The 51,597-nt window shown below is 42.5% G+C and overlaps 1 protein-coding gene across 1 annotated transcript; it reads left to right on the forward strand.

The window, feature by feature from the left end:
* Nucleotides 1-2,640: 2,640 nt before the first annotated feature.
* Nucleotides 2,641-45,349, forward strand: helb (helicase (DNA) B). The gene is made up of 13 exons (XM_060903282.1): nucleotides 2,641-3,008; nucleotides 20,228-20,581; nucleotides 20,849-21,102; nucleotides 23,615-24,346; nucleotides 27,488-27,665; nucleotides 31,734-31,875; nucleotides 31,986-32,125; nucleotides 32,266-32,353; nucleotides 35,687-35,746; nucleotides 36,984-37,158; nucleotides 37,631-37,789; nucleotides 39,681-40,163; nucleotides 44,688-45,349. Exons 1-13 carry the CDS (start codon nucleotides 2,819-2,821, stop codon nucleotides 44,790-44,792), a joined length of 3,060 nt encoding a protein of 1,019 aa, XP_060759265.1. The 5' UTR covers nucleotides 2,641-2,818; the 3' UTR covers nucleotides 44,793-45,349.
* Nucleotides 45,350-51,597: the final 6,248 nt, after the last annotated feature.

Raw genomic sequence — 51,597 nt, forward strand, 5'->3', positions numbered from 1 at the left:
CCCAGCTGACTACGGGCAAAAGGCGGGGTACACCCTGGACAAGTCGCCAGGTCATCACAGGGCTGACACATAGACACAGACAACCATTCACACTCACGTTCACACCTACGATCAATTTAGAGCCACCAGTTAACCTAACCTGCATGTCTTTGGACTGTGGGGAAAACCGGAGCACCCGGAGGAAACCCACACGGACAACATGCAAACTCCACACAGAAAGGCCCTCACCGGCCACGGGGCTCGAACCCAAGACCTTCTTGCTGTGAGGTGACAGCGCTAACCACTACACTACCGTGCCGCCCGTGTGTGTGTGTATATATTAGGGTTGCCACATATTTTATATTAGGGTTGCCACCATTCAGAAATGAAAATAAGGGACGCCCACCACGACTCCCATGGGGTGGGGTGCCCGCAGCAGTGGTATGTTTTATTTTGTAGGTGTTTTTAGTAAAGGGGTGATCAAGAAAGCAATTACTCATACTTAAAGCTTGAAATGCTTTATTGCCAATGCTGTAAAAATGTATAATGTACAAGTGGGCAACAATGAACTTTTAAAATATAATCTAAATATATTGAGAACTTAATATCACTGTAAATGTAAGTGCATAACTGTTCTTGGTGTGGGGACTCTCTTATGGCCCTTTTCCACTACCCTTTTTCAGCTCACTTCAGCCCGACACGGCTCGCGTTTCGACTACCAAAAACCAGCACGACTCAGCTCGCTTCAGCCCTGCTTAGCCCCTAAAACTCGCACGGTTTTGGAGTGGGGCTGAAGCGAGCCAAACCGAGCCGAGTAACGCTGGGGGCGTGAGCCGACACTCCCCTGTGCACTGATTGGTGAGGAGGAGTGTCCTCACACGCCCACACACGCCCCGCGAGCACGCTGGGATCTGTAAACACCGCAAACCCGGAAGAAGAATAATTACGAATTACGAGAATTTCTGAAGCCTTATGCGCCTCGCCTCATCTATACGCTCTTGCCAGTATCTGTCCGCGTTGTCGGTGACAACAAGCCACAGCACCAAGACCAGCAACACTAACGACTCCATGTCCTCCATGTTTATTGTTTACTATCCGGGTCGTGAGACTACCGCTTAAAAGCTCACTGATGTCACTGTTTGCGCTGCTTAACGACATCACCTGACGTCCACCCACTTTCGCTAACTCCACCCAATGTGTCCACCCACTTCCAGCCAGCACGGTTCAGCGCGGTTGTAGTCGAAATGCAACCCCAACAGCCCCACTCAGCCCGACTCAGCCCAACTCAGCACGGCACGGCTCAGCCCGACTCAGCCCAACTCAGCACGGCACGGGTCAGCCCGACTAAGCACGGCACGGCTCAGCCCGACTCAGCCGCGTTTGTAGTGGAAAAGCAGCAAAAGTGAACCTTGGGGACATTTTTACTTAGAGAGGAAAAAAGAGAACAAAAACCAACAAAAACACAACAAACAGTTAAAGTAAACCACACTAATAAAATAAAATTTTTAATCTAGGAAATGTATGTATGTATGTATGTATTTATTTATTTGTTACTATTATAATGTGAATGTTGTGTGCTAATAATAATAATGGGGCGGCACGGTGGTGTACTGGTTAGCGCTGTTGCCTCACAGCAAGAAGGTCCGGGTTCGAGCCCCGTGGCCGGCGAGGGCCTTTCTGTGTGGAGTCTGCATGTTCTCCCCGTGTCCGCGTGGGTTTCCTCCGGGTGCTCCGGTTTCCCCCACAGTCCAAAGACATGCAGGTTAGGTTAACTGGTGACTCTAAATTGACCGTAGGTGTGAATGTGAGTGTGAATGGTTGTCTGTGTCTATGTGTCAGCCCTGTGATGACCTGGCGACTTGTCCAGGGTGTACCCCGCCTTTCGCCCGTAGTCAGCTGGGATAGGCTCCAGCTTGCCTGCGACCCTGTAGAAGGATAAAGACAAGTGTTGCTCTCCTGACGAATGGTGTCTAATGTCAGACAGCCCACCGTACGCCACACTCGCCGACAGACTTTACAGTTTGCTCTGTAGTTGACTCCGCTCACGCTGTCCAGCCAAGGATGTGCCTCTTCCCACTCACGTCTGTATTTTTGTAAGCGTTGACGCTTTTGAGGACGTGGTGGAGTCCCGGGTGCAGCAGACATTTTTAAAAGGCCCGGGTTTTTTGAGCAGCGCCGGTGTGTGTTGTCTGTCTCTAGGCAACCGTGACAGCGCCACACGCAGTGACGCAGGCAGCCAGGCACAGACGCACAGAGCGGGACGGGTTTGTGTCCTGGGTAGATCCCGCAACGGAGTATTTCCTGTTTTATTTTGTTCATTATTGTTAGATTTAGTGTTGATATGCGTGAGACAGACATGTGTATTGGACATTTATGAAAATACAGAGCAAACCGCGTCCCGTATGTTATACACACATATATGAATGAAAGAAAAAGGTACATTGTATAAGAGAAAAACTGAAATAATCTCCGAAAAAATAATTATAGTAGTAAAAAAAAAAGAGCCATTCAAAAAGAAAATGATCAGAGACTGAACTGGAAAAGGAAAAGAATTAGTAACAGTGCGGGGGAGCGCTATAAAGATATGTAAGGAATGAGGGTAAAGTTGAGAAAATAAGCTGAGGTAATGAAAGGGGGAAAACAAACAGTCAGGAGATAGTTTTCTTGGGGGAAATTTGATCGGATACCACGGTTTAACACACAAGCCAAATAGACACGATGGGAGTGGTAATATGGCGGCCAGGAAGTACTTTGGTCACGTGACCTGACGTGCGGGAACTTCGAACTGAGAAGGAAGCGGATTCATTTCCGGCGGAGTGTTTAAAGTAACAATAACAACATGCCGTTCGGGACATGTGTGAGTTTGGTGGGTTATATTTTACCATCAAAGACAGTCGAGGTGGATGAAGACTCCGAAAGCGCTGAAGGAGAGGAAGAGCCAGTGCCCGAGTTTCTGGATCTGAAGGAAATGGAGTGTGTTTCTGCTGGAGGGTTCATGTTTACTCCGTCTGTCCCTGCGGCGGCTGAAGGTACCGACTTTAACTCTCTCTATCAGTTCGTTTAGAAATGACAGAATCAACAAGTACATATGAATTAGTGTTGCATGAACAGAAAAACAAGGTTGACCTGATTGATAACGTCACCGGAAACAATACAACCACTTTCTCTCTTGAGCTTCTTTTAGGGTCACGCCCACATTAAATACGAGTTTCTTTTTTTTCCCAAAAAATTTAATTTTTATTTCTTTTTCAGTAATAAACTTATCATAAAATTCTTTATGTAAAAGTAAATTTTTAATATTGTTTATTTATTTATTGAATAATTTTATCATGAAAGTTTGCATATTTGATACAATCTAGAAGCAGGTGTTTGACATTTTCTTTTACAGCACAAGTTGTACATTGATTTGGAGGTTCTCATCTCATTATCTCTAGCCGCTTTATCCTGTTCTACAGCTGACTACGGGCGAAAGGCGGGGTACACCCTGGACAAGTCGCCAGGTCATCACAGGGCTGACACATATAGACACAGACAACCATTCACACCTACGGTCAATTTAGAGTCACCAGTTAACCTAACCTGCATGTCTTTGGACTGTGGGGGAAACCGGAGCACCCGGAGGAAACCCACGCGGACATGGGGAGAACATGCAAACTCTGCACAGAAAGGCCCTCGCCGGCCACGGGGCTCAAACCTGGACCTTCTTGCTGTGAGGCAACAGTGCTAACCACTACACCACCATGCCGCCCTGAATGACTCAATTTTGTATAAATAGGGGACTACGTAGGCGGCAAAATGTAGTTTTTTTTTTTCCTGCCATGGAAGTGCACTTGTATACCGAGGAGGAAGCAATTTGCATTACAGCCGTTAATGAGGATTCAAAATGGCGGCTTGGCTCGGTTTTCCCTTTCGGGCGCTCTTGTTTTCTGTTAGAATTTGGTAAATAAATAATTATATTATTTACCAGCTTAAGGTCGGTCCATATGGTGAAATACCGTGGCCTTGAATACTGACCTCCTCCCAGAGGGCCTTGGTCAGTACTTTCAAGACCTCGGTCACGGTATTTCACAATACGGACCTCCCAGCTGGTAAATAATGTATTTACTGATCTTTTGGACAGTTTATCATCCATTTCTTTTCCTTTAATACCCACATGAGCTGGAATCCAACAAAAAACAAACCACCTCACCACCCATAAGATTAAACTGCTACATAAGATATCGGAAATCTAATAATTCTATGTCATTATCTTCCTTTTGAATTTTTTGTAAGACAGACAAGGAATCAGAAAATATTGCACTTTGAAAGACCATCTCTCTCTCTCTCTCTAAATAGCACTTTATTGAAAAAGTACAAATATACAAAACAGTATGGCAACATCATGCAATCATCCTGTTAAATATAGGGAAGAACATAGAAATGATAAAAGGGACCAATCTGATAAAAATCCAGTATAAACAACTTCTATAATGTAAAATGGAAAATAAATTATGTAGGAAATGCTGTAGTTAAAGATGTCCATGGATAGAAAGAAAAAAAGAAAACAAGTAACCAAGCAATAATAATAAACCATACATACAAGGGGAAACAGTTTTATCTCAGTTATCTAATTCAGTGGGAAAATGTTTTAAAATATCATACAATCTTTCCGCTTTTGGTCCTTTTACACATTTTAAGGCTCTTAAGTATAATTTAAATTCATTCAAGGAATTTGGGGGACAATTTTAGGATCATATAACCACCAACTCCATATCAGATTGTTTAGTTTTGGTTTCAACCCCAGTGATTGTGAGCTCACTGTTTTTCCTTGAAGATCACTAAAAACAAAACTTCTAGCTGATATACTTAACTACAAGTGATTGAAATGTCACAGAATTTGAATGAAGACCACGAGTTTATTGCCCACAAAATTCGGCTCCATGGCCCAGGAATGTAAATAATCATGACAGAAATTACAAAGAAATATGATTCCTGAAAGTTTCACACAAAACTTCTCAAGAAACTTCATTTTCCTACATAAGGCAGTTTATTGGGTTAGTCAGTATCTCACAAGTTTAAAATAAAATAAAAAGGTTATGACCAAAAAAAAAAAGTCTTATTTTTATGCTTCAGTTTTTGGTTTCATTTCAGTGGAAAACAACTGAAGGACAAAATAATGCTAATTAATTCAAGTTTCAAATTACCAGTGTTTTATTATTACTCAACCTATAAACTTGATTTTCGGCATCATTTTAAAGTTTTTTTTTTCCCCCAACTTCTTTCTATCTGTACTCCGTAGGTGCTAAAAAAAAGGCAACTGGACTTGCTTGAAATTCTTGAAGACGTTTCACATTTCATCCGAAAGGCTTCTTCAGTTCTGTCTGACTAGTGGGGAGTTCCAGGTATTTATCCTTTAGTGGATCAAAAGCAACCTCAGGAGAGTCGTTAAGGTCACCTGGGTCGCTGAGTCATCCTGTAGGTGTAGGTCCCTGGGGGCTGGGTGTGAACGGCTTTTTCTCTCCGTGCTTCCACGGAAGGCGGTCGCATTTTCTGCTCTCCCTCTCCCTCCTTTTTTTCCCCTGCTTGTGCTTCTGTGTCTTGTCTTGTCTGCTGTACTTTTTGAAGAGACTCTTCCTGCATTACTTTCTAAACTAAAAAAAGCATGGAATTGATAAACTGGTCTCCTAACGAAATTGACACAGTTTTCTCAACGAGAAGTTTGGGTTCGGGGGAACCCGTCTGTCCTGCCGGAACGTTTGCGGCTGGTTACATGATGGACGCGTGGGAGCGGTGGCGGTTCGTGTGCCTGGTGATTCTTTCTGTGGAGGACATTGAAGACATCTACCTATTCAGAACCATGATTACAGGACTTTTGCTGATTGGATTAGGCATTGCCCTGGTATATCGAGGAAATCAGACAACGGTGACAGCTGTTCAAAGCCCCACAAAGCTGCCCGATATGATTGGAGTGGTGGGCAAAGCTGTGGGCACTCAGACTGTGGACATTCAGAACTTGAACCACAAGATGGTTGTTTTCTTGGAGCAGCTTTCAGCTTTGCAAGGAATACGTTTTTCGGAGATCAATTTGAATAGAATGGACAGATATGGACAAGCGGTGTGGACGTGCAAAGACTGCGTCTGGAAAGACCAAACAATTCATATCTTATCGACATTCGGTGCCCTGAGACAGCACCGGCCTTGGTTCAGGCCGTTGCTGAGACAACATTTCCCCCTGAAGGTCACTGCCGGGAGACACTCTCGCATTCCTTCTCTAATGCCGCTTTTCCACTACAAACGCGGCTGAGTCGGGCTGAGCCGTGCCGTGCTGAGTCGGGCTGAGTGGGGCTGTTGGAGTTGCATTTCGACTACAACCGCGCTGAACCATGCTGGCTGGAAGTGGGTGGACACATTGGGTGGAGTTAGCGAAAGTGGGTGGACGTCACGTGATGTCGTTAAGCAGCGCAAACAGTGACATCAGTGAGCTTCTAAGCGGTAGTCTCACGACCCGAATAGTAAACAATAAACATGGAGGACATGGAGTCGTTAGTGTTGCTGGTCTTGGTGCTGTGGCTTGTTGTCACCGACAACGCGGACAGATACTGGCAAGAGCGTATAGATGAGGCGAGGCGCATAAGGCTTCAGAAATTCTCGTAATTCGTAATTCTTCTCCTTCCGGGTTTGCGGTGTTTACAGATCCCAGCGCGCTTGCGGGGCGTGTGTGGGCATGTGAGGACACTCCTCCTCACCAATCAGTGCACAGGGGAGTGTCTGCTCACGCCCCCAACCTCACTCAGCTCGCTTTGGCTCGCTTCAGCCCCACTCCAAAACGGTGCGAGTTTTAGGGGCTAAGCAGGGCTGAAGCGAGCCGAGTCGTGCTGGTTTTTGGTAGTCGAAATGCAAGCCGTGTCGGGCTGAAGCGAGCTGAAGTGAGCTGAAAAAGGGTAGTGGAAAAGGGCCATATCTCTCCGCGATCGCCATTTTTACCCCCAGTGTGACAAGCAGGTGCGTGACCAGCGCCTTCATGGCTGCAGGAGCGGACGGCTGCTTGCTTGCGCTGGATTACCCCCCACCCCTGATTTCCCCCCCTCAAATCCCATGTTTAAAGTGTACTTGTGGTGTTGTGTGCTTTGTGCAAAGGTTTTTTAAATGTCCCCACACTGTACTCCTGACAGGAGCATAGTGGTGGGGTGTTTTTTTTTTTTTTTTCCTTATCTCTCCTCATGTTGTGTTTCCTTTTTATCTTTATCCCTGTCTTCCTGTCCTGTCTACCCTATGTCAATTGTATGTTGTATATGTACGGACAGGTTGACGGCTAATTTCGCTGGTACATGTGACTAGTGACAATAAAGGGCATCATCATCATCAACGGTGTTAGCAGCCTAGAGAGTCGTTAGGGTTCTGTGGGTCATTGAAGTCATCTAAGGCCCTGTCCACACGGCAACGGATTCAGGTGACTCCGATACAATTGCTTATCGTTTAGGCCTGGCGTCCACACGGCACCGGCGTTTTGGGTGCCCAAAACGCAATCTTTTTGAGAACGGGTTCCAGAGTGGAAAGATCTGGCAACGTTGCCGTTGTGAAGTCGTCTGGATGAGTAAAACGGATTTGTTTACGATGACGTCACAACCACATGACTGTGAGTGCTTCACGCCGGGTAGAAGTGTAACGAATATCACCAGGAAAAAGCCTTACAGAGCACTAGTGAGAGTGAAACACGAGCTTGGATATTATTATTATTATTATTATTATGTTCAGTGTTAGTTCACAGTAGTAATGCAAGAAGCAGAATAGTGACAGTAATAGTGAAACAAAAACATGCAATTGTACAAACACTGCAGCTCTACAGCAAAATATTCATTTATGAAATGGTCTGATTCTTAACACCAGTAGTGCCAATGATCTTCTCATTGCGATGCGAGTTGTCAACAAATCCTATAACTTGGTTCATGAAACGCGCTTACAAAATATTTTCACTGTGAATATTTATTGTGTAATGGTGCAAAGTGAGAGAGAGAGAGTCAATCCCGCCAGCAAAAATAGAGAAAAAAAGAGCGATCTCACCTCTTCAGATGTGGGTTTAAGTCCTACAATACATTCCTCAAAAAGGGCGTAGAGGAGCAAATTAATCATTATTTAATTAGCATTCAATTTATTCCGGACCATTAAAGATGCCGCCTTCCGCGTAGAATCATAGGTCATCCTCGCCGCCATTTTGGAGAGGTCAAAGCGGAGAATAAACATTAGCTGCATTTAACTGTACCAACAGGTTTGCCATCCAAACGAGATCACATGGGATTACCTTTCACAGGTGAGACTGGAAAAATACTTTTCATTGTATTTGGTCATTATAATGTAATTTTACAAACAGATTTTCCTGACTTTGTGGCTAATATGCATCCTTACTTCTTCTATTGTTCTGGTGTCTCCGAAGGGACCGTCTTACAGCGCCCCTAGAGGTGTGGCATGTGTATTGCATCGTTTTCAGCAAGCGTTGCGTTGCCATATGGACCTGATATTTTACTGATTGTTGCCCATTTGGACGCGATATATTTTTAAATAACATCTCGTTGCCGTTGTCGTGTGGATGTAGCCTAAGTCTTGGTGTGGACGTGTATTCAGTTTTCTGGGAAGTGTGCCAAGGACTGCATTGTAGGTGGCTGATAAGTGGTATCTCAGACCACCACCTCTGTTCAGTGATGGTCGTTCCAGGTTGATGAAGATGGCTTCTTTTACTCTTTCAAACCACTGGTCTTCTCTGGCTAAAATGCGTACATCGCATTTGCACACTGTAAAAAAAGAATAGTCGAGAATACTTGAAATTTCAAGGCAACAGTCTGCATTAAGAATTTTATGTTTTGCCAACGATGTATGCCCATGATAATCCAAACTATGATAACACTGTTATCTTTATTAAGAATTCTTAATTAAGTCAATTTTCAATTCCTCATTCTGCCAACATAGATTTCTCTTTTTGCTGAACAGTGGCATTCACAGTAGTACAAAAAGGCAATTGAGGTTCTCACAATTTTTTGGGGGGGCTTTTTTTACCTTTATTTGGATAGGACAGTGTAGAGACAGGAAATGAGCGGGAGAGAGAGACGGAGAGGGAAATGACCTCAGGTCGGAATCGAACCAGGGTCCCCGGACTTATGGTATGGCGCCTTATCCACCTGAGCCACGACAACATGATCTTCAATCGGAGAGAGAACCACATTGCCCAGCCCTTGCATTTGGGAGAGGAAACCCCGTGTCTTGGTCATTAAGAGCATGTGCTGAATAAACACCTGTGGCAATTATCTATTTTCAATTCAGATTATTCACTATTGCATATTTACACATCATTGAGGTGCACCCTATCAGTTTGATGTGGATTTTTCTGTTCGTTAATAATTATTCATATTTTCTTGTCCATTCAATTGTGAATATGGAATTACTTGAACAAAGCATAATTCTATTTTTTAGAATTATCCACATCAAGAAAAATCCATATCAAACTGATAGGGTGCACCTCAATGATGTGTAAATATACAATAGTGAATAATCTGAATTGAAAATACATAATTGTCACAGGTGTTTATTCAGCGCATGCTCTGAATGACCAAGACACATGGTTTCCTCTCCCAAATGCAAGGGCTGGGCAATGTGGTTCTCTCTCCGGTTGAAGTTCATGTTGTTGTGGCTCAGGTGGATAAGGCGCCATACCATAAATCCGGGGGCCTGGGTTTGATTCCGACCTGAGGTCATTTCCTGATCTCTCTCTCCTGCTCATTTCCTGTCTCTACACTGTCCTATCCAAATAAAGGTGAAAAAAGCCCCCCCAAAAATTGTGATAAACTCAGTTGCCTTTTTGTACTACTGTGAATGCCACTGTTCAGCAAAAAGAGAAATCTATGTTGGCAGAATGAGGAATTGAAAATTGACTTAATTAAGAATTCTTAATAGGGCGGCACGGTGGTGTAGTGGTTAGCGCTGTCGCCTCACAGCAAGAAGGTCCTGGGTTCGAGCCCCAGGGCCGGCGAGGGCCTTTCTGTGTGGAGTTTGCATGTTCTCCCCGTGTCCGCGTGGGTTTCCTCCGGGTGCTCCGGTTTCCCCCACAGTCCAAAGACATGCAGGCTAGGTTAACTGGTGACTCTAAATTGACCGTAGGTGTGAATGTGAGTGGTTGTCTGTGTCTATGTGTCAGCCCTGCGATGACCTGGCGACTTGTCCAGGGTGTACCCCGCCTTTCGCCCGTAGCCAGCTGGGATAGGCTCCAGCTTGCCTGCGACCCTGTAGAAGGATAAAGCGGCTAGAGATAATGAGATGAGATGAAGAATTCTTAATAAAGAATTGTTATCATAGTTTGGATTATCATGGGCACATCGTTGGCAAAACATAAAATTATTAATGCAGACTGTTGCCTTGAAATTAAGTATTCTCAACTATTCTTTTTTACAGTGCAGAGCCATGCGCCTGTGAAGCGGTTGTTTTGTCTCTCCAATATATGAGCCCGTGCATTTCTCACTGCACTGAATTGCATACACTACGTTGTCCTGTTTGTGTCTGGGCATTCTGTCCTTAGGGTGGACCAATGTCTGCCTCAGGGTGTTACTGGGTCTGAAATTTCCAGAAAAAGAAACATAACGGACAGGGAAGAAAACAGCAACAAATGCAAGAACATTGTCATTCCCTACATTTCTGGACTGTCTGAGAAACTTGGGAGGATCTTCTATGAACACAACATTCTGGTACATTTCAGACCCAGTAACACTCTGAGGCAGAAATTGGTCCACCCTGAGGACAGAATACCCAGACACAAACAGGACAGTGCAGTGAGGAATGCACAGACCTATATATTGGGGAAATGAAACAACTGCTTCACAGGCACATGGCTCTACACAGGAGAGCCAGTTCCTCAGGTCAGGACTCTGCAGTGTATCTTCATCTCAGTAACAAAGGACACTCATTTCAGGACTGCAGTGTATGCAGTTTAGCCAGAGAAGACCGGTGGTTTGAAAGAGAAGTAAAAGAAGCCATCTTTATCAACCTGAAACAACCATCACTGAACAGAGGAGGTGGTCTGAGACAGTGGTTTTCAAAGTGGGGGCTGCGGCCCCCTGGGGGGCCGCCAGGGGGCGCTAGGGGGGCCTCAGAAAGTTGGAGGGATGATAACAAAAAAATTGTGAAAAAATATATACTTTTTAAAAATAATTATTAAATATATTGTAATTAGTTTTTTAATCATTATTATAAAATATAATTATTAATAATAATACATCATATCGAAACGTTGTTTGCCATGCTCATCTCTCCGATTGCCTGTGACGTTGCGGTTTGCGCCATTTATTAAGCTGCTTTGCTCCTCAAGCTAGCGTATTGCTAGCGCAAAATGGACAGGTTTTTGAAGAAGAGACCGAAGGAACAAACCAACAGCCCTGCTGTGGAGGACACTGCTGCGAAAAAAACTAAGAAGTCCTGGCCAACTAAAATCCGAAAATATGAGGCAGCATACATGAAGTATGGCTTTACAGCCATACAGAAAAATGGCCATGATTGCCCGAAATGCGTCCTCTGTCTGGAGACCCTGTCAAACGAGTGCTTAAAACCTTCAAAACTTCATCACTTGGTACAAAAACATCCGACAGATGCCGAAAAAACAGTAGATTTCTTCAGATGCAAAGAAGAGCATTTGGTCGGGCAATCTGCTGCATTCACCCAGCAAGCTACTGTCCCCGAGCGGGCCCTGAAGGCATCATTTTTAGCCTCGTACCACATTGCTTGTGCTAAAAAACCTCACTCAATTGGAGAAGATTTGATTTTACCAGCCACCAAAGACATTGTCCGAGAATTGCTTGGTGAGGATGCTGCCAAAAAAATCGATGCTGTCCCACTCTCTGATAACACCGTGAGCCGACGGATTGGTGACATGGCTCAAGACGTATCTGCTCAGCTGTTGGAGCAGGTGAGAGCCAGCGAATACTTCGCACTTCAGCTGGATGAGAGCACAGATTTATCCAATGAGGCCCAACTGCTTGTGTACATCAGGTTTATTTCACAGGAAAGATTTGTGGAGGAAATACTATTTTGTAAAGCACTTGAAAGAAGAACTACTGGGAAAGACATTTTTCAAGTTTTGGACGATTACATCTAGTCTAACGGATTGGACTGGACCCGTTGTGTGGGGGTGTGTTCGGACGGAGCCGCGGCAATGACCGGGAAGATCAGTGGAGTGAACGCTCTCATTAAGCAGAAGGCCCCGCATGTAGTGGCCACACACTGCATGCTCCATCGCGAGGCACTGGGCACAAAAAGGATGGATATTGAGTTGAATTAGGTACTACAGGAGGTTATACAGTTTATTGTTCAGTGTGAAAATATTTGTGTTGAAAACATGTTAGTTAATAATATTCTTATGCTAAACAAATGTAGCAATTATTGACTATTGAATAAAAGTAAGAGAAAACATTCTAAAAGTTGATGTTTCTTTACATATTTTGTAGCATTGTCTGTGGGTTTGCAAAGGGGGTCCCCGGCCAGAAGCTAATGCTGTTTGGGGGGCCTTGGCATGGAAAAGTTTGGGAACCCCTGGTCTGAGACACCACTTATCAGCCACCTACACTTCCCAGAAAACTGAATACACACCCTCACCAAAACTCAGCTGACTTCAATGACTCACAGGATGACAAAGAGAACCAACGACCCACAGATCACCCTAACGACTCTCTAGGCTCCTAACACCGTTCACACCCGGCCCCCAGGGACCTACACCTACAGGATGACTCAGCGACTCAGGTGGTGTTTACATTAGACCCTATCCGTCTCGTTTTCGTCGCGGATGCACTGTCCGTGCACATTAAAACGCCGGGAAACGACTCCACAGGCGGAACAACTTGAATCCGCCAGGGCCCACGTATTCAACCCAGTTTGTATCTGATCCGGTGCTGTGTAAACATTGAGGAATGAGGAAACGCAGTGCTGAGCTCTAGCTGACGTCATTGGACAACGTCACTGTGACATCCACCTTCCTGATTCGCTGGCGTTGGGATCACACACACAGCGGCTCAGTCCCGAATCACTGCTCGTGCGCTTCGCTCGCGCGCTCTGTGAGCTGCGCAGGGCCGGAGTGCGCACCCTCCAGAGGGCACTCGCTGTTCAGGGCGGAGTGATTTGGAGCGCAGGAGGAAGCGCTGAGCCGCACTGAGGTTTATTTACACATTTCAACTTATTTACCTCCTTCAGGCGCTTAAACTCAGTGAGAACATGAACATCACAGCCAGGTGTGTTTATCTGCTGGAGAAGGTGTTCGCTTGCCATCCTTCCACTTGCAAGTGGTGAGTGACTTGCGCATGCCCGACATGCACTGGGATCATGTGACGTGCCGTCTAATTAGTCATGTGATTAGCGTGTCCGTGTATAGGCGTTGCTGTGTGCATGCAAATCGTGTATTGGCGTTGCTGTGTGCACACGAATCTTTTTAAAAACGTTAATCTGATGATCCGCTGATACAGTCTAATGTAAACACCACCTCAGGTGACCTTAACGGCTCTCCTGGAGGTTGCTTTTGATCCACTAGAGGATAAATATCTGGAACTCCCCACTAGTCAGACAGAACTGAAGAAGCCTTTCAGATGAAACGTCTTCAAGAATTTCAAGCAAGTCCAGTTGCCTTCTTTTAGTACCTATGGTTTACTATGACCTGGATGACTGAGAACCTTCACAGAGACATATTTCTATTTGTTTGTGTTGAACATTTTGCTCACATGCCTATTTAAGTAGTTAAAACAGCAACAACTTCTGCCATTATGTTAATGTAACATAGCAGTCCACATTGCTGACATGTCAGTAGGGAAGACTGGGGACAGTTTGTTTTCCCATAAATTAAATTCAACCAATCAAGTTTTAGATGACATCAGAAGTTAGATGTTACCCCTTAGAGTAAACAACTTCCTTTGGAGCCATGAAGCTGGACACTGCAGTAAGGTTTGTGCAGTTCAGTATTTTTATGAACCGAAACTTGTATTTTCTATTTTGCCCCCCACCTCCATTCTATGGTGTAATGTACGCTGGTGAATTGGGGATTTGTTATGAATTCAAGTATGTAGTCTAGAGTTACTATATTATTAAACTTAAATTAAACTTGATGGTCAAATAAGGCTCCAAAGCGTATCGAGTACAAGAGGGAGTGGTAGATGAAGCCCTGCTTTGAGGCGTGTATCGTTCCTGATGACAAACTAGGCCTCGGTTGTGATTCACTAATGCCACTTTTCCACTACCAACGCGGCTGAGTTGGGCTGAGCCGTGCCGTGCTGAGTCGAGCTGAGCGGGGCTGTTGGAGTTGCATTTCGACTACAACCGCGCTGAACCGTGCTGGCTGGAAGTGGGTGGACACATTGGGTGGAGTTAGCGAAAGTGGGTGGACGTCACGTGATGTCGTTAGGCGGCTCAAACAGTGACATCAGTGATCTTTTAAGCGGTAGTCTCACGACCCGGATAGTAAACAATAAACATGGAGTCTTGCTGGTCTTGGTGCTGTGGCTTGTTGTCACCAACAATGCCAACAGATACTGGCAAGAGCATATAGATGTGGCGAGGCGCATAAGGCTTCAGAAATTCTCGTAATTCTTCTTCTTCCGGGTTTACGGTGTTTACAGATCCCAGCGTGCTCGCGGGGCGTGTGGGCGTGTGAGGACACTCCTCCTCACCAATCAGTGCACAGGGGAGTGTCTGCTCACGCCCCTAGCCCCACTCGGCTCGTTTTGGCTCGCTTCAGCCCTACTCCAAAACCGTGCAAGTTTTGGGTGCTAAGCAGGGCTGAAGCGAGCTGAGTCGTGCTGCTCTAAGGTAGTCGAAACGCGAGCCGTGTCGGGCTGAAGTGAGCTGAAAAAGGGTAGTGGAAAAGGGCCATAAAAGGTTCATTACTCGAAGTCTCATTTGACAGAGTTCACTAGCGACACCTACTGCTCAGAGACATGTACAGCATGTTTTAATTTCTACATCACATTAGTGTTCTACCATTTTACATTATTATTTGTATGGACTTTGCATAATGTTCCATTTTAAAATAATTGTTATATAAGAAGTTATTTGCCTTTTTGTTATTTGGTTAAATTTATCTTCTTTTCTTTCTGTCTTTCTCTCACACACACACACACACACACACACACACACACACACGAATTTATGTTTAGTATAATTGTCTGCATAATAAAAAGTTGTCCATAAAAACATAAAGAGGGATAACATTTGTGGTGTGTGTGTGAGAGAGAGAGAGAGAGTGATAGACTGTGAGCTCTGCTGCAACCAGAACCATGCAGTAACATTGAGAGGAACATTTTTATTGATTTTTTGTTTGTTTGTTTGTTTGTTTGTTTAGGAACGGACTTTTTTTTTCACTGTGTTTGGATTGAGGCGGTTACTTTTCTCACGCACTCGGAATGAAATGCTGACACGAACCAAACAAACAGGGGCCTCGTCTGTCATTGGTCACGTGGCTTTCTGCTAAACGATAGACACCCACTGAACTCTATATAAAATGTACATACCTCAAAGTGGGGTTTCATCTGACACGCCCCCTTATATTCAGTATGCGCTTCAGAGCCTCGGCTTTAGACAGACCAACACTAGGAAAAACTTTTTTTTTTTGAAAATGGCCAGACCGGGAGAGTTGGGACAGTTCATGTTACAGGTTTTTTGTTTGTTTGCTTGTTTTCCTTGTGGTTTACAAATATAAAATTGCTTCAAAAATGTGGGCGTGTCCCTGCATGAGGATTAAGCTTATTTCATTCCTTCTTGAGAATGGAACTGTTTTGTCTTGTCACGTTTTGATAAACTGACATTTTTCTATCGCTGGACCAGCATTGTGTCTTCATACAGTTAAATATGGTACAAGTTTTGATAATAAATAAAAATTAAACATATAGGTCTACTCCTGTGGGTTCACCACCCACAGAGGTAGCCGTAGGGGACCGGTGCAGTGTGGATTGGGCGGCAATCGAAGGCAGGGGCCTCGACGACCTGATCCCCAGACACAGCGGCTAGCTGTTGGGACATGGAATGTCACTTCGCTGGGGGGGGGGGAAGAGCCTGAGCTTGTGTGGGAGGTTGAGAGGTACTGGCTAGAGATAGTCGGGCTCACCTCCACACACAGCTTGGGCTCTGGAACCCAGCTCCTCGAGAGAGGCTGGACTCTCCACTTCTCTGGAGTCGCCCATGGTGAGCGGCGGCGGGCTGGTGTGGGCTTGCTTATAGCTCCCCAGCTCAGCTGCCATATGTTGGAGTTTACCCCAGTGAACGAGAGGGTCGCCTCTCTGCGCCTTCGGATTGGGGAGAGGGCTCTTGCTGTTGTTTGTGCCTACGGGCCGGATAGCAGTATAGAGTATCCGGCCTTCTTGGAGTCCCTGGGAGAGGTACTGAGAGGTGCTCAGACTGGGGACTCCATTGTTCTACTGGGGGACTTCAATGCTCATGTGGGTGACGACAGTGACACCTGGAGGGGCGTGGTTGGGAGGAATGGCCTCCCTGATCTGAACCCGAGTGGTGTTTTGTTATTGGACTTCTGTGCTAGTCACAGTTTGTCCATAACGAACACCATGTTTGAGCATAGGGGTGTCCATAAGTGCACGTGGCACCAGGACATCTTAGGTCGGAGGTTGATGATCAACTTTGTTGCCGTTTCATCTGATCTCCGGCCCTATGTCTTGGACACTCGGGTGAAGAGAGGGGCTGAGCTGTCAACTGATCACCACCTGGTGATGAGTTGGATCCGCTGGCGGAGGAGGAAGCTGGACAGACCTGGCAGGCCCAAATGTATGGTGAGAGTCTGCTGGGAACGTCTGGCCGAGCACTCTGTCGGGGAGGTCTTTAACTCCCACCTCCGGGAGAGCTTCTCCCAGCTTCCAAGGGAGGTGGGGGACATTGAGTCCGAGTGGACCATGTTCTCTACCTCCATTGTAGACACAGCTCTTCAGAGCTGTGGTCGCAAGGTCTCCGGTTCCTGTCGTGGCGGCAATCCCCGAACCCGGTGGTGGACGCTGGAAGTAAGGGATGCCGTCAAGCTGAAGGAGTCTTATCGGGCCATGTTGACCTCCGGGACTCCTGAGGCAGCTGACGGGTATCGGCAGGCCAGGCGTGCCGCAGCTCGGGCAGTTGCAGAGGCAAAAACTCGGAACTGGGAGGAGTTCAGGGAGGCCATGGAGAAGGACTATCTGTCGGCCTCAAAGAAATTCTGGCAAACCGTCCGGCGCCTCAGGAGGGGGAAGCAGTACTCTGCCAACACTATTTACAGTGTGGGTGGAGAGCTTTTGACCTCGACTGGGGACATTGTCGGGTGGTGGAAGGAATACTTTGAGGATCTCCTCAATCCCACCGTCATGTCTTCCATTGAGGAGGTGGAGGCTGATGACTCAGAGGTGGACTCGTCCATTACCCAAGCCGAAGTCACTGAGGTGGTTTGCAAGCTCCTCGGTGGCAAGGCACCGGGGGTGGATGAGATCCGCCCTGAGTATCTCAAGTCTCTGGATGTTGTAGGGCTGTCTTGGCTGACACGCCTCTGCAACATCGCATGGCGGTCGGGGACAGTGCCTCTGGAGTGGCAGACTGGGGTGGTGGTCCCTTTTTTTAAGAAAGGGGACCGGAGAGTGTGCTCCAATTATAGGGGAATCACACTTCTCAGCCTCCCAGGGAAGGTTTACTCCAGGGTGCTGGAGAGGAGAATTCGGCCAATAGTCGAACCTCGGATCCAGGAGGAACAATGCGGGTTTTCGTCCTGGTCACGGAACACTGGACCAGCTCTATACCCTTCATAGGGTGCTCGAGGGTTCATGGGAGTTTGCCCAACCAGTCCACATGTGCTTTGTGGATCTGAAGAAGGCATTCGACCATGTCCCTCGTGGTATTCTGTGGGGGGTGCTTCGGGAGTATGGGGTTTGGGGCTCTTTGCTAAGGGCTGTCCGGTCCCTGTACGAACGGAGCAGGAGTCTGGTTCGAATTGCCGGCAGTAGGTCAGACATGTTCCCGGTGCATGTTGGACTCCGGCAGGACTGCCCTTTGTCACCGGTTCTGTTCATAATTTTTATGGACAGAATTTCTAGGTGCAGCCAGGGGCCGGAAGGAATCTTGTTTGGGAACCACAGGATTTCATCTCTGCTTTTTGCGGATGATGATGTCCTGTTGGCTTCTTCAAACCAGGACCTTCAGCATGCACTGGGGTGGTTTGCAGCCGAGTGTGAAGCGGCTGGGATGAGAATCAGCACCTCTAAATCCAAGGCCATGATTCTCGACCGGAAAAGGGTGGCTTGCCCTCTCCAGGTTGGTGGAGAAGTCCTGCCTCAAGTGGAGGAGTTTAAGTATCTCGGGATCTTGTTCACGAGTGAGGGAAGGATAGAGTGTGAGGTCGACAGGCGGATCGGTGCAGCCTCCGCAGTGATGCGGTCGCTTTACCGGTCCGTTGTGGTGAAGGAGCTGAGCCTAAAAGCAAAGCTCTTGATTTACTGGTCGATCTATGTTCCGACTCTCACCTATGGTCATGAGCTTTGGGTAATGACCGAAAGAACAAGATCGCAGATACAAGCGGCCGAAATGAGTTTCCTTCGCAGGGTGGCTGGGCGCTCCCTTAGAGAGAGGGTGAGAAGCACAGTCACTCGGGAGGAGCTCGGAGTAGAGCCGCTGCTCCTCCACATCGAGAGGAATCAGCTGAGGTGGCTCGGGCATCTCTTTCGGATGCCTCCTGGACGCCTCCCTGGGGAGGTGTTCCAGACATGTCCCCCTGGGAGGAGGCCCCGGGGAAGACCCAGGACACGCTGGAGGGACTATGTCTCTCGGCTGGCCTGGGAACGCCTCGGTCTTCTTCCCGAGGAGCTGGCCGAGGTGTCTGGGGAAAGGGAAGTTTGGGCTTCCATGCTCAGACTGCTGCCGGTATATGTGACGAGCTGAGATACTAATGTTGTGGTAAAAGGGTATAGTATAAATCCTCTGTAATGCAATATGAATGTGACGCTACCTGCAAAGAATTTCACACAGTTGACAAAAGCTGAAAACCTGTCCCAAGTCTCCCTGCTCTCCCCTACTTGTATTGCACGACCACTTGACAAAACTTTTAGCAATGAAACAGAATTAAAATTACAAGTTAGATTTTGATAAGCAGGATAGGTATTACGACGCCATGCCCTCAGGAGGAATGGGACTATACACTCCTGAACTTGTGCTTTTGCACAAGAGCTAGTTTTTCACATTTCTGCAGGAGATAATGGACAGTACAAACAAACTGTATGTTTTCTTGATACTACAGCTCTTGTTTTTACATATACCTGGCTAAAGTCATAAAAATGCATATTCTCAACATATACAAAATAAATGTGTAAATATACATTTCATGGACACGGTTTCACACTACAATTTGAAACAATAAATTATGTATAGTTGGTAGAAATACATGGGTGGTGTAGTGGTTAGCGCTGTCACCTCACAGCAAGAAGGTTCGGGTTTGAGCCCCGTGGCCGGTGAGGGCCTTTCTGTGCAGAGTTTGCAAGTTCTTCCCGTGTCCGTGTGGGTTTCCTCCGGGTGCTCCGGTTTCCCCCACAGTCCAAAGACATGCAGGTTAGATTAACTGGTGACTCTAAATTGACCATAGGTGTGAATGTGAGTGTGAATGGTTGTCTGTGTCTATGTGTGAGCCCTGTGATGACCTGGCGACTTGTCCAGGGTGTACCCCGCCTTTCACCCGTAGTCAGCTGGGATAGGCTCCAGCTTGCCTGCGACCCTGTAGAACAGGATAAAGCGGCTAGAGATAATGAGATGAGATGGTAGAAATGCATGTAAAAAAATTAACATACCAAAAACAAGCTCAAGGACGAAGAGGAGTTGCATAGATACACTGTGCTCATTTATACTTGCTTGTAAAAAAAAAAAAATACACTTTTACCTACAGCTGATGCCATATGATACCATGCGTCATAAATCATCATGGTGCTAATGAACATATGGCGGTGATCTGTGCGTATTACAAATTTAATTGCAATCTGTTTTGCTTTGATTGCAAACTGTGCTCTGAGAACATCTCAAGATGAGGTACTACAAGATATTTCTACAACACAAGTAACTTGATAAAACATCTCAGACCTAAAACCTTGCAGGAAGAGTTCACTGCGAGCAGCACACAGCAACAGCCAACACTAAATTTATTTAAATGGACATTGCTACCTACTGTGTTGAGTTACTTTACTTGGATCTTTTTTGCTACGTTTCTTTCCAAATGTTCTGTCATGTTAATTCTTCTGCATTGCTTTATGTCCAGTGGATTTCATGTTTCATGGGAAGAAAGTACGCGTTAAGGGCCGATTTCCTCTCAGGAACATATGGTGGGAGATCTCCTGCAGTGCCAGGAAACAAGACCATAAACTGGTGGTCGTCGGCTACCCTTCCTACAAACTCCGGACAGACCTGAAAAATGACTGGTGCACAATCATCTCTCTCTTCCTGCATGAGTGTGATGTGGACGACTCTTTTACCACTAAATTCATGGAGTGGCTGCCAAAGGACAGATATGTGGACCTTGGAAATGTAGAGGAAGCTGTGCACAAATTTGGAGAGATAAACCAAGAGACAAGGAAAGCAGCTGATTATGTCAAGATTAAGATTTCTAAATCAGGTATTAATAGCATGTTGTTGAAATGCCTGGCTTTTTTTTTAAGCATGGTGTAATCCTTTCTCCTCTGTAATTTTGTAAAGTGTTTTTACTCTTCTTTGACGACGACAATTTGCAATGATTATAAATTGCACGCATGTAAAATTCATGATTTCAAATTTCATGGCCACCAATTTGCCAACATCTGCAAAATAACTAACTTCCTGTTATCACTTGTGTTAGAGCAGCCAAAAACAGATTTAACGATGTCATCATCTTGTCATCAAATAGATGTAGCTTTTCATATAAGAGCTGCCACCGTCTATCCTTATATCATGAAGTACCTGCCGACGTTGCTGCCGAGGCAGTTTTTAAATCTGCTCAACAAAGGGAAAGAGGAGGAGGAGGAGGAGAAGAAGAAACAGCAGTCTCAAAGTGATGATGAAAACATGGAGGCTTCTCCAGAGAAATATGATACGAGTCCCTTGTTAGACAGACTGGAGGAGCTCATCAAGACTGAAGTGTGGAAGTTTGGCTTTTGTGACGTGAGTAACACTGGATACTGGGAAAACTAAATGATGGTTTTATGGCACCACATAAAATGTAGACACTTCTTTTTGTCAGTCATGTCATACACATTTTTCATCCCCCGCTGGCAGAAAGGGGGATTATGTCATGGCGGTGTCCATCCGTCCGTCCCAGGAAGGGTACTCACCTTCTGAAATCAACTCCTCTCACAATTTTTGGAGGAATTTCACGAAACTTGACAAGATTATTTAATGCATGTTGGTAATATGCATATTGCAATTTTGTTCAATTCAGTCGCATTTTACCAGAATCATGGCCGAGTTGCCAGTGGGGGATATTGTGCTCTCAGAGCACTCTTGTTTATTATTGTTACACGTCAAAAAATTTCAACCTAGGTGATTTTTTTTTTTTTTTTTTTTTTTTTTTGACCTGGGTTAAAAGTTTTAACCTCGATCATAATTTCCAACCTCGGTAAAATTTTGGATTATCTAAGATTCTTAAAGGAGAACTGAAGTCATGTTTAAACTTGCTTTATTTCTTAATTAACATGTTATTCAATTACGTTTTCAGTTTTAGTAACCTTATATCGTGACTCGTATTGGCAACTAATTGCAATGAAATATTATACTTATCGGCCTATTCAGTTTTTAGCCATGTTGAGTTTAGTTCGTTTGGTCCACGGCAGGCGTCGCTTATCTGCGCGATCTTCACGAGACTTCGAAGCACAAAGTGTCAGCCAGGTGTCAGTGCTGCCATTTTGAAAACTGTTTTCTAAATGAAGTATTGCACAAAAACGAGTTTAAATGACGATTACTGCCTACTTTTTTCAAACTTTCCTGATTGCTATCAAAATAAACAAAACTTCCGGTTTGATTACGTCAGCATTCAAAGTAAGGCGCGTGCATCTTTTGACAACGTTGGCAGATGTCGGTCACTTGGAATTTCCGCTGGACGTTTTACTTCCGTCCTACAATGTCTCGCACAGGTCTCAACGAATCTCGTTTACGGCCATCGCTTTGATATATGGACTGATATATTACAGAGCATATTTCAAACACTCAACTTACTATAGCAGTGACACAATAGCGATCAAAAATAAATGCATTCCTATATTTAATAAAATGAGAAATAGAATTTTGATAATAAAAAATTTGCCTTCAGTTCTCCTTTAAAAGGGATTTTCCATCACTGCTTTTGTCTTTCTTCCATCCACTTCCTCTTTGTCTACATCTACCTAGTATTTCCTCTCGTCTGTCTGTCTACCTATTCCTATCTACCTAATTATTAATTTTTAAAATATATTTTTTCATACATAACCAGGATTCAAACTCAGAACCTTCTGATTCTTAATCCAGCACCTTAACCACTAGACCAGCAACAATTGTGATGGAAGGAGTGATATATTTTGAATGTATTAATGAGTCCAGTCTTATTACATCATCAAGTAGTTTAAAATACAAAGTCTTCCCAAATCCTAAATCTAACCCTCGATATATTAAGTCTCCCTAATACAAGTAGCAAATTATGAACTGGGTTAAACATTCTAACCTAGGTTGAAAAGTTCCACCTGTCCTACAATTCTGACCTGTAACATTATTCTTCTGGAAGATTTTTAGGGCCATCTAAATGAAGCCTCATATGAAACCATAAGCCCTAATTACACTGTAAAACACAGCACTGATTGTTGATCCTGGTATGAAATGTTTTCCTTGTTTTCTTCCTTTGTTTAAAAATGCCATTAGACTCCCATGCGGTGCAACAGTGTTGAAAATTGTCTATGCTCGCTAGGGGCAATCTCAGAAAATAAAGTACATTATTGTACCTTTAGGGGGACAGTGGTTTGTCCCTGAGGCAGTACGCGCTAAAGTACTTATTTGTACCATTTATATACTGCTTGGGAACATATATGTACCTTTTTGACCCTAAAATGGTACACGTAGTTACCCTGAAGTCCAATAATGAGCCCTAGGGGGGACATTAGTGTAGATTGTACCTTGGGGGACAGAAATGGACCCCTACCGTACCCCTGTTTTTGACAGGGGTGGCATTACTCTCTCCCCTGTCAATCAGAGTGACGCTAACCAGTCAACTATGCAGAATAGGGCACTTAATGCTTTTCTCTGAGTGTGTTCTGCTGCAGTTTGAAAAGAAGCAGTGACTGGCTTCATGTGTCTCAGGGAAAGCACATGCTAGCCCTCATCCTTCCTGGGTAGTAGCTGTTGTGTGAAAGGGGAGCACTAGCTAGCAGGAATTGGAAAATATTTAATTGTGAGGGGAAAAAAATGTAATAATAAAAGCTGCTATCTAAAAACAACGTAGTAAGTAAACGCACAAAAAATGAACAGAAATGTTCGCTATAACAAGTCGTTTCTTCTTCCCTTTTCCATAAAATTGCAGACACACTTTGTGTAAAATTTAATAAATTGATTCGACTTCAATTTAGAATCCGAGAATGCTAGTTTATGATGATCTGAGTAAATAATACTGTATCTGAAACGTGTGATTATTATTTTTTTAATTCGTCAACAGATCATGAATAAAGAGTTACAGTTAGTCAGATGTGAGACTAAACTGAATGACTTTCAGTCCTGTGAGTTATTCAACAAAATGACTCATGAGCAGCAAAATGCCCTGAAGATGTACAATGAACTTAAAGCATACTGCTGGCGGTTTGGCCACACCTACATTGACCGGAAGGTTCTGGAGATGAAGATGAAGAAGGTGCATAAGGTGATTCAGGAAGAAAGCACTTGGGAAGCCTTGGCCTTCCTCCGCAAGCATGAAGTGCTGAATGGAGAAAAGGAGAAGATTGCCCTGAGGAACTTCTATGAGTATGAGAAGGAAATTGCTGAATGTCTCTGCCAGCTAATGGAGGGGGAACCCTGGGAAATTGATCTGGATGTCAGGAAGGTTCTCCAATCAGATATGCAGTCAGATGGGCCCATGCATGAAGAATCTAAGGCCACCTCTATGAAGTTAGACCCTGAGCAGGTGCGAGCAGCAGAGATGATGTGTGCCAATGCTGTGACTGTGATCAGTGGAAAGGGGGGCTGTGGTAAGACCACCGTGGTCAGTAGGATCTTTAAAGCTGCCATGGAGCAACAGAAGAAGAATGGAGAGAATTATGACAGCACCTCAGAGGAGGGTGAGCAGAAAGAGAATGACGACAAGCCAGTGGAGATTCTTCTTACTGCTCCCACAGGTAGAGCTGCCTCACTACTGACCCAGAAAACCTGCTTCACAGCTTATACCATACATCAGGTTTGTGGTCTTCGTTTTTCTCACTGAATGTCTGAGCTGCCTCAGGTCCTCCTCCTAATGCAACGACAAACAGTTTTGACTTTAATTTTTTTCCCCCATATTTTAGTCTTGTTGAATACTAATTAAATATACCATGTACTGCGAGGCTCTGGTTGAAATTATGGATTCTCTGAAGTGACTGGCCTAGTTCTATCAAAGTCCCTCTCATGCCAGAATCTGGTCTTCCCAGGCAGTCTCCTGTCCCAGTACTAACCAGCTCTTTGAGGCGTATGGGTGTGGCACCGATCTCCGTTTCGATAGCCCTCGGCCTCTCGCCTATACAGCCGGGGGCCGGTCCTCTGGTAACTGCAAGAGTTTGACTCCCCACTCGCACCTGTACTGCAGCCTGCCTTGCCAGACGGTAGTAGGTACCATTTTTATGATGGTCTTTTGGTATGACCCGCCCGCGAGTAGAACTCGCAATCTCCCGGTCAAGAGGTGGACACGCTAACCACTAGGCCAACTCATGGTAGCGTAATACTATAGTAAATGCAAAATAATACTATGCCAGTCACCTCAGAGAATCCATAATTCACGGTGCCTCTCAGTGCATGGTATATTTGATTTGATTTATATCCCTCATCAAAAAATTCCAGACTAAAAGTGTTAAGATTGAATCTCGACATAAACTCACTGGAGGCAGCCATGTTTGTTGTTTACATCGGAGCGACCTTCAACCTGTGCATGTGCAATGGACCATGCTATCACCTGCCTCGTGAGGCATGATCATGATGTTCAGATCTACACACACAGAAATGCTCATGGAGCCATAGCTGTGACTCGAGTCAGCTGTATAGCTTGAAATTGTGACGCCAGTTCATGGTATATCCAGGATATATCATGACTGACTCGCACCTTATCCTTTTTTTTTTTGACATCATGAGATACATTGCTTAATCAATGGTGGAACTATTTTATGTCACATGACCATCCATGGCCAATCCCTGCACGGGAATTTTTTGATGAGGGATGTAATTTCAACTTTGCACAACTACATGTAAATTTGAGTCCTGAAACTAGCTTTTATAATACTTTGTGTGCTTGTTTTGTTTGAGATATTATAAATGGGGCGATAGTAGCAGTCAAAAGTTTGGACACACCTTCTAATTAAATAGTTTTTCTTTATTGTTATTAATTAAGACACTTCATGTCTTAAAGTAATGATGGATGTCGTTTCTCTTTACTTAGTTGAGCGGTTCTTGACAATATGGATTACTACAGTTGTGGAATAGGGCTATTTACTGTATTTTTATTATTTACTGTTTACAGTTTGATGATTTCAAACTCATTAAGAAGGTAAGAAATTGCACTAATTAACTTTTGATGAGGCAGAGTTGTTAATTGAAAAGCATTCCAGGTGACTACCTCATGAAGCTGGTTAAGATAATGACAGTAGTGTGCAAAGCGTCAAGGTAAACGCTGGATACTTTAAAGAATCTAAAATACGAAACGGATTTTAGCACTTTTTTTGTTTACCACATAATTCCATGTATGTTCCAGATGTTATTTCATAGTTTTGATATCTTCAATGTTCTTTTACAATGTAGTAAATAGTTGAAATGCAGCAAAACCTATAAATGAGAAGGTGCGTCCAAACTTTTGACTGGTACTGTACATTTCAGCAAACTTTTAAATCACAGAGCATTAAAACCCATTGAACTCAAAACCAAAGCAAAAAAAGCTAAGCAAATAATTATTTTCTGTTGATGATTTTTACTGTGCAAACATAGTTTGTCAATTTGATTTAAAAAAACAAAAAACATTTTACATGTTCAATTAGTTTTTCGCATCATTCTGTCATTGACTTACACACTAGATAGACTACACGCAGTGGGTTCCTAAAGTATTCAGACCCTGTCAGTGCTTGCATTTTATTGTGTTAAAGATTTACTATAATGCCAAAATCCATTGAATCCATTTTATGCACAACAATCCATAATTAAAAAGTTAAACAATCTTTTTAAGAAATTGTTGCAAATTTTATTTTAAAAAATGGAATCTCTCATTTAGATACATATCCAGACCCTTGGCTAAGGCGCTCCAAATTGAGCCCAGTTGCATCTTGTTTGCTTTTATTATCGTGCTGTCTCTAGAACTTCAGTGCAAATTTAATTGATTGGACATGATTTAGAAAGTCACACAGCTGTAATTATAAGGTCCTATAATTCATAGTGCACGTCAGACCAAGAATCAATCCATGAGGTCCAAGGAATTCTCCATAGACCTCTGCAATTAAGTTGTATTGAGACATAGAGTAAAAGTATAAAACCATTGCTAAAGCTTTGAAGGTTCTCAGGAGCACAGTAGGCTCCATCATTGTGAAATGGAAGAAGTTTAAAACCACAGGCCTGGCCAAACCCACTCAAAGGGATGACTAAGAACCTAATGGTCAGAAGTCATATGTAGAGATGGATGAAACTGCCGGAAAGAAAACCATCACAGAAATACTCCATCACATGGGTTGAGTGGCTAGATGGAAGCCACTCCTAAGTAAGAGGCATATGGCAGGCACTTAAAGGACTCTGAGAGCATAAAGAAAAAGATTCTCTGGTCTGCTGAGACAAAAACGTAACTCTTTGGGCTGAACTCCAAAGCAAAACCAGGTACTGCTCATCAGCTGGTAATGGCTGGCGCTGGAATGGCTTTGGGACAAGTCTCTCTGAAAGTCCTTGAGTAGCCTAGCCAAAGTCCAGACTTGAAGCCCTTAAAATATCTGTGGAGGGATCTGAAGATGGCAGTCCAGTCACTCTTCATCCAATCTGATCATGTTTGAGAGGATCTTCCAGGAAGTAGGGGAGAAATTGCCAAAATCTTGGTGTGCATAGCTTGTAGAAACTTGCCCAAGAAGACCTGAACCTGTCATTTTTGTCAAATGTGTTTTTACTAAGTACCGAATAAAGGGTCTGAATAGTTATGGAAATTAAACATTTAAGTTCTTCATGTTTAATGATTTTGCAACAATTTCTGAAAACTTTTCATTATAATTTACTGTGTGTAGATTAGTGGTGGTGGTGGTAATAATAATAATAATAATAATAGCCCACTGTATATAAAATTATAATAACGCAAATTTGACTGTACTTCTCTCTGCACTGGTTTCAGGTCCTGTGGAGTTACAGGCTTAGAAAAAAAAGCCAAAGTGGGAAACAATTTCAATGGAAGTTTGCCAAAGTCCGAGTGCTGGTGGTGGATGAGGGCAGTCTTGTGTGTGTGCAGCTCCTTTCCTCCATCCTGTCACTGCTCACCAAACATGCACAACTACAAAAGTTCATAATTCTGGGTGCGATCGAAGTAACTGTATCTGAGATACAATATTTGAATAATATTGGCTGGCATTGAGTGGTATATCAAATATATTCCTTTCAGCATGATATTGAACGAGTTGAAGACAAGTAGTTGAATGGAATATATAATGACAGACCATGAAAAAAGCCAGCCAATGTTTTTTTTTATTATTATTATTATTATTATTATTATACCTACACATTCGATGGAACAATTATAGATTTTACAAAAAGTTAAGAACGGGGGTGTTACCAGAAATGCTTCTGTGCATGCGCAGCAGAAAACTTTCTTGTTGAATATTCGCATCAGCTCCAACGTGTGACATGTCTTGATAACCATGCAATATCGTAAACCATATTCAACACTCTCCATTGGGTAGAGTGACGTGATACACGTAGGATAAGCGATATGCTAACAATTTTGCATGCTATCAAACCAAATGAATGAAACCCACTTAGATTGGAATAGAACATGTTTTTATTCCATCGAAAAAGTCTCCAGTATGTATAATAATGTACAATCTTGAATAACTTCCTTACAGAGGTACAGCCCCGATTCCAAAAAAGTTGGGACAAAGTACAAATCGTGAATAAAAACGGAATGCAATGATGTGGAAGTTTCAAAATTCCATATTTTATTCAGAATAGAACATAGATGACATATCAAATGTTTAAACTGAGAAAATGTATCATTTAAAGAGAAAAATTAGGTGATTTTAAATTTCATGACAACTCGTCTCAAAAAAGTTGGGACAAGGCCATGTTTACCACTGTGAGACATCCCCTTTTCTCTTTACAACAGTCTGTAAATGTGTGGGGACTGAGGAGACAAGTTGCTCAAGTTTAGGGATAGGAATGTTAACGCTTACTTGTCTAATGTAGGATTCTAGTTGCTCAACTGTCTTAGGTCTTTTTTTTTGTCGTATCTTCCATTTTATGATGTGCCAAATGTTTTCTATGGGTGAAAGATCTGGACTGCAGGCTGGCCAGTTCAGTACCCGGACCCTTCTTCTATGCAGCCATGATGCTGTAATTGATGCAGTATGTGGTTTGGCATTGTCATGTTGGAAAATGCAAGGTCTTCCCTGAAAGAGACGTCGTCTGGATGGGAGCATATGTTGCTCTAGAACCTGGATATACCTTTCAACATTGGTGGTGTCTTTCCAGATGTGTAAGCTGCCCATGCCACACGCACTAATGCAACCCCATACCATCAGAGATGCAGGCTTCTTGAACTGAGTGCTGATAACAACTTGGGTTGTCCTTCTCCTCTTTAGTCCGAATGACACGGCGTCCCTGATTTCCATAAAGAACTTCAAATTTTGATTCGTCTGACCACAGAACAGTTTTCCACTTTGCCACAGTCCATTTTAAATGAGCCTTGGCCCAGAGAAGACGTCTGCGCTTCTGGATCATGTTTAGATACGGCTTCTTCTTTGAACTATAGAATTTTAGCTGGCAACAGCGGATGGCACGGTGAATTGTGTTCACAGATAATGTTCTCTGGAAATATTCCTGAGCCCATTTTGTGATTTCCAATACAGAAGCATGCCTGTATGTGATGCAGTGCCGTCTAAGGGCCTGAAGATCACGGGCACCCAGTATGGTTTTCCGGCCTTGACCCTTGCGCACAGAGATTCTTCCAGATTCTCTGAATCTTTTGATGATGATATGCACTGTAGATGATATGTTCAAACTCTTTGCAATTTTACACTGTCGAACTCCTTTCTGATATTGCTCCACTATTTGTCGGTGCAGAATTAGGGGGATTGGTGATCCTCTTCCCATCTTTACTTCTGAGAGCCGCTGCCACTCCAAGATGCTCTTTTTATACCCAGTCATGTTAATGACCTATTGCCAATTGACCTAATGAGTTGCAATTTGGTCCTCCAGCTGTTCCTTTTTTGTACCTTTAACTTTTCCAGTCTCTTATTGCCCCTGTCCCAACTTTTTTGAGATGTGTCGCTGTCATGAAATTTCAAATGAGCCAATATTTGGCATGAAATTTCAAAATGTCTCACTTTCGACATTTGATATGTTGTCTATGTTCTATTGTGAATACAATATCAGTTTTTGAGATTTGTAAATTATTGCATTCTGTTTTTATTTACAATTTGTACTTTGTCCCAACTTTTTTGGAATCGGGGTTGTATGTTTTGATAGCAAAATTGTTCCTTTTGCTTTTGTGGTTTAAGGTGAGTGTAATGATTTGGAAGAATAACAAAAGCATGTGTCAGCATAACATTTTTGAAAGTGTACGTCATCAATATGGGGTCAACTGTACAAAGTAATGGCGAGTGTGGAGGAGAAGTGAAGAAGAAGAAGATGGTGCAAACAGGTTGGAATGGATGGAGGAGGATGTCAGGAGTGATTTGTGACAGAAGGTTGCCAGCAAGAGTGAAAGGGAAAGTGTACAAGACGGTAGTAAGAGCAGCGATGTTGTCTGGTTTGGAGACAGTGGGACTGACAAAAAGACAGGAGGCTGAACTGGAGGTAGCAGAGTTGAAAATGCTGAGATTCTCATTGGGAGTGACAAAGTTGGACAGGATTGGAAACAAGTATTGCTGGGTTTCACATGACCTCACACCCGCCTCATTAGTTATTCAAAACTTTAGCTGGTGGTCTACCAAAGCTCAGTTGACAAAGCATTTGTATGAAGGTGTATTGCTCACATGAAAGATGCCTTACGCTTGCGTTGTTTTAGGTTGTTCGAATCGATCAAACCGTGAAACTGATAAGTTTCTTCAGGGTTCCGTGTGAACTAATAAAAAAGGGTGAACGAACACAGGATTTCACAAAAAGACATTGAGAAAGGTGGCTTTTGAACCTCTCACTGAAATCGAAGGGAGTCGAGTCGAAGCATGCTCGAGTTTGCAGTGATCACTTGGTGAAAAGTTTGTATCTCCCTTTCAGCTATGGCCTTAGTGTTTTCCAAGTACTTTTCTTGCTCTGTGTTTTATTTTACAGTACTTTTCTTTTTAGTCACAAAGCCCTAAAGTCCCCAGCTGTTTCTTTGTTTACTCCTCACAAATCCATATGCATGAAGCTCGCAACAAAATTCTTCCCCAGCCATACAGTTACAATGCGCCGTGATCACTTCTCCGTCTTGTTTAACTAAGATCCAGGTCTTTAAAGGAAAGGAGTTTCTGATGAACTTTGTGAATGATTTACCTGAGAGATAAGAGCCAACACGAGTGAGAATCAAGCAAACTGTTGTTTGTTTACACTTCAACTTGCAGCACTTCATTGTAAAGACACGAACGAAAAGCTTAAAAAAAACATGCTTACACGGGGGGAAAAACAATCCAGGATTCATTCGGCAGCAACTTGATAGCGAGATCCTTTACCCAGCCACATACAAAAAAGTTGTAAGCCTCCATACTCTTCCACACTTTCATCTGTTTTGCGGTGTAGAAGGACGTCTGCAACACCACATAGTTCGAAATGTTGGGGAACTCGACTGAAGGGTAGTTTTCCGGATCGTATGACAAATCCTTCTTTCCCAGACTGTAGGGGTCGATTCCATTGCACATAGCAATCTTCTGAATATATCTACAGTGAGCAGTGGCTTCTAGATTACGAGCGTACTCCTAAGTTATCATTAGTTGTTTGCACTACAGCAGCCGTTTAGACCACCAGCTATTTCACTTCTGGTAAAACCGCTAAGAAAATCACGTGACTGAAACCCAGCAATATCAGAGGGACAGCATGTGTAGGATGGCTTGGACACGTATAGACGAGAGCTCCAGGGTAGATTGGGAAAAGAATGCTGGAGATGGAGTTGCCAGGTAGAAGGAAAAGAGGAAGAGCAAAGATGAGATTTATGGATGTGGTGAAGGAGGGCATGAGGACAGTTGGTGTGACAGAAGAAGATACAAAGGACAGGAGGAGATGGAGGGACATTATCTGCTGTGGCAACCCCTAACGGGAACAGCTGAAAAAAGAAGACGACGACGTCATCAACCTATAAAGGAAGCAGAAATAGGTCCTTATTAATCTTGTCACTGTATTGTAATTCATCATATGTGGGTTGTGTTTTGTTTTTTTTTTTTTTTTTTGTAAAGGAGACATAAAGCAGCTGCCCAGCATTGCACCAGGAAATGTCCTCAACGACCTCTTTACCAGTCTAAAGAAGGTGAACTGGGCCATTGAAATGCTCACCAACCACCGTGCTGAATCGGAGCTCATTGTCAAAAATGCTGGATTGTAAGCTGTTTTGTATTATCTAATATTTAATAATAATTTTCATTTTCTTTTAGTTTATCCAATGTAATCTTTATTCGATCATTTAAAATTCTGGTCTTTTGCTGTCTTAGAATAGCAGACATGGGTGTTAGTAAAAAGTTTCACCAACTAAACTATGATGCCACTGTGGAACTGGGTAAAACATTCACACTGCCATCGCCTGAAATGAGCTTCATTGAGATCCGTCTTCCAGAAAATGAGAAGGATGATGGTATGGACAGTAAAATGAACTTTCAAAGCTTGTTATAATTATCTATAGCTTATGTTCTATTTTAGCATTAATATAGATGGACAATAGAAGATCAAATATTTTGAAAATTGTGTGCTTTTTTTTTTTTTTTTAATTCTCAGATTTTCAGAACTCTATAAAGCGTTTGCTGGCAGGCCCAGTGCCAGGGCTTAAGGATGATGCATCTTCACAATTTATTGCCTTCAAGAGGTAAAAATGTATTACAGAAATTTGATGAAGCCCAGTATAACCAAAAGAAATGCTTTAAGATTACCATTAGGTTTATTACAGGCTTGTAGTACTCGAGTCTGACTTGTGTCCTAATTTTAAGGACTTGTGACTTGACTTGGACTTGAGCACTGATGACTCAGACTTGGACTCGGGCTCATGTATTAACTGCATTCGGACTCGTAAATTGGAGATGAGGACTCTGATTTTTTTTTTCTTAATTTTTTTGTAACATGCCGTAATAATTTGGCATAAGATATTTATATCTATAAGAATTTTTGTACTAATTTCATGCAAGAATGTCACACCGGCGCTCCTTGGCGTTGTAGGTGTATTATGTTTGTGTATGTAGATTGGTGTTAAGTGATCAATCTTTAATAATTAAATTGAATCAATCCAATTGAATCATTTGAATTGAATCAGTCTCATTGAATCAGTCTCATTGAATCAGTCTCATTGAATCAGTCTCATTGAATCAGTCTCATTGAATCAGTCTCATTGAATCATTTAAAGTGAATCAGTCTCATTGAATCATTTAAAGTGAATCAGTCTCATTGAATCATTTAAAGTGAATCAGTCTCATTGAATCATTTAAAGTGAATCATACCATCACCTGATATATTCAGAATTATTATGGTCACTTACCAAGCTGCAGCTAATAGTATTCATATACACCTTAGAGTTCTTTGAGATATGGGCGACTTCCAGAAATATCGGAACAGCAGACAAACTCACACAGTTTCAATGATAATGGAATTTATTATAACAAAGAAAAAAATTGAATAGCAGCAGATGAAATCTTCTGTAAACAGTGTGTGTGTAGACAAATGGTTAGCTTTGTAGGCTAATTAGACAAAGGAAGGCTAGCTAGCATGTGTTTGTGTATGTAAGCAAATGATTAGCTTTGTGTGCTAACTAGACAAAGGAAGGCTAGCTAGCATGTGTTTGTGTATGTAAGCAAATGATTAGCTTTGTGTGCTAACTAGACAAAGGAAGGCTAGCTAACATGTGCTTTTGAGGCCTAGTGGTCATGTGGTTGTGTGTAAGGCCTAGTGGATGTGTAATAACAAAAATTAAATGTTAACAATTAAAATGCATACAAATGGTCATCCGTGATATATATGTAGATTTGAATGTGGGCACGGGAGAGTGCGCTATAAAGGTTGAATTGAATCAGGACTTAGAATATTATCTAAAGTTGAGACAAAAGACCTCGTGATAAAGAACAAAGGGGGGGGGGGTTACCACGTGTCTCCTTACAGAACAAAGAGAGTTAGCTCTGGTTTGCTAGCTAAAGCATGTGTGAGGCCTAGTATGTGTGACCACGTGTTGAAGCCTGGTCCCTGGAGACAAAAGGCTTCCCTAGACAGCTAACCCACTAGCTTTATAGTATTATTAAATTCACTGAAATCTTAATGAGGTCAAAATATGGGTAAATAATGAAGTTAAAATGTTAGGAAGAAAGAGAGCATGCAACCTATCTATTAAACAATTGAAATCAACAATAGAACAAATGATAGAAAAACCAAAATCAGTGTGCACACTTAAACAATCCCTGAGTGTAAATTCACACTAAGTAAATAAACTAATTCCTAAGACTAGTCTTCTTGCCCAATGCCAGTCTTACTTCAAAGTCTCGCCTTTTTGTAGAAAGCAGAGAATCCTGGAGAGGGCAAGTTCACAGGAGCTTGGAAAAACTTCTGTGGGAAACAGAGGATTCTTGAAGAGACTTCGTGGCTCATGGGAAGGAAAACTCTGATCAAACAACGTGCACTAGTTTAGAAGGGTCCAGCCGCTCCCTAAACAAATTAAACTGCCTTTTTGCAGTTTCGTACGTATTCATAAGGAATAACTGAAAAATCGATTATAACTCGCTTGAGTTAAAGATCACGTATTTCCGGAGTCTACCGTGATCAAGGGTAAACAAAAAAAGAAAACGCGCTGAAGCGTAGATCTTGCAAGAAAGAAGTCGTGGTTTCGGATGGTCCGATAGCGAGTGCCTCCTTTTAGGTCTGTTCCGTGTGGTTTCAGACGCCAAAGAGAAAGATATGGCTGACTTCCAGGTCCCTTTATGGAATCATGGGGGATGTGATGGAAGTGATCCCGCCCAGGCGTGACGTAGGTCAACGCGGAAGTTGGCTGGGAGTTGTAGTTCTTAGACAGTAGGTGGCAAACTGTACCTACAGCGTGTGCATCAGATAGGCTCTCGGGCATGCTCCGGACAGTGCGCATGCCAAGCAGGCTCTCGCGCATGCACCATAAACGACTTGCACCTGCACAGGATTAAGGCACAATCAGCGCGCCTATATAAAAACTGTGAAAACACACTTACTTTGCGAAGTATTGAGTTGCATTGCTGACACATTGCTGAGCCTTATTTCCTTGTTTGAGTTCCTGTTTCTCATCTTTGATTCTGCTGAGTCTACAATAGCCTGTTTGTGCCTCACTCCACCTGTTTCACTGTTTCTGGATTGTTTACCTGTCTTCACTGGTATTAATAAACGCGCCTTCTGCACTTAAATCTGTCTCCCAACCATCTCTGACGTACTCCCTGATAAAGAGAATGCACATTCATCTTTTCATACATCATGTTCAGGAACAAACTACTGTTAATGGGGCTAAAACAGCCACCATCAAATGGTGCAGTTGGAGTCTTGTTCTCGGACTCAACTTGGATCAATAGTGGGCTCGACTCGGACTCAAGTAGAATTTTTTTTTTTTTTTTAATGACTTGGACTTGACTCGAACTTGAACACTGGGGACTCGAGGTTTAGTGACTTGACTACAGCACTGGTTTATTGTGTGTGTGTTGGGGGATTGGGGGTGGGATCGGGTGATCTGATTGTTGTATTTGTGTCTAAATATATAGTAACTGATTTTTCAATTCAGTTTATTTGAATGTTATGTTTAACAATAGTGCTAATTTTACAGGCAGATATTACAGTGTTTATTGCAAGTTTTTTTTTGAGCACTGCTCCGTATGCTGTGTTTGAGGTGAAGTTGCAATTTGTAATTCCTCGCCTACAACCAGTAAAAGCTACTGAAAACTCAACCGTCAACTTGGGGGCGTAGTCTTTTCAACTACCAGTTCCTTCCCTGTTTACGAAGTGACATCAAATCAATATGGCTGTGCACAATGAACAGTTTAAAGTCCCCCTTCTCCACTTCTAAATTATTTAATAGCAGTATTGGCTTTAGAGCAGTTAATATACAGACACATTACTTGGTTAAATCCACTTAAAAGGCACCATGAATGTTGCATGAGTCCAGATGTTCCTGTGACCGATCTGTTCTCACACATGTTCTTATTAACAGGAGCGAATGTGATCTGATTAATGAGCTTTGCTGCAAGCATTACTCCAACCACAACACCAAGTAAGTCAATATAATTTGTCACTGTTGACAAGTATTTAAATAATATTGGCTGGCGTTGAGTTGTCTATCAGATTATATTCCATTCAACTAGCATGATATTGAACAAGTCGAAGACAAGTAGCTGAATGGAATATATCTGATATACCATGAAAAAAAGCCATTATTATTATAATAGGGCGGCATGGTGGTGTAGTGGTTAGCACGGTCGCCTCACAGCAAGAAGGTCTGGGTTCGAGCCCCGTGGCCGGCAAGGGCCTTTCTGTGCGGAGTTTGCATGTTCTCCCCATGTCTGCGTGGGTTTCCTCCGGGTGCTCCGGTTTCCCCCACAGTCCAAAGACATGCAGGTTAGGTTAACTGGTGACTCTAAATTGACCGTAGGTGTGAGTGTGAATGGTTGTCTGTGTCTGTGTGTCAGCCCTGTGATGACCTGGCGACTTGTCCAGGGTGTACCCCGCCTTTCACCCGTAGTCAGGTGGGATAGGCTCCAGCTTGCCTGCGACCCTGTAGAACAGGATAAAGCGGCTAGAGATAATGAGATGAGAAGATTATTATAATACACACACATTCCTTTCAGGTGTTCAACACGTCTTTCAAAATTCTCTCAAAATCTTCCGTATTTAAACGAAACAAACCTGGTGGCCATGTTTGCTTACAAATTGTCACAGTTGTTCGCTAGCATGTATATTTTTATGTCTCCGATGTGTCTCTTTTCCAGTTTTTCGATGTCCATTGGTATGTTTTTCTCTTGTAAATATTTGCGAAGAATATCTAATGCACTTTTGGTCGCCTTTCGGGTGTTCAGTGCGTCTTTCTTTTTCCCGGGGAACAAAGAAATGTTTCTGCGCATGCACAGCAAAAAACTTTCATTGGATATTCGCATCAGCTCCGACATATGACGTCATGTTGTCTCGACATCTATGCAACATCGTAAACCATATTCAACGCTCTTTCTCCATTGGGTAGTGATGTAATATGTGTAGGATAAGCGATATGATAATATTGCATGCTATCAGACCAAATGAATGAAACCCACTTAGAAAGGAATAGAACACGTTTTTATTCCACTGAAAAAGTGTCCTGTATGTATAATAATGTTCCATATTGTTGTTATTAATGTATTGCATTTTGACTGTAACAGGATTAACTACATTGTTGCACACTGGCATGTTTCATAATTTTACAGTCAGACCCAAACACGTTTTCTATTGTTTTACTCCTAATTTTTTTCACTCTTCAGGACTTATAAGAACAAAATGGACTTTCAGATTGGCGATAAAGTATGTTGTACAAGGAATGGCTATGTGACCGACAAAGACAAAGAAGATGAACCCAAAGACAAGGTGGATGATATGGATGGAACCAAAAGTAAAAAAGAACGATTGTGCAATGGGGAGATTTTCTTTATTACACAGGTATTACGGGGAAAAAAAATCCATTGCAAGATCATTTTATGCAACAAATAATTTTAATGTTATCTTTTAATAGAAAGACGTACACAGCTAAATGTGTCGCGTTATGGGATTTTTGTACCAAATGCTCTGTTTACAGAATGCATAGAAACGGCAGTGAAAAGCACCGTAAAAGTGGTAAATATATCCCTTAGGGGTGCTATTGAGGTGATTATTTGTTGATAGTTACTAGATCAGCCAGCGAAAACGGTGCAAAATATCGCACACTTTTTTCAACGCTGTTTCTACGTGTTCTGTAAACCTGTAGAATATCTGGTACAAAAATCCCATGGCGCGACACGCATGATTTATTTTATTTAAATTAATCCCCCTGTTTCAGTACATTTGTTTTAGTCTAGAAGTTGTGTAAGGTTCTTGGTCATTTTTGGAGATTGCTAATTGGGCTAGGAATTGTGTATGTGACTTCTAATTACAGGATGTGACTTTTGAGGAAGACGGTGCACGGAAACGCAGTAAACGGAGGTACGTGACTCTAGATAACAAGCAGGGCAAACAGCTGACTGTTGAATACAGGGAGCTAATGAAAGAGTGTAAACTGCGGCATGCCTGGGCTCGAACCATTCACACTTTTCAGGTACACATCACTTACATACACTATTAACATTAATTGTGCCTCCTCCGTGCTTTTCTGACTTCCCTTTATTTTTACACTTTATTTCTTCTTAATGAGCTACAGTCAGGCTTTACATTTGTCACTATTGCTCTAAATGCTAACGAATTACTAATCAATAAAGAACTAAAGAATTGCTTTCATTATTCATATACAGTGGGGCAAAAAAGTATTTAGTCAGTCACCAATTGTGCAAGTTCTCCCACTTAAAAAGATGAGAGAGGCCTGTAATTTTCATCATAGGTACACCTCAACTATGAGAGACAAAATGAGAAAAAACAATCCAGAAAATCACATTGTCTGATTTTTAAAGAATTTATTTGCAAATTATGGTGGAAAATAAGTATTTGGTCAATAACAAAAGTTCATCTCAATACTTTGTTATATACCCTTTGTTGGCAATGACAGAGGTCAAACGTTTTCTGTAAGTCTTCACAAGGTTTTCACACACTGTTGCTGGTATTTTGGCCCATTCCTCCATGCAGATCTCCTCTAGAGCAGTGATGTTTTGGGGCTGTCGCTGGGCAACACGGACTTTCAACTCCCTCCAAAGATTTTCTGTGGGGTTGAGACCTGGAGACTGGCTAGGCCACTCCAGGACCTTGAAATGCTTCTTACGAAGCCACTCCTTCGTTGCCCGGGCGGTGTGTTTGGGATCATTGTCATGCTGAAAGACCCAGCCACGTTTCATCTTCAATGCCCTTGCTGATGGAAGGAGGTTTTCACTCAAAATCTCACGATACATGGCCCCATTCATTCTTTCCTTTACACGGATCAGTTTTCCTGGTCCCTTTGCAGAAGAACAGCCCCAAAGCATGATGTTTCCACCCCCATGCTTCACAGTAGGTATGGTGTTATTTGGATGCAACTCAGCATTCTTTCTCCTCCAAACACCACAAGTTGAGTTTTTACCAAAAAGTTCTATTTTGGTTTCATCTGACCATATGGCATTCTCCCAATCCTCTTCTGGATCATTCAAATGCTCTCTAGCAAACTTCAGACAGGCCTGGACATGTACTGGCTTAAGCAGGGGGACACGTCTGGCACTGCAGGATTTGAGTCCCTGGTGGCGTAGTGTGTTACTGATGGTAGCCTTTGTTACTTTGGTCCCAGCTCTCTGCAGGTCATTCACTAGGTCCCCCCGTGTGGTTCTGGGATTTTTGCTCACTGTTCTTGTGATCATTTTGACCCCACGGGGTGAGATCTTGCGTGGAGCCCCAGATCGAGGGAGATTATCAGTGGTCTTGTATGTCTTCCATTTTTTAATAATTGCTCCCACAGTTGATTTCTTCACACCAAGCTGCTTACCTATTGCAGATTCAGTCTTCCCAGCCTGGTGCAGGTCTACAATTTTGTTCCTGGTGTCCTTTGACAGCTCTTTGGTCTTGGCCATAGTGGAGTTTGGAGTGTGACTGTTTGAGGTTGTGGACAGGTGTCCTTTATACTGATAACGAGTTCAAACAGGTGCCATTAATACAGGTAACGAGTGGAGGACAGAGGAGCCTCTTAAAGAAGTTGTTGCAGGTCTATGAGAGCCAGAAATCTTGCTTGTTTGTAGGTGACCAAATACTTATTTTACCGAGGAATTTACCAATTAATTCATTAAAAATCCTACACTGTGACTTCCTGGATTCTTTCCCCCCATTCTGTCTCTCATAGTTGAAGTGTACCTATGATGAAAATTACAGGCCTCTCTCGTCTTTTTAAGTGGGAGAACTTGCACAATTGGTGGCTGACTAAATACTTTTTTGCCCCACTGTAACAATACACATATGCACTTTACTGCTTCTATTTATCCACAAAGTATAAAACAGTAGGGATAGGTATTAAAACAGCTATGATTTTCTCCTATCAGGGCTCAGAGGAAAAGACTATAGTCTATGTTCTTGGCAGTAACAAATTTCAAACTTGGAAACACGTTTATACTGCAGTCACACGGGGTCGGACACGTGTGTATGTCATAGCAAAAAAGGAATGGCTTGAGGAGGCCATCCGAAGACCTGACATCAAACGCAACACGCGACTAGAAGGCCGTGTGGTGGACTTACTCTCTGCTTTAGGAATGGTAGAGAGAAATTTTCTCAGTCAGTCTCAATTCAGCTCACCAAGGCGAGGTTCTGGATTTCAGACTTTTCAGTCTACTAATAAGCCATCATCGAGCCCTGGTCCATCCCAAGCTTACCCTGGAATGATGAATTCGAAGGATGTGACCTCTGAAAACCTGACTGACATTGGTAGCAGGTTTGGCAGCCTCATTTCTCCCAAGTCAGCAAGTCCAAGTCCATGTAAGCGAGAGAGAATCACAGACGACTGCACCAAAGCATCCAAACAAATCAAGGTATGAACACTGTAGGCATTTTACATATACACATCTCATTAAAAATAGCACTGATTGTCCTGAGTGGCATAATAGAAGAGAGTTTGCCATATCATTAAAAGTGTTTAAAATTCTAAATATACATGGCTGGAGTTCCAAGGATGGTGCAAAGATACTCTCTCTCCTGTTCATTAGAGTGAACAAACCATGTCTTAACTTGGTCATAACTTTACAAACTATGTCTTCATGTAGAATCATGGCTGTCAGTCAAACTCGTATATACAGAAGAAAGCAGTTAGTGGTTTCTTCCCAGTGTGTTTGACTTCCTGTGAGCGTGCATGAACAGCACTTCAGAAAAGATACTGTAATCAGAACTACACATCTCGGTGAAAACATGCTCGGCCCTTCCAGACTGGTAGCTGCTGTGTGATTGAGGGAATGAACTAGATATAATGAGAGAGCTAGATAAAAGATGCACTATTTTGTCAAAAGTATGTAGACACCTGGCCATCACATCCACATGTGTGTAGGTAGTAGGGCTGCGTACCATTACTGTGTACCGGTACTGTACCGTGAAAATCGATTCAGTACAGGTCCAGAATACCGGATCATGAAGTACCGGTACTGTACCAATGTAAATTTACACTGAGACCCCGTCCACACGTAGCCGGGTATCTGCTAAATCGAAGATATTTTTCTACATTTTGGCCTGTCATCCACATGAAAACACATCAAAAACAAATATTTAAAAAAACTCCGGGCAAAGTGAAGATTTTTGAAAACTCCGTGTATGCCTTTTCGTGTAGACAGAGATAACCGGAGTTTTGCGTTTTAGAACGTCACAATCTGCGCAAAAAAAATTACAACAAATCTGCCCTGACGTCAAACGTGTGACCTTTGTTTACTGCAGAAGCCAGATTAAGCATGGACAAAGAGTAATGGATCGGAGTAGTGCCTTGAAAGCGTTAATTATTGTGCAGGTGCTATTTACATGTTTAATTTTAGAAGCCCAACTACTGCTCCAAAAACAGGGTCAGTATGTCCACATACTTGCTTTGACAAGATTCCCAATCAACGTTTTCTTGCGTCTTTTGAAGCTTATACTCCAAAATTGTGTTTAGAAGCAATTCTGTCTCCAAGTCTGTCCAGACGAACGAGCTTGGCGCCATGTGTTATGTTTAGGCGGAAGTGACGCCAACAAAGGGCTATTCTGATGTGATTAGGGGGTAGGATTTGGGGAAATAATGCCATCTACAGGTTTGGAATGCTTATGAATGCGATTGAAAACGCAGATGTTCGGTTATGTGTGGAAGGGATTTTTTTCGAAGACGAGGTGGTGTGGATAAAACGTTTTTATAAACGGAGGGGGGGAAAATGTTCGGTTTTAAAAATACCCGGCTACGTGTGTACATGGCCCAAGTATCTGCTTATTTTGTGACTGAAGATGCGTAAATCCTACCACAAAGACGAAAATTTAGCACTGGAAAAGACGTAAAATGCCGCACTGAAACTTGAAAGCAGAGCCATCTTTGATTTGAGATCCTCTCGCCACAGTCTCATGAGACATTGCGAAGGCTTGGCTGATCCAGCGTGCTGATTGGTCAAAAAGACTCAAAAGCAGGTCAATCATTTATCCTTTGCTGGCATTGGCGGCCTTTGTTACTTTGTGTAATTTTGCCGCATAAGTTAAAGGCTGCGGACTGCGCGGCGTGAATTTGTTTGTCATGCCACGTGGGAAGACCAGTAAGGTCTGGGATCACGTAACAAAGCTTTCAGGGGGCCAGAACGCAAAGACAACTTATGACTTTTTGTCCCAAGTTAACTAAGTGTGAGACTGAGAGGGTGATTGAGAAGTGAGGTAGGAAACCTAGTTATGTTTGGTTTTCTTTGAATAAAGGTACTGACAAGTTGTCAACAGTTTATTGTTTCTGTCATTATTGAAGAAGTTCAGAACAACGCATGTTAATTTGTCAGATTGTTCAGGTACAGGTCCGGACCTGTACCTAAACCTCTGTACCTGATGTTACGTTTAGGTACGCAGCCCTAGTAGGTAGTGAACAACCCATTCCAAATTTAGTTATGTTTTTTGCTTTTATAAAATCCTCCACTCTTCTGGGAAGGCAGACGTTTTCAGTGGGGTTGAAGTCAGGGCCACTCAAGTTCTTCTACACCAAACTTTACAAACCATGTCTTCATGGAGCTCTCTTGGTGCACAGAGGCATTGTTATGCTGGAACAGGTTTGGGCCCCTTGGTTCCATTCCATTCTGTTATCCGTAATCGCTTATTCTGTGCAGGGTCGCAGGCAAGCTGGAGCCTATCCCAGCTGACTATGGGTGAGAGGCGGGGTATACCCTGGACAAGTCGCCAGATCATCACAGGGCTGACACATAGAGAGACACAACCATTCATACTCACATTCACAGACAATTTAGAGCCACCAATTAGCCTAACCTGCATGTCTTTGGACTGTGGGGGAAACCGGAGCACCCAGAGGAAACCCACACAGACACAGGGAGAACATGCAAACTCCGCACAGAAAGGCCCCTGTCGGTTACTGGGCTCAAACCCAAAATCTTCTTGCTGTGAGGCGACAGTGGTAACCTCTACACCACCGTGCCACCCCCTGCTTGATTCCAGCGAGGAAAATTTTTTTAGTACTATATCCTAGAAAACTGTGTGCTTCAAACTTTGTAGCAGACGTCAGACATATGGGTGTGATGGTCAGGTGTCTGCATACTTCTAGCCATATTGTGTGTATATTTTAAAAATAAAACGAACTTGCATTCTCATTTACATCAGTCTGTTGCATGACCCAACCTATGAAATTATTTTATGCTTTGTAATCTACAATTATGATGACAATACCATGTACAATGGTGCTTGAAAGCTTGTGAACCCTTTAGAATTTTCTATGTTTCTGCATAAATATGACCTAAAACAACATCAGATTTTCACACAAGTCCTAAAAGTAGATAAAGAGAACCCAGTTAAACAAATGAGACAAAAATATTATACTTGGTCATTTATTTATTGAGGAAAATCATCCAATATTACATATCTGTGAGTGGCAAAAGTAAGTGAACCTTTGCTTTCAGTATTTGGTGAGACCCGCTTGTGCAGCAATAACTGCAACTAAACGTTTCCAGTAACTGTTGATCAGTCCTGCACACCGGCTTGGAGGAATTTTAGCCCATTCCTCCGTACAGAACAGCTTCAACTCTGGGATGTTGGTGGGTTTCCTCACATGAACTGCTCGCTTCAGGTCCTTCCACAACATTTTGATTGGATTAAGGTCAGGACTTTGATTTGGCCATTCCAAAACATGAACTTTATTCTTCTTTAACCATTCTTTGGTAGAACGACTTATGTGCTTAGGGTCATTGTCTTGCTGCATGACCCACCTTCTCTTGAGATTCAGTTCATGGACAGATGTCCTGACATTTTCCTTTAGAATTCACTGGTATAATTCAGAATTCATTGTTCCATCAATGATGGCAAGCCGTCCTGGCCCAGATGCAGCAAAACCGGCCCAAACCATGATACTACCAGCACCATGTTTCACAGATGGGATAAGGTTCTTATGCTGGAATGCGGTGTTTTCTTTTCTCCAAACATAACGCTTTTCATTTAAATCAAAAAGTTCTATTTTGGTCTCATCTGTCCACAAAACATTTTTTCAATAGCCTTCTGGCTTGTCCACGTGATCTTTAGCAAACTGCAGATGAGTAGCAATGTTCTTTTTGGAGAGCAGTGGCTTTCTCCTTGTAACCCTGCCATGCACACCATTGTTGTTCAGTGTTCTCCTGATGGTGGACTCATGAACATTAACATTAGTCAATGTGAGAGAGGCCCTCAGTTGCTTAGAAGTTACCCTGGGATCCTTTGTGACCTCGTCGACTATTACACGCCTTGTTCTTGGAGTGATCTTTGTTGGTCGACCACTCCTGGGGAGGGTAACAAGGGTCTTGAATTTCCTCCATTTGTACACAATCTGTCTGACTGTGGATTGGTGGAGTCCAAACTCTTTAGAGATGGTTTTGTAACCTTTTCCAGCCTGATGAGCATCAACAATGCTTTTTCTGAGGTCCTCAGAAATCTCCTTTGTTCGTGCCATGATACACTTCCACAAACGTGTTGTGAAGATCAGACTTTGATAGATCCCTGTTCTTTAAATAAAACAGGGTGCCCACTCACACCTGATTATCATCCCATTGATTGAAAACACCTGACTCTAATTTCACCTTCAAATTAACTGCTAATCCTAGAGGTTCACATACTTTTGCCACTCACAGGTATGTAATATTGGATCATTTTCCTCAATAAATAAATGACCAAGTATAATATTTTTGTCTCATTTGTTTAACTGGGTTCTCTTTATCTACTTTTAGGACTTGTGTGAAAATCTAATGTTGTTTTAGGTCATATTTATGCAGAAACAACATAGAAAATTCTAAAGGGTTTACAAACTTTCAAACACCGCTGTAGGTCCAGTTTTGGCCTTGTGCTACTGCAGCTATATTTCTAACTCTTTGCCATCTTTCCAGTTGGAAACACCACAGGCCTGCTCCCAGCTCCAGTCACTGTCTCTTAACAGCGTCACTCCCAAACGACTTTTCTCAGAAGCTCCTCAGTCGGACCAGGACCAGTGATTGCATGAGCAAGAAAGGGCAGGAAGAGCCTGCCAAAAGACCTTATTTGTTTAGACATGCTGAAGGTCAGAGTGGGACTTTGTGTGCATTGCAGCATTGAAGGTGATTCACCTTTTAACTAGATATAGATCTGGGAGAGTACAGAATGCCTTCTGTATTTTTGTAGAGGTGTGTGTTACTTGCATATCAAATATCGCAAGTCAAACAGTAATATTTCATATTCATAGTGATTTCAGTGCAGATTAATGATTCTCAAGATAACATTTCAAATGTTTAACGTCTCTATTTTAGTTCAGTTTTCATATCATGCATGCTGTAGTGATTATAGCATGTCATTGTTTATGTTTCTGATAGTTTGCATACAAATACTTGCTACTGCTTTACAGTCTAAAGTGAACAAATCATGGAAGAAGCTTGCATATATATGAACACAACCTATAATCGTGAAACTGCATCATTGTTGATCTTTCAATTTGGGAAACAACTTGACCTGCTTCTACCTGCTTCGAATCATTGCATGTGTACATCAATGTTAATGTACATTGAAATAAAAATCCTGTCGTTATGTCTTTAAGACACACAAAGGCTTGGTTGACTTTGCTGAAAATATTTGACACGAGCATTTGCATTATTGCTTTCATGTGTGAAATCACTAAGGCTTTTTTTTTTCGCTTCATACACTGGGATTTTGTTTGAATTTACTGTGCAGGCTGCTACTGCATCACTTAATATTTATTCATGAAACATAATATTGTCCTTAGTAACAAGGTCAACCCCGGCCATTCTCATTTTAGGAATTCTTTAGTAATGAAAACGTTTCAAAGGAAAACTCTTAGCATGAAGATAAAATTCTTTGTGACAATAACCACTCGTCTCACACGTATTCGGAGCAACCGTAAGCAGAACCCAAACTAGAGCCCTGTTAGATTCTCCACTTTCTATATTTATTCTTAAGGTTTTCCTAAGTAGGTTCTACCTTGGTTCATCATCACGACTGATAAACATTCTCTATCCTAAGGTGTTCAGTTGCTTAGTGTTAATGGTAGCATTAATGCTGCCATTATTGCTAATGTAGCATAAAACATTGTATAACTGCAGTTAAATCCCTCTGTTAGAAAGTTGTCTGCTCTCGCACTTTAGAATAGATATGCAATCAGCTCCTATTTAGGGTGTTTGCCAAGAAGGGTTCCTAACATTTTCCCATCTCCCCCAAGACTATATATATTCACATTTTACCAATACAGCATCCATATGAATTACTCAGAATTAAATAAGACCATGGGTCCAACATGCAACAAGGTAAAATCGTATTTTCGCCATCTTATAAAAGTGGAAAAAATGTACTTTTAAACAACACTTTAAGTGCATTGCCTTGCAGTTTATTGCTGGATACGACAATCCCCAACCTAACAAAGAACACTATGTTATCACAATACATATCGGCAGCATGTTTAAAAAAAAAAACATTGAGTTGGACATTAAAATCCATTTATTAAGGATTTATTAAGTATTTTATAAAGGGCTCTTGTGGACATATGTACCCACACACCCTAATGGTAAGTGATGAGCAGAGGTGGAAAAGTACCCAACTTCATTAGTCAAAGTACAGATCCCACTGGTCAAATGTTACTCTGATACAAGTGAAAGTTGCCCAGTCAAATTTTTACTTAAGTTAAAGTACTGAAGTACTTGCTTTTAAAAATACTTAAGTATTAAAAGTACATTTCCTGTCAACGCATTGTTGTATTATTGCCACAGCGCTTACAAAACCTAATGCCTTTACCAAAGACAGAAATGCGAATTCACAAAATGAACGCATGCTGTGCCATCATGGTGGTTTAACATTAAGCTAGCTAGTCAGTGAAACTCCACCTGACACGCTAGCAAACTCTCTTCAAACTCGAAATCATATTGGGTAGCTAATGCTACTAGGAAAGAGAGATTTCTACATTGTTTATTTGGCAAGATTATACTAAAACATATTTCTGAAAGGACTTCAGATAAGTTAACATTATTCATGTTAGTGTAAGTCTGTTTTTACATGCTAACTAACAGTGTCCAAGTTAACTAGCTTTGTGTAAACGTTAGCTGTGGACAAGGCTACGGCAACTTGGTGGGAAAATCCATAGAAAGTCTAACCAGACTGCATAGCAACGTTATCGCTAGCTCTAAAAGCACAGACAACTTCGTTGCAAGCTTTCTCTTGGAATGAAATGTTTATATACCTCAATATGCTTCCACAGGTTGGATGGTGAGGTTTTTGTAGGCCGTGATGTGGTTCATTTTCGGCAAACATTTAAAAAGAAACAAATCTTTAATCCTTTCAGAAAACTGAAACATTGGTTCTAGGTATGGCCATGAGTGCGTGCATTCTCCAGAAGAACCGCCTCCTTCCATTCTGCCATCAACTGATCGTGTTAAATAATGCTGCTGAGAAATCACTGAACTTGATTGTATAGTCTATGCACGTGACGTAACCCTACTGATTTGCTGATGGGCTGTCTCAGTGTCACCTGTAAAAAAAAAAAAAAAAATGTTTTAGAAACAAAAAAGACAAAAACATCCACTTTCAAAGCTGCTTCATAGTAACGAGGACCTTGAGAGAAATGTAGTAGAGTAAAAAGTACGATGTTTGTCTTTCAACTGTAGTGAAGTTAAGGTCATAAGTTTCCAAAAACATTAATACTCAAGTAAAGTACAGATACTCAAAAAGTGTACTTAAGTACAGTACTCAAGTAAATGTACTTCGTTACTGTCCACCTCTGGTGATAAGTAAAATCTTACATTATTCCAACAATAAATATATACACACATATATGGGGCGGCACGGTGGTGTAATGGTTAGCACTGTCGCCTCACAGCAAGAAGGTCCGGGTTCGAGCCCCGTGGCCGGCGAGGGCCTTTCTGTGTGGAGTTTGCATGTTCTCCCCGTGTCCGCGTGGGTTTCCTCCGGGTGCTCCGGTTTCCCCCACAGTCCAAAGACATGCAGGTTAGGTTAACTGGTGACTCTAAATTGAGCGTAGGTGTGAATGTGAGTGTGAATGGTTGTTTGTGTCTATGTGTCAGCCCTGTGATGACCTGGCGACTTGTCCAGGGTGTACCCCGCCTTTCGCCCGTAGTCAGCTGGGATAGGCTCCAGCTTGCCTGCGACCCTGTAGAACAGGATAAAGCGGCTAGAGATGATGAGATATTTTATATATATATATATATATATATATATATAGGGTATAATCATGTTTTTTTTTATTCCATGGAAGGAAAAAAACTACCTGTCCTTAGAAAGTTGTCTGATTTTAAAAACAACAACCCAGCCCTCTTTATCAGAGCCCTGTTAGCCAGCACTGTTAGCATGTGTCATGCTGTTACTGTCTCCTGTAACAGGGATGTGGGGTTGGATTTTAGGAGGCAAAAACTAAGGACAAAAGCAAAAATACTAACTGTGAATAAACTCAAATGCACGCCAATCCTGTACAATGTGTCCCTTTCTAGCTATAAAATAAACATGCCTGTTCATGAAAAATCGTTCACTTGTATGTCCGAGGTATACTCACTCCCGTGCTGCTGCATTTCAGCTCATCATTAATTCAAATTAGGATTCACTCTATCCCATAAATAAACTCTGACCTTATAAAATAAAGTTTTGCTTGTACTTTGTACTATACCAAACATGCCCTTTCTAGGTGGGCTTTACTCCCATTATCCATATAAATTAGTTTAAATAAATATTCTACCAAAATCTTTTATATATTTATTTCAGTGTATCCCAATTTTTATGCCCAAAGTTCCTGAAAAAGGACTTGGGCATAAAAATTGGGAGCAAAAAGAGTGAGTTTAGTGTCTTTGTAGCACATTAGGGTACTTAGAAATGGAAGAATATTTGGTACAGTATTGTGCACAAGTATGTATCCCCATGGTTTTTGAATTTATCTGCACAATTTAGGTAATCCAAGGGACAGGAGAACTATGTTGGTATTATTTTGCATTTTTATTTTCAAGCCATGGTTCTCAGAGTTTGTTCTGGGAACCCCGAGGGATCACTAAGCAGCATCAAGCGGGCAGCGATTTTATAAATTTTGCTATAATGGTGGAAATCACAGCCCACCATTACCAAAGGTAGTATTTTTGTATTATATATAATTTTATAATTTTTTTTGTCTATATAATGTCAACTGGAGTTGATTAATCCAATAAAAATGAGTTCTATGGATGGAAGGTTTAAAAAAAAAATCCCACACCAATAAATAGCCAAAATATTATTGTACACTTAATCAATAAATAAGGTACAATATTTAAGATACAGTATTGGACCATCAGCTGTGATAAGGAAAATCTGTAAAAGATAACGTCATTATTTTGTCCTGAGGGTTTGTGCAGGCTTTTCCACTCAGTTGTATATGAAACACAGCTAACCGTCTTACTGTAATTTCTCATCTCATTATCTCTAGCCGCTTTATCCTTCTACAGGGTCGCAGGCAAGCTGGAGCCTATCCCAGCTGACTACGGGCGAAAGGCAGGGTACACTCTGGACAAGTCGCCAGGTCATCACAGGGCCGACACATAGACACAGACAACCATTCACACTCACATTCACACCTACGGTCAATTTAGAGTCACCAGTTAACCTAACCTGCATGTCTTTGGACTGTGGGGGAAACCGGAGCACCCGGAGGAAACCCACGCGGACACGGGGAGAACATGCAAACTCCACACAGAAAGGCCCTCACTGGCCACGGGGCTCGAACCCGGACCTTCTTGCTGTGAGGCGACAGCGCTAACCACTACACCACTGTGCCGCCCTTACTGTAACTTAATTTTATATATATATATATATATATATATATATATAAAAATATGAGTGTGTGTGTCACGTGTTTAGAGAGCAGTCTATCAGAACTAATGTAATACAGTTTACCTTCTGGCTCTCCCCTTTTAGTTATGCTGTCACAGTTAGTTTTGCCGGAGTCCCTGCTTGCACTCCGCCCAAAATGTATATTGTTCCTACTTATCAGGTGACATTGGGCATACCTAACAACCTGTGTTCCCCCCGTCTGTCCCTCTGAGTTACATGTCAATCCTAAGATCGAGATGCTGACCTCTTCTGCTCCTCGGACCTGCCTGATCCATCCTGATGCCCTACGTCTGGTTGGAGTCTCATCACATCGCTCCTGTGGAGGACGGCCCCATATGGACAGTTGAAAGTCACACCTGGAAGACGCTCTGGACACTTACAGTAACGCTTCTATGGCTGAGGACTACAGTTGTCATGAACAGTTTTGCACTCAAGTTTCCATCAATGAAGAGTTTATAACATCAACGAAACTGACTTCATGTTAAAACTGTTAATGTTATAGTCATGTTGTCTGTTGTCGCCCAAATGAGGATGGGTTCCCCTTCGAGTCTGGTTCCTCTCGAGGTTTCTTCCTCATGTCGTCTAAGGGAGTTTTCCCTCGCCACCGTCGCCACAGGCTCGCTCACTGGGGATAGATTAGGGATAAAATTAGCTCATGTTTTAAAGTCATTCAAATTCTGTAAAGCTGCTTTGCGACAATGTCTATTGTTAAAAGTGCTATATGAATAAACTAGACAGTTTTACAGCAGTGTAAATAACAATCTTAGGGTTTTTTTTGTGTTTTATTTTAAATTGGGGATATTTAATACTGATTTAACACTATGTAATGTTATATATACCGTAAAATACCAAATAATAGCCCGGGCGATTATTTGTCTCAATCACGTAAGAGACCCGGCGCGTATTAGAGACTAGGCGGCTATTTGGAACAGGCGATTAATTCCTTCTTCACAAACACCTTCCCCAAAATCTACCTCAAAACGGGGAAAAAAATCATTCTCAGATAGGCCTACTTTTAACCAGTATAACTTACAGTTTGTTTAGAGTTAGATTACAGATAGCACGGTGCCGACTTCGGGGAATTTTGAAGACGCAGAATGCATCTTCGCATGGCACAGTCGGGGTGGATAAAGGATAAATCACACACCTTTTCCTGTTAATGACTAGTTAAGCGCATGCTTTACAAAATAATCAAGAAACCACACCATTGTCTGTGCGCAGCTCTGCAAAGTTATGGTCACTTGCTATCACCCTCACCCATGCAGCCTCCACCCTTTGCGCTTCGCGATGTCTGTCAATCTGAAATTGCATGGAGGGCGCAACGTTGAAGCAACATAATTAGGGTGCGAAGTGTCAAACCAAAGGGTTTTTTCTTATGCTGAAAAATAAGTGACCTGCAGTGGCTACATACTGTCATCTTGCATCACATTTCTCTCCAAGACGTCTCCCTATTTGGCCGATATGAGCCTATTCCCAGAGTGAGTTGGTACGGTGGCTCGACCCCGTAGAAAACTTAAAGTTCGGATGAAAGTTAGTTGAATAGGTTACTGACTTGTAGGCCTACATGTTGCCTGCCTGACGCGTGCTTCTGCCCAACTTGCACGACAGATTACTTGTTGAAAAGGCCCCTTGGATTAGATTGGCCGCGAGCAGACTGAAATGCATGTTAGAACGCTCTCACCTTTTTTGTAAAGCGTCTTCCAGATCCGAATGGGTAAGGGCAAGTGAAATGGTATAAGGTCTTTAATAAAACTCAGTGTGTGCTTTGACGCATGCATTCGGCAATTTAGGTCGTTTAACAGAAGCAGCAGTCCAACCTTGGAAACCCGCAGTCCTCAATGTCACCACACACGCTGGCTTTCGTTGGGTATACCCAAAGGGATGGCTAAGACATCTGTCAAAAGTTACGGAGTTGCATTCCTCAAGAAATATTACGGTAGACCAAGATTATAACAT

This window comes from Neoarius graeffei, chromosome 21 (assembly GCF_027579695.1).
Source record: "Neoarius graeffei isolate fNeoGra1 chromosome 21, fNeoGra1.pri, whole genome shotgun sequence".
NCBI classification, from domain to species: domain Eukaryota; kingdom Metazoa; phylum Chordata; class Actinopteri; order Siluriformes; family Ariidae; genus Neoarius; species Neoarius graeffei.

What these genes read in the sequence shown, in the direction of transcription:
- helb (XM_060903282.1), top strand. Translation starts at nt 2,819, where the DNA reads ATGCCGTTCGGGACATGTGTGAGTTTGGTGGGTTATATTTTACCATCA. An exon ending in CAGCTTATACCATACATCAG is followed by an intron (nt 24,347 to 27,487) that starts GTTTGTGGTCTT and finishes CACTGGTTTCAG; the next exon opens with GTCCTGTGGAGTTACAGGCT. An exon ending in CAATTTATTGCCTTCAAGAG is followed by an intron (nt 32,354 to 35,686) that starts GTAAAAATGTAT and finishes TCTTATTAACAG; the next exon opens with GAGCGAATGTGATCTGATTA.